At 34.4% G+C, this 64,142-nt stretch overlaps 3 protein-coding genes across 4 annotated transcripts; 1 reads left to right on the top strand and 2 right to left on the bottom strand.

The window, feature by feature from the left end:
- Nucleotides 1-17,843: 17,843 nt before the first annotated feature.
- Nucleotides 17,844-19,987, bottom strand: LOC122282048 (transcription factor JUNGBRUNNEN 1-like). Its single transcript, XM_043093968.1, has 3 exons — nucleotides 19,729-19,987; nucleotides 18,452-18,780; nucleotides 17,844-18,329 (listed from the first exon to the last, which is right to left on the bottom strand). The coding sequence occupies exons 1-3, from the start codon at nucleotides 19,946-19,948 to the stop codon at nucleotides 17,889-17,891; spliced, it is 990 nt and encodes a 329-aa protein (XP_042949902.1). The 5' UTR covers nucleotides 19,949-19,987; the 3' UTR covers nucleotides 17,844-17,888.
- A 27,208-nt stretch (nucleotides 19,988-47,195) lies between these two features.
- LOC122282246 (protein FAR-RED ELONGATED HYPOCOTYL 3-like) lies at nucleotides 47,196-47,627 on the top strand. The gene has a single exon (XM_043094198.1). The coding sequence runs from the start codon at nucleotides 47,196-47,198 to the stop codon at nucleotides 47,625-47,627; it is 432 nt and encodes a 143-aa protein (XP_042950132.1).
- Nucleotides 47,628-50,670: 3,043 nt separating this feature from the next.
- LOC122280719 (transcription factor JUNGBRUNNEN 1-like) lies at nucleotides 50,671-55,593 on the bottom strand. 2 transcript variants are annotated; one of them, XR_006230015.1, is made up of 4 exons: nucleotides 55,305-55,593; nucleotides 54,222-54,550; nucleotides 53,429-54,099; nucleotides 50,671-51,307 (listed from the first exon to the last, which is right to left on the bottom strand). XR_006230015.1 is itself a non-coding variant. In XM_043091722.1 (3 exons), exons 1-3 carry the CDS (start codon nucleotides 55,522-55,524, stop codon nucleotides 53,659-53,661), a joined length of 990 nt encoding a protein of 329 aa, XP_042947656.1. In that variant the 5' UTR covers nucleotides 55,525-55,593; the 3' UTR covers nucleotides 50,671-53,658. The 2 variants fall into 2 exon arrangements, 1 of the variants encoding a protein (XP_042947656.1); XM_043091722.1 differs by having other exon boundaries at nucleotides 50,671-54,099.
- Between the last annotated feature and the right edge of the window lie 8,549 nt (nucleotides 55,594-64,142).

Here is a 64,142-nt window from a genome sequence, read left to right as displayed (position 1 = left end):
TGGTGGAGCTGCATCTTTAGACATTCCAAATTCAGGTATTATAGGTTTACAACACATGTGATTGGGCCATATGGTTGAAGGAGCATGGTCATTTGTTAGTAGGCAGTTTTTGCTTTGTGTGATTAGGAGATGAGGAAGCTTTATTTTTTATATTGACATTGTATTCTTGTGAAGCAATGCAGAATCAGGTTTATTGTAGTTTTTTATTCTTATTTTTTATTTTTTATTTTTATTTTTCAGGATACATCTTGTACAAGGTGGTGCCCCATTTGTGCTCATTTTTGTTTGATGACCATTTTGAAGAAAGGTTGGACTTGTTTTTCTAAAGTAGTGAGTGAATTGTTTGATGTGTTCAAGCACTTAAAAACGGCTAGTGATCTATAGACAAGAAGGTAGAGCCTTTTTCAGACTATATAGTTAGGTCTATTCCACAGAAATAGGATAGCTGAATGGAATGAGTTAGACTCTTGTATGAGAGCCCGTAGTATACTTTTGGGTTTGCTAGGCTTGTCTATAGATTTGGGTGAAGTGGTTAACATAGCTTGCTATTGGGCGATCCTTTCTTCTTCCACAATTTTTCAGTTGTTGTTTCCATAGGAAATAAAAGCAAGGTTATAGCAAGAAAGTGAGTTGCACGGAGAGCTTCACAATAGAGTGCAGGTGGTACTCTATATCATGCTATAGGAAAGTAGCTTAATTTTATTTTTGGCATTGGCGCACAATGAGATCAAGTCTACAGTTTCATCATGTAGATAGAGGAGGTAGTTTGGCCACATTTGGGATATGCTTATGCAGACTTTGTGGTGTACTTACTTAGTCAGAGAATATTTGTTGTTAGCGTTCCTGTATATTCAGAAGCCGTTGTTCAAGCACGCAATCTATATAATGATGCATTGCTTTTGTGCGAAGAGGTTGAATCTCTTCATTAGGACCAAGCTTGCGATTTGGTCAAGTTGTCTATGGAGATGAAGACTTTTGGGTGGAAATGGGCTTTTAAAATATAGGCATTGTGTGCCCCGTTTGGGAGTTGTGGAGAAGTTTTATTTTTCAATCTTTGGTGGGAATTTTTTATGCCTTTGTTGTTGAATGGTGAAATTCGATTTGATGGAATTCTTTTTTTGTTTTAGGCTTGACGGAATTCAATGCAAGGTGGAGATTTGTTGAGTGTGGCTTGATTCCTGTTGAAAACACCATTTTGGGGACTTGGCTTGACTATGGCTCGAGTGAACTTTGGCTCGACAGTCCATTCAAGTGAATCCTAGATAGATTGTTTGCTCGATAGTCAACTCGAGCAAATGCCAACCAGATTGTTCGCTCGACACGCTGCTAGAGTGAATGTTTAGTTTTAGGGCATCTCGTACCGTGAAGTATATATACATCCTATACTTTAAGTATTCTATGATTTGGTGTGTCTTTGAGTGGCTAGAACATAGAGAAAAGAGAGAGAACTCCTTTTGTGAGATTTTGAGAGTTCATTGTGTGTATTAGGGCTTTTGGGGTTGAAGAGTGATTTATGATACCTCTCTTATACTCCATTTTGTGATAGTGAATTCCTCGAGACCGATTCCACCAGTGAACGTAAGCTTGTTCTAAGCCAAACCACATAAATCTTGGTGTTCTTTGTATGATTGTTGAATTTTATTTTATTTGCTTAGGTTATTATATTTTAAATTAGCCACTGATAGCCAGTGAATCTCAACAGATTTTAAAATATTATACTATGTGTCTGATTAATTGAGGCATCCAACACGCTTTCTCTTCTTGAAGCTGACTTGGCATCCTCAAGAATTGGCTAAATACAAACTTTGAAACTCCTTGGAGAGATACATGAAATGGTTTTGCAATGAAAGCTAGTTAAAATATAATCTAGCAAGTTAAAATATAACTAACTTGACTAAAAATTTGTCTAAATTGGTATAGGCATGGGATAGCCACCACAATCACAACTTGTAGCTATAACACACACACACAACACATATAAATAGAGTAATGATTTATACAAATCCTGAATAGACAAGTCTTACGTATTCTCTTTGTAAAAAAATGGACCCCACAATGAAAAATATAGAAAATTATATTCTTTTTTAGTATGACGCACTTTTTTTACAAATGACTCGCGCAAAAATTGCCTATTTAGAGTTTGTACCTAGCACAACTTAGGTAATTATTTTTTTGATGTTGTTTCTCTCATCCCAAAACTTATTCTTTCCATTTGATAAAGAGTAAATCTTCTCATCAGTTAGTTTAATTAGTTTACACTCCACACCCTAAGTGGCAAACCGGATTCACTAACAAATGAACAAATTCTGCCCTAAATGACTTCTCTCTCGCCCGAGACCTCCTCCTCCCTCTTCTTTGTGAAACGATGATGCCTCAAAATGATTGCCCCCAAAATCCCTCTTATGCTTGTGTTTCATCTCCCCATGCTCATCTTCCTCAGAGAATATATAAATAATAAAAAATAATATTTTATTATTATAGAGAGATAACTAATCTAATGTATGATTAAGTTTGAGCAAGATAGTCAAAATATAAAAAGTGACATGTTGTTTAAAAATCGTCTAAAATTTTGACTATATCAATATCAGTGCCGTGAGAAAAAAGAAAGAGGTGATGACATTTTCAGATGGAGAGACTGAGGATCAAAAATAGTTTAATCATGCGGTTCAAGCTTCATTTGAAAGCACCTCCCCTTTATAGATAGAGGGCCCATAAATCCTTTTGACCTAAAAGATGTACAAAGTACAAATAGTGGTGGAAACATGATCTTTTGTTATGGGGAAAAATCTATAAAATTAAGTTTTCTCAAGGAACATAAAGTAATCTTTTGCTTTTTCTTTGTAGAAGTTAGAAATACTAGATCAGAGTTTATAGCGAAGGCGTTTATCTTGAGCGGTAAATCATAGATCAGGTGCGGTTGTTCCATAGACTTCTCCATTGTTGTTATACATCCGGAATCATCCTTCTCGGTAGTGGATTGTGCTACTAGATAAAAAGTCAAAGCAACACACACATGTTCTATTGTCTAAATGTTGGAACTAGAGAGACACATACTTGAGAGAGAGATTTTCACATTTATTTATAAAATGGCACATCCAAATAGGGAATAGGTTATATGTAGCCTCTGCAATTGTAACCCCCAACTGGCCATTAAAGACCAGCCCCTCCTCTTGTAATAAAGTGGCTAAATGGTCACTTCAATGTATGTAACGTCCAACCACAATTAGGTTGAACATGAAGGGTGAGGGGGTGCTCCCACTCTGGGAGCACTCTAGTCCTACATCTTGCACTCGCACACAATGTGCAAGATCTTAGGTCTATATCTTTCAATACATTCTTAATTTTGTTCATACTAGCAAATGGGTTATGCTACCACCGAGCACACCTATAAAAGAAAATGGAAGCACTATGTCAAATCTCTCAAAGAGAAGACCAGCACAACAACATCCATAAAAGTGTCTCTTTATACTCTGACTCATTTGGTCACATTAGATTAAGGATCCCTTATCCCTCTCAAGTTCAAATGACTCAAAGCAATGCTCAATCTTTATCAAATATGATGTACCCACATCTATGTTGCAACTTCTAAGAAGTAACATAACTTGTCGGCAATGAGTACAAACACAACATTGATGTATTACCAAATAATCTTCTATTTGCTCTTGTCATTAGTCTTAGCCCAGTCACTTTTCTAAAGATTGGATCATTCATGGTCATAGACAACATGTCATAGTAGCAAACACTAAAATCTTAACCTCATGACATGGTCAAAAGTTTCCTAAAGACATAAATAAATTAAATCATCTATAATGACCTACAAGACTCATGTAGTGAGGAAGTATGATCCATTTACTTACCTCTACTGTTGGTTGTAAAAGAACATGTAGTATTAAATACCTACTATGGTGGAGTTCTCTTTTAAAAAAAAGAGCATATGTCTAATTTCAATACACTATACAGATCTTAGTCTATTCGCTATCTTAGCACCTAACCTGAGTCCTTCCATTTGCTTGTGAGTTATCATGGATGATGAGTTATCAATATACAGTCTTAACAAATAACAAATATCACATCTTAACCTAGCTAAGGTGACATATATAAACTACATCGAATCGATGTTTTCGGTTTGGTTCAAAACTGGTTCGGTCTAGTACTGGTTCTACTTTTGCAAATCCAATACGAAACAGGTCCGGTATCGGTTCAAATATATATATTTTATATTATATATTTTTTTATACATATAATATATAATTATATATATATATATATATAAATCATATATAATTTTATATTATAAGCTAAATTGCTAATTAATATAACATTAAATTTTAAAATCCTATTATTCATGTAATAATAATCTAATAACATAAAATTAATATAACATAAAATTTTATTATTAAATATGAACATTTGGTCATATGTTTTTAATATAAACTCTCTCTCTATATATATATGAAGGATAAATATATTTTATGCCATAATAAATTATAGTATATATTCTTTTTTATAAATAAATTTCTATACATTTAATCATATACACTCATATAAAAAGTGTATAGTCTAACTTAAAATATATGTAACCAATCATATTATCATTAACATATATAATCAAATATATAAATAAGTTAGATGCTAGCATATAGTATTTTGCTAAGTATAATAAATTTATCTCACTAATTAGTAATTACACTGTATATAAATAACTATATAAGTCACTGTAGTATTAGTAGTTATATTATAATTAGATAGTTATATACTAATACTGTATCACTATATGATACTATTATATATATATATACACTAATACTATATATTATTAATTAAATACGTATACTAATACTAATAGTGATGGACTGATAGTTATATTATACTATCGTTATAATATTATAATATCATAATATATATATCATATACTATAATAGTATATATAATTTCGTATTAGTCATATAGTATAATTACTAATTAGATCAACTAAAAAGAGGGTAATGTGAAATTGGTTTTAGCGTTTAGAAAAAATAGGGTTTAGCCCAAGGCCCCAAAGGTCCAAAATGCCCAAAACCCATTAGGCCAAAATGAAATCCCAAGCCCAAAACACCTAAACAATGTCGTTTAATCACATAAGTGGACACACAACCTACACATTTAATTAAAACAGTGTTGTTTTATATCAGTAAACGACGCTGTTTGGCTGTTTGTTGGGACTTAGGGTTACACCCCTCCTCCCACGACCTCATTTCCTCGATTCATCTCCCACTCACTCTCAGACACTCATGTTGCCCCTCTCTCACTCTATACCGTCTTCACAAGCTATAGCCCCTTGTTGTTGGCAACCATTGTCACTCGTTGTCGTTTCCTTCTTGTTTTGGCATCCCTAGCATCTTCCTTTTTGATATGTTTTCAAATCTTAGATTTACTTTGAGGGTCATTCGTATTCTGTACAAATTTTAGTATGATTATTTTGTATGGTGTTTTCGTGTGGTATTTGCATAATCTTAAAATTATAGAACCATAATCAAATTTTTTAGACATAACTACAGATTTTCTTGAGGATTTAGCATTTATTATCGTGCGGTGTGGTATTTACATATTCTTAAAGCTATAAAATCATAATCAACGGATTGTGTAACATGGTTGGAGATTTTCGTGTGGTATTTTGTATGATGATTTTGGAACATGGTTGGAAATTTTGGTAATGGATTCGGTCAATGGTTTTGAAGATGTTGTGATTTCTATCAATGGGCTTTCCAAACAGATTTTGTGATTCTTGTCAATGGGTTTTTGAAACATATTTTTTGATTTCTGTCCATGGGTTCTCCAAACAGATTTTGTGATTTCTGTGACTCTGTCAATGGGTTTTCCAAACAGATTTTGTGATTTTCTGTCAATAGGTTCAAAGATGTTGGAAATTTTGGTATAGGATCCATGATTTTTGTCATTGATAAATGTTGTTCAATTAGATCTAGATCTTGTTTCCTCTTTGATAACAAACCAAAATGAATGCATGAACATGAACTTTTACTTAATCATTTGACTTTTGAAAACATAACTTATTTCAGAACTTTTATAACATTTTTCATAAAATGTCTTTTCATCATATCATTTATGTACATTTAAAACATACATATGAGCTCGAGTTCTTGTTCATATAATGTAACATAACATGTCTTAGAGCTCAAGATCTTATTCTTTGACTTTAACATATTATTGGATACCTTATGGCTCCCTTATGCATTGTGTGTTCCCCATTAGTTACTGCATCAACGGTTGACCCAATTTGACTAAAGTGACTACGTCTTACTCTTAATCATACTTATTATGGCAGCTTGTCTTTTTGCCTTCACCGTAGGGCCGCCACTAGTTTTAAGTGCAACCCCGCTCCGATATCCTTTTCTTTTAAGAACCATTCGAGGCCTGCCGACAATACTTCATTGACCCAAAGGGTTATCACTCCATTTTAATCGCTCCTGAGTGGACAGAGGAGTGTTTCACTATGACATTACCCCATCCTAACATTTGGGGTTGTGACAAAACTTTAAATGACTTTTTTTTTTTTTTTAATTTTTTTATAGAAAAGTCTCACAAACCCAATGCATGTGACATGGACTTGAAACTTTGTGCTTTCATGAGACACATACAAATGTTGAGGCTCAAGCATAACCATATGTCAAGAAATCATGCACAACCATATACATTTTGCGTTACGGCTTGAAAATATTTGAATATGTGTCCATGTTCTTAATAATAAATTCTAAGGCATTCGAGTGACAAGCAAGAGACAAACATTTAAAACTTCACATGTATTATGCTATGGCCGAAACATATAAACCCTAGCATGCATGAGAATTGGTTTTATGTCTTTAGAACTTAAATCACATAATGATAGCTTTTCGTTTATGGTTATGGCCAAGACCTAACAATCTTGAAATACACATTACACCAACTTTTCATGAACTTAAAATCTTCTAATGTGTTTAATAAAACTTTATCAATGAACATACGTAGGTAGCTGAAAAAATACAAGTAAACATAGATGTGGAAAAACAAGTATTTCATAGGCTTAATCCTTTAAAAGATTCGGTCATACAACATGTTAAGCAATCCGAACCCTAAATATGGCCTCTCATTACATTTTCATGATATAAACTAACAACAATAAACCATTTTAATCATATATTGAGCAAACTTACTAGGAACAGATTATAACACAGGGAGAAATATCATCATTTATAGTATTTTTTTTCTCTTTATGATGTTTAATAGCCGATTTTATTAATAATTGTAATGATTCATAATCATTATTTAAACTAATGATTTTTCTACTGTTTTAATAGTATAATTAGTAAATATTATAATTTAGAAGAAAAAGTGGATTGTTTGTATATTTAATTTTTTAGAACATTAAGAATTATTCAATCTTGTGAATTTCTTTCTATATTTATTATACTATAATCTTCTTGATTGATGTTATCTAGTTTTATGCGAATACTAGTGGTAGATTCATCAAATTTGAATAAAGAATTCATTGAAATAGGTTTTTGAGGCAAAGATTTCCTGTATTTAAAAAGAAATAAGTAGATCAAAATCTTGAGGGAACACCACCGGGTCCATGCTTAAAACTCTTTTGTATAAATGGGCTGACCAACTGATTTTCATAACTTATCAACACAAGACTCTCAATATATTTCATTTTTTTTAATATAGGTTATCGTTGTTAAAAATCTGTATTAGTGATTTTTTTTTTTTATATAAAGCAAAGATACTTAGATGGTTTCTTATACTTTTAATTTCTACTGTTAAGAAATCACAATGATCTTCCCATTCCTCTATTACAGCTTGTCTACTTGGAAATATATGATATTTAGTCATCATTAATTCATTATCACATTTCATTAATTGTTGTTTTCTTTTAATATCCTTTAAATTATCCATAAAATGATTTAATTCAATTCTTGAATTATAATCTAGTCATTTTAAATCATAAAGATCACGAAAACCAACACTATGAGCATAATAATAATTCATCATTAAATTTAACATTCAATATATATATAGAACAATAAAACAACAATATAATATAATACTGATATAATAACCAATGACTCTAATACGATAGAAGTATCCCAGGTAATATAAATTATAAATAAAATAGTAATAATTATAAATAATAGGTGGTATGACAAGCCATATGACTTATCGAAAACTCTAAACATTAATACAAGTATTAATAAGCAGTATAACCAGCTGTATGTCTCATTATCTACATATCGAAAACTCTAGACATGAATACAAGTCTCCTAATGAGTAATGCTTACCATTCCATTATTCACACAAACTTACGATATATGACTTATCGGCTGCCTTGCTTGAGGAATAGTTTCACAAAAATAAGATAAAGTAAAATAACATCCAATCCAGTTAATTTTTAGATTGACTAGAAAAGAGATATATGAAGTTCATTCTCTTCCTTTGTGCATCTATATGATAGGTAAATCCCCATGAAAAATGGGCAACTTTCATGTAGCCTGTGATTGGATGTAATTGTAAAGATTCTCTCTCAAGTAAATCTTTCTCTTAATAGATCTCTTTTTTATTCTCAATTTAGTCTATAGACTTATTTATGCTTTAAAGGAGCTATATTAGATAATCATAGTTGGTGATTATGATTATGATTATCTAATAGTTTAAGTGCAGTTAATATATTTGAGGCTCAATCAAAACTTGGTTTTTGGGAATGGAACTTATGGCATTAACATAGAAACATGATAGGTACACACATTTATATTATTACGAAGGGATGTGTGACCCTGAGTTCCATGTCCAACATCTCGTTATCTTAGGTAATAGGGAGTCAAGGGCATTACAATCCACTTGGGAACGAAGGTGGAGAATGATGGGATAGGTAATTAGACCCAACAAAAGAGTGCAATAAGTACAAATTAATCTGAGACGTGCCATGATTACTTACCTAACATAAGTAGCGTTAAAATCCATTGCACTTTCTACATCAAATGCATTTGATGCAATGATCTATATTAAATACTTTACCTGTTGATTAAGAGAAAATGAAACTTCTCACGCAAGATATAGTCAAAACGTTATACAATCAAAATTGTCTAGAAGAAGGTAGGAGCCATAGACACGACCAATAGAGAGTTATGGAGTCACAAAGCTAAGGGAGGTTGAGTAAGAATTGGGAAGAAATGAAGAATGTATATGAAAGCTTCAAGTAGTTGAAGGAGAATTTTGAATGGCTAGAAAGGTGGGAACATCCTCTTTGGTGGATAACTTGCTTAATAGCACCAACTTGCTAAACACCATGGAAATAATTATGGTTCGACTATATCAAAAGTTCAAAGTCCCATAGATGGACCTTTACGACGGGTCCAAGAATCTAAGAGAGCATTTGGAGGCATTGTACATGACCTAACACAGATTCTCAACAGAAATTGCTTACGGTACATTTCCTTGACATTTAAAGGGAACGACTAGGGGATGGTTTGAAAGAATACGACCAGGTACAATCATGAGTTTTGATGAACTAGGACACCAGTCTCTCACTTAGTATATGGCAAGGTTCAAGTTGGAATTGACACATAAGATACCGAAGACTCTACAGGAGTTCATGAATAGGGTTGATGAATTTGTGAGCATTCAGACACTTTAAGACTATGTTTGGATAGTGAGGTGATATGAAATGATCTGTGAATAGTAGTGACAAAGTGGTAAAAAAGTAATGATAACATATTGAATAGTAGTGAATAGTAGTAAAAAGTTGTGAAAAATAGATAAAAATTAATTATAAAATATTGAATAGTAGTGGACCCTAACCAAACATAGCCTAAAGCTCTTACCAACACATGGAAGAAGTAAGTAGAGGAGGCGAAGAGAAAGAAGGCACCAGATGTGCGAATGACAGGAGTGCGAAACACGAAAGGAAGTGGAATGAAAAAGGAAATGACCATGAGCATGATAGAATGTCTAGATTTTAACTCGAAATGTTAGAGGTGCACATGTGACCATGAATATGCAGCTTGATAAAAAGATGAGGAGGCAAACAAGAGATGTGAAATGGGCATAAATGACTAGGATTAATGACTTGTGCATCTACCATCGCATGTAGGGCCATTACACTGAGGACTGTTGTGCCCTCAAGAATTGGATAGAGGAGATGCATTAAAAAGGGAAGTTGGAGCACTTTGTTGCGGATAAGCAACCTTCCCAAGGAGTAGGAACAAGGGAATGAGAAAAGGAATGCAAGAAGAAGTACCGAGGAGGTGAAAGTTAGAGCCCTAGGAGGAATGGGACATACTAATATAAGAACTCACCTACACAACAAAGTCTCAAAGGGTAGTAGACACCGTTTGGAAAGATTAAGACCATTCTTGAAGGATTCGGAGGAGGAGGGGTGAGGTACGAAGGAGTATATGTAGTTGGCAAGATACCACCTTAAGATAAAACTCCTTATAGAAGCCAAAGTTGGAGAAGTTGTAGGGAAGTAGGTGTTAATGAGAGAATGTTACATGCAATTGATGAGTGAGGCGAAAATAGTTGATCAAATAGAGCTACCGCCACCATTAGAAATAATTGATAAGACAATGGAAACCTGAGACAAGAAATCCTAAAACAAGGAAAGGCTACAGAACACTTAGAGCTAATAAACCCATAGGAGAACCACTTGGGGGGCAACTGCCAAGATTGGGACTCGCATGCCTATAGAGTTATGCGAGCAATTGATCCAGTTGCTGGTTGAACATAGGGACTTCCTCGCATGGTGTCACGAGGATGTGCTAGGCATATGGTGATAATCAAACACCAAATCTAAGCAGCCCTCAAAGTAAAGAAGGCAAATGAAATAGTTGTCACATATAGTGTTGGTAAAGAAAGCAAACAAAAAGCAAAGAATGTGCATAAACTTTACAGATTTGAACAAAGCCTACTAAATGATAGCTTTCCCTTATCGCATATTAATCTAACGGTAGAATCAATGGACAGAGGTTTGTACTGTTATCGGGTGATGCTCTTCAAGCTGAAAAATGCTAGGTGGCTTATCAAAGGTTTGTGAACCAGTGTTTAAGAAGCAATTTGGGTGCTACATAGAGGTATATGTTGTTGACCTTCACGTGGAAAGCGATGAGACCCACAAACAGCTGGGTGGCTTAAGGGAGGTGTTCTCGGTATTAGGAGAGTATGGTATAAAAATGAATCAGATAAAGTGCATCTTCGATGTAGAGTCAGGGAAGCTTCTTGGATTTATAGTCTCAAAAAGAAGAATCGAGGCAAAACTAGAGAAGATCTATGCCATAATAAACATGAAATTGCCAAAGAACCTATATGAAGTGCAAAATTCAACAAGCAAAGTGGCAACACTCAACTAGTTTGTATTAAAGGAGATTGATAAGTGCCTCCCTATTTTTTATGTTATGGAAAAATTAAGAGTGGGACAAGGAATGTGAAGAAGCCTTTGAGCAACTAAAGGTCTACCTATCGAAGCAGCCACTCTTGAGACAGACCAAGCCAAGGGAGATTCCCTAATTATATTAGTTTGTCAATCACGCCAGATACTGTTAGTGCAACACTGGTATTAGAAGAAGGCAAGATTAAGAGCACATGCCTGATAGCCTTAGATTAAGCTATTAGCATTCACCATGGTTGCAACCCTGTCCATGTCTTACATTAAGTCCATTCGGCAAAATCACCTACATTAAATGCACACTTCACTAGTTGAATAAGAGGAAAGGAAGCTTCCACACAAGATAGGCTTGCTATAAATATGCAACACCCAGGCCATGTGAAGTCCAACTTGCTAGAGAAGGAAACGACATTGTTTCCTAGAGGTTAGTTTCTCCCTTCCGACTTTCTCTCCTTCTAGTTTCTATTTTCCCTCACCTCTCGCAAACTCCCTTTCAAATTCTCTCATTCCCCCACAATTGCTCTCCAAGCCCTACTCACTTAGATTTTCTCTCAGTTTGCTCTCTCTCTCCACATCTTGGTTTCTTCCTCTCCCTCTATCAGTTTCTCTTCTTGTTTTTCCTCTACCTCTCTATTTCTTCTTTCCCAACAGCCCTCTAGAAATCATTTCTTCCAGCCAAACTCTCTCTCTTCTTCTCTGCGAATCTTGCTTCCCAAGCCCCACCTCAGCCTATCCATCGATCGGTAGTAACCTTGGTTACAAGGGATAATCAAACTCCACCCTCTCACGTCGAAACCAAACAACCAGTTGTCACCGCTTGAAGACCCAATACCAACAAACCTAGCCATCGTGATTTTCCCCACAGACTTGTGCCAGCCACCATAAACCACCCTGAAAAATATCTCCTCCTCCCACGGTTCCCTTGATCCAGACACTCTCCACACACGTTTAATGGTTTTAAGCCACTACGTTGCAACCTCTTTCCTCTCAACCACTGTGCAACGTCAAAATCTTCCACAAAAGTACCCTACACCACCATTGCCCCAGCCACTGAAAACCACCAGACCACACTCAACCTCCATTGTCCTTTGTTTCACCACACCGAAATAAAGCAACCCCATTTTGCCTGCTCTCAACTCCATTAGGTGCCACTAGCCACAGCAAGGTAATATACATAGGCGCCAATCAGATGAGCCACAAATGTAACGCCCCCAACTCCCACATACATGCACGTGGAAATCGTGATATCGGAATGATGACAACATGGGTTACACACCCTAATGATAAGTGCTACGTGTGTGAACATGCAACACGTGTAAGACAAAAGATGCAGCGGATAAGTTAAGTCAAACAACTAACTACCAGAATTGTTAAATACAAGTTCGCTTAAATACAAACGTATCAAAAATTACTACAGTTATCCAGTAAAACATAATATAAACAAAACTACATAATTCAAAAGTGGGAAAACACTTCCCAATAAAAGAGCAAGTGGCACCCAATCACTCCTCCGGCGGAGCCGCATTCTCAGACTCAACCTCCTCATCACCTGTATCAAAATTTACGATACTAAGAAACGATACCATAGGTAAGTAATAATCCAAACAATCCAAGAGATAAAAATATATTCATGCAACAACAATTATGCATGCATAGATGAAATATGCATGAGACTCCAAAATTATCCTTTTCCAAAAACAGTTATTTTTCAGCACACACCAAAATCCTATTTTGGTCCAAAACATTTCATTAAAACATTTCCTGCCATTTTTCCAGAAAATGGCCGAACATAAAATTCACCATTAATCAAATCCTGCCATTTTTCGGGAAAATGACCCACATATATCCATTAATCAAATATGGCCATTTTCCTAGAAAATGGCCCACATATCCAATTTTAATCGTATACACCATGATCTTCATTAGGGACCATCAACACACCCTGGCTCCCTTTACCACATCACGGGTAACGATCGTACGTGTGACTTCATAACGAGCGATGCCCAGTTTTGCGCCCAACGAGTTCGTGGCCAAGCATCCTCTAGCTCCCGCCAGCAGAGGGGCCACGAATTTTACACAAGAGCGTTACCATTTCATCCAATGCCGTTGTCGCCCAACGACAACCTAGGGGAGGTTATTCAGTATATTCTGCTCCCGAGTAACCAGATGAGCTCCACTGAAGTAATGTCCAATCTCAGCTTGGGGTCGTGATACACATACACCCGAAAACTATTTTACACATGAAAACTCTGTTTTCATTTTCAACATGTGTACATGCATGTAATTATGTGAAAACCCACTTTTTAGTTACAAACATGAACATGCGTGCACTTATGCAATGTATGACACAAAATAAATATCCAACAACCAACAAATCCCAACATCAACCAATCATACAAACAACTCCGTTATCTAATCCAACTGACCCCCAAACTTCTTGAACTCAGTTAGGCATAACCAATCAGATCACAAAGATTTGTTAATGTAAAATATATTTAAATCTCAAAAGGTTATTTGAAAAATACTTACAGTGCTTTAAGGCAATATCTGAAAGATCACGCACTAATTTAACGCCCAAGAGCTAGCTCGAAAATAAATCACCAAAAATTACAATTTTTGGAACTAAAAGTGGATTTTGAAAATAAGAAAATTTAAAGTGAAATTTGAAGGAAATGGAACTGATTTACAAGAGGTAAAGATGAGGCTCACGGCATGAGGAAAGATAACCAAGCAACCAACATGAAGCTCACGATTTTAGGCTAAAAATAGAGCACAGAAAGGAGCCAAAGGGTAGGAAAAACAAGGCACGAAAATGGAGCTAAGAACAACTAAAAATGCAAGGGGATTTTTCACAAGCATAGCACCCAAAAATACCAAGGAAAGATCGAGAGATTGACGAGCATGGAGGTGCACGGACAGACTTGCAAATGGAGAAAATAAATGAGACAAAATGCTAGAGGAAAGAAGAGGAAGGCACGGTCAATAGCAAATAAACCGAAAAATCAAAAGGCTAAAATGGAAAACAATACTAGACGAAAAAGGAACCCAGGTGATGTGACACAACCCAGATTTGCAGATGAAAAGATGAAACCAAAAATGAAGAAGAAGAAATGCAGCAGACAGCAACCCACAGAAAAAATAAAGGAAAGAAAAGAAATGAAAATGAAGAAGGAGAAAGAGTAGTCGGCATGAGAAGAAGAAGAGGAAATAAAATGAAGAAGAAATGGGCAAGGGCGTGCAGCTGGAGGTAGAAGAAAAAATGAAATTGAAGAAGACCTCAGGTTGGAGCAAACGGTGTCATTTGAGGGAAAAAGAGAGGGCTGTGCTGAAGGCAGCGGGTTGGGCTTCCAAAATCGACTGGGCTGGGCCCAAAACGGAAGAAAAAACACCCTAAAAACAAGCCCAATCTGAAAAATAAAGGTCCAAGAAATAAAAATGCACAATAAAAATATATAAAAAACAAATAAAAACACTAAAATTAAATTTTAATAAAATAAAATTATTAAAACCCAAAAATAAAATAATTTAAACTAGAGAGCAATTTAAATACTAAATAATAATTAATATCAAGAAAGCACATTATTTAAATTTCACAACTTAAAAATCATAAAATAGTCCAACGATTAACACGTTAAATTTAAAATAAGAGAACTACTAATTATAATAATCATTCAATTAAAATACATATAAAAAGGAGTACTATCACAACAAAAACTGCCAACCACCTCAAGTCCATCGTTATCCTCTCGATAAGTCCACAACCGACTCTCTCCGTCTCTCTTCCATTCATGCTATGCTCTCGCTCTGGCTTTCTCTCTCTTAGAAGTATATCCATTGTTGAACCCAGTTGCGCCACTGTCGAGATTCACCCAGCCTCCCATCACACGTAGCCCCTTGGAAAGGATCCATTGCATTGGCTCCTCTCTGCTTAGCGGAATTTTTTTTACCAAATGGAAATTTATTCTTTATATCATTGGTGAAGGGGGGAGCTTTGAATTGATATTACGTTTATGCCCTTAATATTGCAATTGGGCTTGGGCTCACATGGGTTTTTGTTTACGTAATTGGAGTTAGATCATGTTAAATGATTAAGAAGTTAGACATGTATGTTATTTAGTTGGACGTCGGTTCAAAATCATCTTGGGTCTAATAATATCTTTTGGTTACAATAACTGTTACAATCCGTAAGTTGATACAATCCGTAAGTTGATTGGGCTTAATTTTTAAGTGGGCTTTGTAACTTTGTTTTAATTAATAATAGTTCAAAAACTTCATTTTTTACTGAAAATATTTAAAGGATTTGAATTATGTTGTTAAGTATTAATTTTTATAATTTAATTTCAGCAGTAAATAGTAACTGTAGAATTTTATTTTGAATGCTTTAAATCTGATTTATTCTATTTTTATTAAATGAAATCTTGTTGTTTACTTTAATAGAGTTTGATATAAATTATATTATCTAGGATACAATTTTTATAGTTAGAGTTTAGTAGTAAATAATTTAGAGTTTAATGTCTTAGTCAAAGAAATTAATTAAGTGGATATTAATGAATTTGGGAAGTGATGGTATTTTAGGGTTAAAAGAATTTTAGGTTTTAAGGGATTAAAATAGGCTATTTAAGTATTTCAGGTGCAATTACAAAGTACGTGTTCAATTAAAATTTACTCTGGTTACATGACTTTCCTATAGGAAACAATTGATTTCGCTTAGTATTGTTATGAGGAAATTTAGAGAAGTTAAGAAGTACTAGTAAGTGGGGTTTCTATGCTAGACTTTGCATAAAAAGAAAATGAACTGAGGTTGGTTTTGAAAATGTGCATGATATGATTTGAAAAGAAAATATGAAAATAACCTCAGTTATATGTTTCTGCATTACTCATGAAATCTGTATGAAAGAGAAAAATATTTTCTGATATGACCAATGTAGACATGAGTAATACTTTTACATGTTCGTCTACAAAAAGATCAAACATGAATTTTGAAAATTTTTGTACATGTATAATGAATACATTCTGAATCTGTTTTGACTATGTGAAAATGATATGAATATGTTCAGTAGTATGTTTTATATGATATGAATCTGAAAGACTTTTGGCATAACTTTCTGATTCTATATTCGATTCTATTTCTAGTTATGAGTTGATGATTTTGATTTTATTTTGCTCTGATATATGACCCTGCTACGGGTGATAATAGTGGCATCTGGCCCTGTCACGGGTGATAATAGTGATCTCTAGCAATGTCACTGGACATAGTAGTGATCTCTGACCCTGTCATGAGATATAATAGTGATCTCTGGCCCAATCACGGGATATAATAATGACATTTGACCTTACCACATAACATAATAGTGGTCTTTGGCCTCGCCACGGGATGTAATAGTAGTCTGTATTAAATTGAGTGCAATCGCTTTGGTGTCATGGTGATTTATGTTATGCTTGGCTTTCTGCAGAATGCACAACCCTACCATGGGGGTTAAACATGGTCTCTATTCTGATATAATATGACATAATATAATATGATATGATAATGATGTTCTGTCATGTTATGCTAAAGGATATTTTTGAATATGAACATGTTGAAATGTTGCTATGATGTTTTAATAACATGTTTTTGAGATTTGCATATTGAAATGAAATGCTTTGTTTTTGCATTCTTAATTTTTTGAAAAGGCTCATGTTTATATACTAGTATATGTTCTCTACTTAGTAAGTTGTTGATAACTCACTCCTTATTTTTACAATATTTTTCAGATAATTTGAATATTTCAACTGAGGATGAAGATTATGGAATATGAGTGAAATGATTTAAGTATAGTGGGACGTTAAGCTTAGAAGTTTCTATGAGTATGTATGAATTTTATTAAATAATTTTGTTGTGTTATGATTGCTTGGTGTTTTGGGAGGTTGATTATATTGAGATAGTTGGTTTAAAACAACAAATTTATATGTCATTGAGGAATTGGAGTTTGTAAATGTTTTGTTGGAATTTGAGTTAAGTGACAAGAAAGAACTCTCCAGCTCCTCCTGGACTGGGGTGTTACAAAATATCTCTAGTAAGACTAAGTTGAATAAAATATTGTTAAAATATAATTTTTTAATATTATTTTTATTTTGAGATTTGAAAAAGTTGAATTATTTATTATAATTTATGTGAGAATTTGAAAAAATTTTAATAATTATATGAGATGAAATAAAAATGGTTTAGTTTGTCAAGCCTGAAAACTCTCAAAACTCATTAATGAACGTACCCTTATATATAGCGGAGGCATCCCCAACTAGGATCATCTAATCTTGTTTGGAGGAAGAGAACGGTGGTCTTGATTTGTAGATACTTGTCTCAACATATGTAATATATGATCGACTTCTACTCCATATAAGGTCAATATTTGGGAGTAAAAGAAATATTAATTCATAAACACAATACTGTCTATATATAAATCCATATTCAACATGCTTTATAATTACATAAAAATATTTACATACTGGATGGATTAAGAGCAAACTCTACAACTGATCTGAGCTCATCATCCCAATTCCCACAATCAAACAACGCATGATAATTCTCATCCGGTCGATCCGGACTTCCAATTGGAAAGCCTGAAGATGATGGAGGGCGTTCATGAGCCACCGGCGCCGTCGCGCTCAACTGGCCAACATGCAACTGGTTCCAAATCTCATCAACATTATGATTAACAACAGGCTTTCTTTCATTATGTTCATGATCATTATAATTGACGAACGGAGTAGTACTACTGCCAAAAGTAATGTAACCTTCTCGATTGTTGGACTCCAAACTGCATGCTTCAGAGCTTGAGTAAGTAGCTGTAGGACGTTTAGCAGATAACGCTCTCCAGTCCGGCGTGTACTTCCTATGCGACACATTACGCTCGAAAATCCGACAAAGTGTCCAGATTTCCTGTGACGGCATGCATGGAAAACAACATGAAAGCATGCATCAAAATTGGTGTCTAATCAATTAAACGATTTCATAAGAATAGCCTACAGTTTAATGAAACGATCATATATATTTGTTCTTACAGCTTCTGGTGCAGTACTTTTAGCATTCGAAAGGTTGGTGTTGGTGTCATGATCAGCTGGAAGGCGAAACTCATGCATCATCCAGTCAGTTTTGGTTCCTTTTCCTGCACTTCCGCGGTAGTATACTAATGTTTTCTTGAGGCCAATGCAGACATGATGGCTTTGACGATCTGCTGATCCTTTCGCTGAGTAGACGTGTTTGTCGATGCCTGTTGCTTTCCAAAATCCAGACCCTGTTACTCTGTTGGGTCGTATGCTGTTCCTATACTTTCTCCCCCTTTTGCAAAAGAAGTACCACTCCGTGTCTTTTGCAGTACTTCCAGCAGCTTCTGCAAATTAGTAATATATAAACAAAATGTTTCGCGAGAGCGAGAGAGAGAGAGAGAGACTGCACCTTGTAACTGAACTGCTACAGCAGCTAATATTGTTTTTCTATGCTATATTCCTAAATGAGAAATACTTTTTGCAGTCGGAAGATGCAGTCGGCGTGCAGTCGGCTGTAAAAAAAAAATTAATATGGGACCTACATGAAAAAAAAAATTATTTTTATAACTTTTTATAATTCATGTAGGTCCCCTTGAATATAAAAAAATATTTTTATAATTTTTTTTATTCATTCCGTACAGCCGACTGCACGCCGACTGCATGTGACGACTGTATGTAGCAAAGCTGTTCCTAAATTATTCTCTCCTAATTCGCAAGAGAGTACATGATCTGAATCGGATGCACCCTTTAATTCTTTTCTATATATGGATATCAAGTACTTATCCTATTTTAATTTGTTTCATAGCATTTAAGAAAGAGATCAACATGAGATCAAGTCCTTTATAATTTGGAATGAATTCAGCACAAGAATTAACCCAAAAAAAAAAAAAAAAGAAAAAAAAAAGAAAGAGAGAAAGATCTGGATATATAAAACCCGTGCATGGGTGGTGGGGTTTGCATGCTAGTAGATACGTGATTTTTCAGAAACCCTAAAAATCATAATAATCTTTTGTGCCTGCACTTGATACAAAGGCGCCTACGTTTAAGAGAGCTTAGTTCTCAAAGGCCTAATTTTGATCAGAGCCCCATGGATCGGTTTTTCAAGTTGAAACAATTTTAGCCTGAGAATGAATATCTCTGATCTCTAAAACAAAGACAGATTCAATATATAACATACATACATATATATATATACACACAAATTAATATATATTATATGTTTGTAGGTATCATGCAGTACACAGACAGATCACAGAAAAAAGAGAGAAAAACTATAATTAGTTAATCCTCACTTGGAAGATTCCAGGGATCGTATTTGTAGATATCGATTTGTTTGATGAGTTCAAGACGTATTGGTTTCTTCTCGACCTTCCGACGAAGATAAAAGCCAACCAGTTCTTCATCTGTTGGATGAAACCTAAATCCAGGCAGTGGAACTTCATCACCATGATCGTCCTCCTTTCTAGTATCTAACTGCATCTTACTGCTCATGATCTTGATCTCCAAGTACATGAGACGTTCTCCAGCTTCTTCCCAGCTCTCTAGCTGGTAGCCAATTAATAGGGTAAGTAGAGAACCTTCTAGCTATATATATATATATATGAGAGAGAGAGAAAGAGAGAGAGGGAGAGAGAGATCGTAGGTATGAGCTGCTAGGATTTTAACAGGTCAAGTCATGCGGGCTGACGTTTAGGGCTATCGAGGGGACCAATTAAGAAACTATCTACCCATAATAGAAGTAGTCTTCTTTAATAATTGTCTCTGTGCCCCAGTTTTGACTTTCTAAAACCAGAAGAAAGTTTCCGGTCTAATGATCAACAAATTCATTTTCAGCGTTGCTGGCTTAAGTGATATCAATCGTGCATATACTAAGATCTTTTGCCTGATTGAACTTGATGATCATGATCTTATACTCATGAGAGACATATATTAAGACTGCGCGTGTTTGAAAATATAAGTATTTTTAGATAGTTTTTAAGTATTCTCAAATATTTTATTTTTCATTATCTTTTTTATTTTTAAATTTTCAATCTTTTCAATTAATCATTATAATTTTTTTAAATTTTTAAATAAAAAAATATATAATACAACTTTTTTAAATTTAAAAACAAAAAATATATTCAAATAATTTTTTAAATTTATAATATTTTTATTTAATTTTCTCCCTTTCTCTTTTTTTAAAATCTAATAAAATATTTTAATTCAAACTACTTCAATTTTATTTATAGATATTCTGAAATATTCATCTACACAAGCAGTAGATGAGTATGAACTTGATCATGATTATCTCGTGATACGCATGGGATCACATATAGACATACGTTAAATGCTTAATTATATGAAGTTTATATTGTCCGAAAACTTCTAAACAAGCAATAGCTAAGATCAAGTACTCATCTTTATAGTCTTCCCCGTACGTATGTACAATCGAAGTAACAAAATCTTAAGTATGTTAAGATATATCATTAATATATATCACGTTGAGTCAAGTACGGGACGAATTAAAGAAGGATCATGAATCGATGATAGACTCGATCGTCAAGATGTCTGTACTGGCCCCAGCTAGCTAGCTAGACCCGACTGATTCGTTACACAAAACATCCACAATTTAATGAAAGTACAATACTTTATTAATGTGACCCAATATCTACGAGTACGTAGTCTTTTCAATATATATATATATATATATGAGTGTCAATTTCAAAATAACAACACAATTGGGTGGAGTCTAGAATCTTAATTTGGATAAAGAGATGATACGAGATAATTTTAAATAAAAATTAAAAATTGATTAAAATATTATTATATATTATTTTTTAATATTATTATTATTTAGAAATTTAAAAAAATTAAATTATTTATTATATTTTATATAAGAATTTTAAAAAATTATAATGATGAGATGATCAAACCGTTTCTGTATTCAAACTAAGCCTTAATGCATTAAAATCTTGATCTTGTACAAATATTAATGATACTTAAATAATTAATGATTATTATTATTATTAATATTAACGAAGGCCCTAGCATTTTTATGGGGTTTAATTTCTTGGCCAATAATGTTAGAAGTTTCCTTAAAAAGATATAAAAAAGGATTTATTTCCTAAACTAACGGGTGTGGGTTTGAATGATTTTATGGTTATTAATTGCTTGTGGATGAGTAATGCAGCCTACCATGTGGTTTTTGGTATATGATGATCAACACATGAATTAGTATTTCTAGAAAGTAATAGTGTGTCATGTGTATGTATATATATATATATATATATATATATATATGTATATGTATGCATGCGTGGGAGCGACACTAGGTGTGCCCCTATCAAATTCTCTCTTTTAATTTTTATCAATTCTTTTAATATTTTTAACATTTTTAAATATTTTTAAAAAATAGAAAAAAAAAATCAATACATTAATAGTTACTTTTTTAATCAGTAACTAAAAGAAAAAAAAATTAAAAAAAAATTTGTATGAGAGGTCAAAATAAAGATACGAAATAGAGAAAAAAAAATAACATTATTCATTTATATAAAATATTCCAATTCAAAAAGACTTTGACTCACTTTCAAAAAGACAAGAAAAAGAAGACTTTGGCTCCTCCAATATATATGGATCGCTTCCAGAAGACGCGCGTGCATTAGAATTAGAAGAAGATAAGAACAAAGAAAATCAAAAAGCGCGCGATCGAGAAGATTGACTCATGATCACTAGCTAGCTACGGACATGCAGATTTCTATCTACCGATCCACCAACTGACAAGTGTAAAATTTTGTCTAAAATTTAAACTTTTAGCTAAAATCTAAAAAAATAGAAATAATAAGTTATATTAGACTAAAGTTTAAATAATAATATAATATTTTATATTTAAATAATAATTTTTTTTAATATTTTACAAATACAATCTATATATTAATTAATAATTTAATTTTTACTGAAAAATTATTATTTTCCAACTATAGAATCAATTTTAAAATTTTTGTTCTATTGACATGGAAGTTTTCTTTTGCAAATACACTCCATATCTTCCTAGATCAATAATTTCTTTCTGAAGAAATAACATCTGAAAGAAAAATCAATAATAACATTTCATAACATCAACCTATAATACAAAGGCCTACAATTCGGTAGCCTACAATAACATTCCACCAACATTTCCAATACTTCAACTAGCAATTCTTTCACATTTAAGTATCAAACCAGTACAAACAAGTTCATAAACCAACAAATTTCTACCAAACATTTCCAACTCATAAACCAGCAATAGATTCATATTTAAGTATCAAACCAGTACAAATCAGTTCATTAACCACAAACCAGTACAGTTCAATATCAACATTTTCAATAGTAGCAATACAAAACATACAAACAAACCAGCATGAACTGCAATAACAGTACCAAAAAGGATTATTTAAAAGAAAACCAAATAATTTCAGCAAACCCAAAAAGGCTGCAAGTGCAATCATGACACTTAGTTGCTACCCAGCCACATATTTCTCCAAACCACATGTGGCTGGGTAGCCATTAAAATCAAAATAAAAGTAACCTCTACAACCATGTTGACCAGATGACTAATACAAGATGGGGATAAATTGAGTTGTATTAAAAAAAATAATAATTATAAATCAAATATATAATATAAAATACGAAATAGCAATAAATATAAAGAGTAAGGGTAAGAGACTAAGCCTACGTCTTCGTCTCAAGCTACCATTTGAGGATTTTCAAATTCACTATTCAACTTCTTTCAGGTAGAGATAGAAACTTATTATACTTTTGAATAACATCGCTACAAAGAATCTGTGTAGAACACCCTCTACACTTGCAATCACCTTACACGTGGTGATTCAACTATTCTTTATGTAGAACACGTTCTACACGCACAAGGGTTATACACACCCTTTTACTGATATAAGAGTTGATAGTGGGTAGGTTATCAGAAAACACTCCTCAATGAGTGGAATAAGAACAATACAGTGCAAACTATATCTCTCAAAATGAACAAGAATTAAGGCCCAATGCTTAGAGAAGAGAGAATAAAAGCTTTGAATGAATATTGTATGTTCTTGGTATTGTAAATATGAAGCTCTCAAATGATCTATTTATAGGCATATAAGATTTCATATTCAAATTTAAAAAGATTCACATGTCAAAGACAACATCATTCATTTTTTCAAAAAATTCAAATAAAAGGTTATTCTTTTTCAATTGTCAAAGGCAAAATCATTCATTTTTTTAAAAATTTCAAACCTAATCTTTTACTTTTTGCATATGACAAAAGGAGCACACTTTACTTTTCAAAATTTTCAAACCTAATCTTTTTACTTTTTGCATATGACAAAAATAGCACACTTTACTTTTCAAATATTTCAAACAAAAACATCTACTTTTGGCATTAGTCAAAAAAAGTATCAATCACTTTTGAAAATATTCAAATAAAACATGCACATGTGAAAGATGACAATAAATCATCTTTAATATTTTCAAAATTCAAACCTTTAATCAAGGCATCCACATGTAAAAGATGACAATCAATCATCTTTCAAAATTTTTAAATTTAATTTTCAAAATATTTATGCACATGTGGAAAATATATTTTAATGCTTTATGATAAAATATTAATTTTGAGCCTTAATCCTAATTTTAAATTTTTAAGAGATTTACAACATTACTCTATGACTTTAATGTGAACTTGTTCCCTTCTTGCTCATGCTTGTTTTCTTGATGTGCTTGACTCCATTATGTAGACAACTTGAACTTGAGACTTCTTTATTCTTTGAATTCATTTGTTATCATCAAAATCTATGTGTAGATATATAATTACACAAAACTTGAAACTTTGGGTTCAATAATCTCCTCCTTTTTGATGATGACAAATACTTGATAGACCTGAAGCCTGTATTAATACTTAAACTCTCTCTGAGAATGTGCGTTAGTTTTTCAAGCAAAAGTTTAAATATAATTCCAAACATATATAACAAGTTTAGCAATTTAAACAATATTAATACTCTAGTCTAACACTTCTCTCCCTTTTGGTATCATTAAAAAGGATCCGCAGCAAGTAAATGGACTAAAAAAAATGGTACGTTATTAGAAACTGTAGATAGTTGAAAAAATGGATCCGTCGGTGACCCAACAAGTGTGGCTAGAGATTTGAAAAAATACCTGATGTTATTGACAAACGAGATTGAAGGCTTTGAGTTTCTAAAAAAAATGTCATTTTCACCGATCGGTAAAAAAAATCATATTGCTCTTTGACATGGATGATAGCTCGTCTTGTTCTTTATGTTATCTCTATAAAATCAGTCTTAAAGTTCATCCAATCTGCATCAAGTTTTCTTCTCATCTCTATAACTCATCTACATTCATTCAACATTCTCGTTTTAAGCCTTTTATTATTTTCTCAATGGCTCATTCTTCTAACATTTTTCTAAATCCTTCCATGAGGCATTCTGCACCTCAACCTCCTGTCATTTCTGCCGCTGCCATTGGTACCATGTTGTAGTAAGAAAATAATTTGGCTAATAAGTCAGATTCCGATGCTATCTATGACTTGGTGAGTTTTGGGACTCGCTACTCTTTCTCTATTGTTACCTTTTCCTATCGGCTACAAATCAGAAATCATGAAGTTGAAAAGCTCAAAGAACAAATTGTTGTACTTCAACGAATTATTTAAGAGTTTCACACAAGGGAATGAATCATTTGGCAGAAGAATAAACAGTTGAAATCTTTATTAGATTCTTCATTCCGCTTATTGGTTCCCATGGATAAGAATGGCATGATATTGTATGAAGAGAATGAGCGTATCAAACATGAGGCTAAGAATCTCAAGTTTATGTAAAATTATTTAAAAAATCTATCTCTATTTTTATTAACTCTGGTCTATCTTTTAAGAGATATTCAAAGCATACATCATACCTATTTCTCTTTTGATCATACATAATCTACCTTCTGGTAAAGGTTTTGTGAAAATATTTGCTCACTGATCGTGTGTGTTTGTGAACTCTAGTACTATATCGCCTTTCTGCACATGATCTTGAAGAAAATGATATTTTATTTCAATATGCTTAGTTCTAGAATGTTGTATTGGATTTTTTGAAAGATTTATAGCACTTGTATTATCACATTTGATTGGAATGTGATTATACATGAGTTTAAAATCTTTAAGTTGTTGCTTCATGTAGAGAACTTGAGCACAACAATTACCCGCAACAACATATTCTGCCTCGGCAATAGATAGTGCAACAGAATTTTATTTTTTACTAAATTAGGAAACTAGTGCATGACCTAAGAAATGACATGCTCTACTAGTATTTTTTCGATCTATTTTACATGCAGCATAATCTACATCTGTGTAGCTGATTAGATCGAAAGATGTGTGCTTAGGATACAATAACCCTAGGTTAATTGTACCACTAAGATATCTAAGAATGCATTTAACTGCAATTAAATGTGATTCTTTTGGAGATGATTGAAAACGTGCACATAAGCACACACTAAATATAATATCTGGTTTACTGGCTGTTAAATATAATAAGCTACCAATCATACTTCAATATACCTTCGAGTCAATTGGTTTACTGGTTTCATCTTTATCAAGTTTAGTTGATGGGCTCATTGGTGTTCTAATTTCCTTAGCACATTCCATCCCAAACTTTTTCAGTAATTCCTTAATATATTTTGATTGATTGATGAATGTCCCACTTTTTACTTCCTTAATTTGCAATCCGAGAAAGAATGTAAGTCCTCTCATCATGCTCATTTCAAATTCTTCCTGCATAGTCTTAGCAAAAACTTGGCACATATTTTCATTAGTAGCACTGTGATGACTAGCTTTTACGTGTATTTTCACTGAAGGGTTGTTTTTAATTTAATTAATATATTGGTTTATTTATTTTAAATTATTATGTTTTAAATTAGTTTTTAATTTATTTGATGTTGTGTTTAATTTATTTAGTCGTTTTATAGTTTTTAATCTCATTTTCGGCGAATCTGTTTTGGTTTCCGGAGTGAGGACTGGATCTCATTTCTTTTCCCTCATCTTTTCTTTATCTCTTTTCTTTTTTTCTTCTTTCTCCTTTTCTTCTTTTTCTTTCTTTTTCTCTTCCTCCCCGGTTCTCTCCCGCGCGCACTCTCTCTCTCCTCTCCCTCATGCCGTTTCGTCCAGCTGCCCAGACCTACCGCTGCCGGCCACTGTGCATCACACCACCACCACCAATCTCTTCCCCTCCCTCCGGTGAACCACCCCACCAACTTTCATCCCCAACCATGCCGCCGTTTAGCTGGAAAACCACATCCAAGCCGAACGGCTTTTGCTCCGATTTGCTGCCGTCGCTCCACCTCCGGCTACCACCTCTTTACCACTTCATCACTGACTCTTTGTCATCCTAACCCACCCATTTCCGGCCTCATTCCGTCGCCGGAACAGCTCCCACGAGCTAGTTTCTGATTTGGGTATTTCAGCCCTTCAACTACCATTTTCGCCGCCACCCACGACCAAACTCCACTTCCTTTAGCTTCATAAACATCCCTAGACCATTTCCTATCAATCCCGAGCTTTAGTTTGTCCCCGTTCAAAAGTGGGTACTTTACAACTCACGGCCACAGTGAAATTTCACTGTTACGTTGCTGTTCTTCTGCCGTTTGCAGCGCTGCGAGCTTTCAAAATATACCATATAGCGCTGTAAGTATTTTTCAAACCCTAATTTTAGATTTAAATATATTTTGCTCATTCAATAAATATTTGCTGTTGGTTGGCTGATTCCGGATTAAGTCCGAGGAGTTCGGGGGTCGGATGGATGGAGGACGGAGTTGCTTGATTTATTGATTTATGGTTGGTTGGTTGTTTTGTGCATTGAATTTGCATTTACATGGTGCATGCACGTGTGTTTTATTTAATTTGAGAAAATCTTGTTTTATTGGCGTAAGTAGATTTTCGGGTGCATATGTCTCATGAGCCCAAGCCGGAATGGGTTATTATCCCGGGGGAGCTCCTCTGGTCACTCGGGAGTGTAATATACTGAGTGACGTCCCCTAAGTTGTCGCTGGACGACGACGAAAGCGGTGGCTAGGGGATGCTTGGCTACGATCGCGCCGGGCGCTGAACTGGGTATCGCTCTACGCATCGACTCCTTGGCACTTCGCTGGCGAGGGCTAGAGGATGCTTGGCTATGAATGTGCGGGGCGCGAAACTGGGCATCGCTCGTTTAGGTATCACACGTGTGGTCGTTACCTGCGGTGTGACATTGGAGCCAGGGTGTGCGGATAACCCCTAGGGGAGGTCATGGTGCATACGAATTAATTGGTTAATGGTTTGAGTTGGATAAGGGCCAAATGAGACTTTTGGCGTGATATTTGGAAAGGATATGTTTTTGGGACAAATGAGATTTTTGGCGTGTGTGGAAAAAATATGATTTTATGGGTTTTGAGCATTGGCATCCTTTCATGCATATTGTTTGTGTTTTATATATTTTTATCTAGTAGTGTTTGGATTTTACTTACCTGCGGCACCATTTTTGGTATCGTAAATTTTGGTGCAGAGTTCGAGAAAGAGGAGGAGGCCGAGCCCGAGGATGCGGCTTCGCCGAGGTGCTGAAGTTAAAGTTTAAGCTTTGTTGTTTGGTTTAAAAATAATATTTGTGCTATGTAATGTTCTATTATGTATGTTTTGAACCGCTTGGTATTAAATTAAGAAAAATTCTGGTACTTAGTTATTGACTTTGCTTTTCACTGCGTATTTCTCATGCACATTCGTTGATTTTACACACACTTGGCACACGTCGATAGGGTGGTGACTCGTGATGTCATCATTCGGACGTCTCGATTTTTCCGTGTCCGTGCGTGGGGATTTGGGGGCATCACAGGTGGTATCAGAGCGGTTCAGCTCTGGGTAAAACCACAATGTCCCATAGGTAGTACCAGAATGTTTTTAAAGTTGTGTTTTAAAAATTGTGTTAAGTAAAGTTGCTATTTGATTTGTTGTATTTATTTTATTTGTTTGAACTTGTTTGCTTGTTTTTATTTATTTAGTTATGTTATTGCATGCTGGTTTCTTTTTGTTTCTCATTATGTGGTGTTGGTTTTGGTTTTTAGTTTTATGTTGGTTTTAGTTGTTTTCTTAAAGGGGGTCAAAGGTTGTGTTGTGGTAGGAAAAATGGTGAGACCAAGGAAATCTACTCAGGAGTCACGGGACGATACATCAAGAGATGACTCCATAGCCCAAGTAATACGGCAGATGACGGAGTTTATGCAGCAGAATTTTAGGCCACAGCAGGCAGGGCCTTGGCCACAACAAGGAGGACCTTGGCCACAATAAGGAGGGTTTTGTCCACAACAAGGAGGGTTTTGCCCACAACCAGGAGGTCTTTGGCCACATCAGAGAGGGCATTGGCTATACCCAAGAGGGCCTAGTAGCATGGTGCAAGTCGGATGTACCTATGAGTGCTTTCTGGTGCATAGAACTCCACACTTCACTGGAGAAGAGGATCCACTTCAAGCTGGAAGGTGGATCAAAGACTTGGAAAGAACTTTTGAGGTGTGTGGTTGTACCGAGGCGCAACAAGTACTCTACACCAGCTACCTCTTGCAAGGCACCGCTTCTGATTGGTGGGATACCAAGAGAGTAATGCTGGAATCAGAATTGGGATCTTTCGCCGCTGTGACCTGGCAGCGCTTCAAGAAAGAGTTTAATGATCGCTTCTTTCCCGCTTTTGTAAGGAAGCAAAAGGCAAGAGAGTTCTCAAATTTGGTCTAAAGGAGCACGACAGTGGAATAGTACGCCCGAAGATTTATAGAATTTGGGCGATTTGCTCCCCACCTCATAGCCATAGAAGAAATGCGAGCTGAGCGTTTCCAGGAGGGACTACGCCCTGATATATGCCGTATGGTGGTCAGTCATCGGATATCCACTTTTCAGGACTTAGTGGATGTGGCCACTCTTGTGGAGCGAGAGAATAATCTGAGTATGGGCTCCCGTCTGAGTCATAAGAGGCGGAGGTTTTCTGGTGAAGGAAGTAGCTCGGGTTCGCCTCAAAAATTTATTCAGCGGATCGGAACTCGACCGCAAGTGTCCTCAGGTGTTCGTATGGGAGGACGGATGCCAATTTGTGGAGTATGTAATAGAGCTCATAAGGGCGAGTGTCGGATGAGTGGTGGACCCTAGTGTTACCGATGCGGCCAAGTGGGACATATTGCTCGTGAGTGCCCCGTCAGAGTTCAAGGAAGCCGTGGAGGTAGACGCGGTGGAGAACAAATCCAAGACAAGCAGTGCAAGCCTGGGTTTATGTTGTCACACCCGGAGATGTGGATGATGAGGCGCCAGTGACCCATGATGTTGGAGTAGTTACAGGTATGAATTTAATTTAATTTAATGTTGGATTTGATTTTTTGTTGTGCTTTGATTTCTTTGTGTATTTGGATTTCATGGGTTTATGTGTTTAGGGAGAGTCTGTTTATATGAGTTTTACTCTTGCACTTTGTTTGATTCGGGTGTTTCGCAGTCATTTATATCTGCTACGTTTGCTCGGATGTGTAATTTGGTCACGGAACCTTTGCCGAAGTCATTGGTAGTGGCTCTATCCAATGGTAAAATGGTGTCGTGTTCCAAGGTTGCTTTGGGATGCCCATTAAATTTTGATGGAAGGCTCTTGGATGCTGATTTGGTGGTGTTTAAGCTGTTGGGTTTTGATATCATCCTCGGAATGGATTGGCTATACCGATATTCTGCGAGTATTAATTGCAGAAGTCGGGTAATTAGCTTTCAGCTTCCAGATGGTGATTGTTTGGAATTCACGGGAAGTAAGCTAAAAGAAAAACGGTAATTATATCGGCAATTCAAGCAAAAAGAGAGATTGCATGGGGAGCGAAAGCCTTCTTAGTTCAGATGGTGTCTACGCCGTCTGAGAAAAAGTCTTTGGTAGACATTCCCATTGTGGAAGAATTTCCGGATGTGTTTGTGGATGACTTGCCTAGACTACCTCCTGTTCGCAAAATGGAGTTTGTTATAGACTTGGAACCTGGAGCGGCTCCTGTACATAAAACTCCTTACCGCATGGCACCGGCTGAATTAAAAGAGTTGAAGACTCAGTTGCAAGAGCTGGTAGATAAGGGGTTCATTCAGCCTAGTACTTCGCTGTGGGGTGCGCCAGTTCTGTTTGTTAAGAAGAAAGATGGAACCCTCCGTATGTGCAGTGATTATCGGGAATTAAATAAGGTGACCATCAAGAATAAATATCCTCTCCCACGGATCGATAATTTATTTGATCAGCTTCAAGGAGCAGCTGTGTTCTCGAAGATAGATTTGAGGTCGGGATACTACCAGTTGAGGATAAGGGATAAGGATGTGCCCAAAACTGCTTTCAGACGAGATATGGGCATTATGAATTTAAGGTGATGCCGTTTGGATTAGCCAATGCCCCTGCTGCTTTCATGGATTTAATGAATCAAGTATTTCGACCTTATCTGGATTCCTTTGTGGTAGTATTCATTGATGATATTTCTGAGTTATTCCCGAGATGTTGAAGAGCATGTGTATCATCTTCGTCTAGTTCTTGGGAAATTGAGAGAACACCAGTTGTATGCTAAGCTCAGCAAGTGTGAATTCTGGTTGGAGGAAGTCAGATTTCTTGGGCATGTGATTTTCCGAGACGGAGTGGCTGTTGCTCCTAGTAAGGTGGAAGCCATTTTGTCATGGCAGGGTCCGATTACGGTGCGCAAGATCCAGAGTTTCTTGGGACTTGCCGGATATTACCGAAGATTTGTGGAGGGATTTGCTCGCCTATCCGGACCTCTCACAGCTTTGACTCGGAAGAATACAGAATTTTTTTGGTCAGATAAGTGTGAGAGAAGCTTCCAAGAATTGAAGAACAGGTTGACGACGGCACCAGTGTTAGCGCTTCCAGAACCGCATAAGCCATTCGTAGTCTTCAGCGATGTGTCTAAATTCGGTTTGGGTTGTGTCCTTATGTAGGAAGGACGATTGTTGCTTATGCATCTCGTCAGCTAAAGGACCATGAGAAGAATTATCCGACGCACGATTTGGAATTGGCTACGATTGTTTTTGCTCTCAAGATCTAGCAACACTTTTTGTATGGGGAAGCTTGCGAAGTATACACTGATCCCAAGAGCTTGAAGCACTTTTTTTCCCAAAAGAATCTGAACATGAGGTAGAGACGATGGCTGGAGTTAATCAGTGACTACCAGTGCGAGATTAAGTATCGTCCGGGGAAGGCAAATATAGTTGCTGATGCTTTGAGCCAAAAATCGCACTTGGAAGATGAAGCCGAGCCGTCAGTATTGGATTCTTTGCTTTGTGGGATGAGAAGACTCCTTATTGAAAGTTCACAGTAAGAAGAGATTTTATCTTCAGTTCTTGAGATTCGGGTAACTGATTTTGAAGAATTGAAGACTCTTCAAAGGAAGGATCCGAAGTTGCTAGATATCAGAAAAAGAGTCAGAAAGTCTCGAGGGCCGTTGCACTATAGAATGGATAAAGATTGAATTCTTCGGTTCCGAGATTGTAGGGTGGTCCCCAAAGATTCAGAATTCAAGGAGTGGATCATGGCAGAAGCTCATGTGGCCTCTTGTTCAGTTCATCCCAGCAGTACAAAGATGTACCGGGACTTGAAGAAAAATTATTGGTGGGATGGAATGAAGAAGGATATTGCCTTGTATATTGAAAAATGCCACACATGCCGTCAAGTCAAGGCCGAGCATCAAAGACCCGCAGGTATGCTCCAACCCCTCCCTATTCCTGAGTGGAAGTGGGATGACATCACGATAGACTTTGTAGTGGGCTTGCCGAGGACGCCTAGTGGAAAAAATTCTATTTGGGTGATTGTTGACCGGTTAACGAAGAGTGCTCATTTCTTGCCTGTTAATAACACCGATTCCTTAGGTAAGTTGACACACTTGTACGTGAAAGAGATAGTGCGGCTGCACGGCATACCGAAGAGTATAGTGTCGGATCGAGACCCAAGGTGCACGTCTCAGTTCTGGAAGAGTTTACAGGCAGCATTGGGTACTAAGTTGAAGTTCAGTACTGCATATCACTCGCAAACAGACGGCCAATCAGAGCGCACCATTCAGACCCTTGAAGACATGTTGCGAGCATGTGTCATGGAATTTCAAGGGAGTTGGGAAAACCATTTGCCGCTCATAGAGTTTGCATATAATAATAGCTTCTATGCGACCATTCAGATGGCTCCCTATGAAGCTCTTCATGGGAGGAAGTGCAGATCGCCTCTGTGTTGGGATGAAGTCGGGGAGAGTAGGATAATTGGACCCGAAATAATTCAAGAGATGCAAAGCCAAGTTCGGATCATCAGGGATAAAATGGCGGCAGCTCAGAGTCGCCAAAAAAGCTACGCTGATACCAGGAGGAGAGAGTTATCTTTTGAAGAAGGTGATTGAGTTTATCTCAAAGTCTCTCCTATGAGAGGAGTTAAGCGTTTTGGTAAAAAGAGGAAACTGGATCCGAGGTATGTCGGCCTTTTTCAGATTCTGGAGAAGGTAGGGTCCGTCGCCTATAGAGTTGCTTTGCCAGAGTATTTTGGAGATATTCATGATGTCTTCCACGTATCGTCCTTGAAGAAGAGCTTTGGACAACAAGAGCCACGCTTCGTCGACCCAAAGAGTATTCAGTTGCAACCGGACCTTACTTATGAGGTTGTTCCATCGCAGATCATGGATTGGAAGGAGCAACAGTTGAGATCCAAGACGATACCTTTGGTTAAGGTGGCATGAGGAGATCCGTTAGCTCAAGATTTCTCTTATGAGCGAGTAGCGGATATGAGGAAGCAATACCCATACTTGTCTGAGTAATGATGGTACTTTTCTTAATCTTGGTCACAGGTGGTTTATGTGATATTATGTGGCTTGTTTTAAGTTGGTGTTTGATCTTGCAAATTTCGAGGACGAAATTTATTTTTTAAGGCGGGAGGATGTGATGACCCGCTTTTACGTGTATTTTCACTGAAGGGTAGTTTTTAATTTAATTAATATATTGATTTATTTATTTTAAATTATTGTGTTTTAAATTGGTTTTTAATTTATTTGATATCATGTTTAATTTATTTAGTCGTTTTACAGTTTTTAATCTCATTTTCGGCAGATCTATTTCGGTTTCTGGAGTGAGGACTGGACCTCATTTCTTTTCCCTCATCTTTTCTTTTTCTCTTTCTTTCTCTCTCCCTCCCCGGTTCTCTCTAGCGCACTCTCTCTCTCTCCTCTCCCTCACACCGTTTCGTCCAGCTGCCCAGACCTACCGCCGCCGGCCACCGTGCATCACACCACCACCACCAATCTCTTCCCCTCCCTCCGATGAACCACCCCACCAACTTTCATCCCCAACCATGCCGTCGTTTAGCCGAAAAACCACATCCAAGCCGAACGACTTTTGCTCCGATTTGCCGCCTTCGTTCCACCTTCGGCCACCACCTCTTCACCACTTCATCATCGACTCCTTGACGTCCTAACCCACCCATTTCCGGCCTCATTCCGTCGCCGGAACAGCTCCCACGAGCTAGTTTCTGATTTGGGTATTTCAGCCCTTCAACCACCATTTTCGCCGCCACTCACAGCCAAACTCCACTTCCCTTAGCTTCATAAATATCCCTAGACCATTTCCTATCAATCCCGAGATTTGGTTTGTCCCCGTTCAAAAGTGAAAATTTTACAACCCACGATCATAGTGAAATTTCACTGTTACATTACTTTTTTTCACCCGCTTGCAACGCCGCAAGCTTTCAAAAAATACCATATAGCGCTGTAAGTATTTTTCAAATCTTAATTTTAGATTTAAATATATTTTTCTCATTCAATAAATATTTGCTGTTGGTTGGCTGATTCCGAATTGAGTCCGAGGAGTACGGGGGTCGGATGGATGGAGGACGGAGTTGCTTGATTTATTGATTTATGGTTGGTTGGTTGTTTTGTGTATTGAATTTGTATTTACATGGTGCATGCACGTGCGTTTTATTTAATTTGAGAAAATCCTGTTTTATTGGCGTAAGTGGATTTTCGGGTGCGTGTGTCTCACGAGCCCAAGCTGGGATGAGTTATTATCCCGGTGGAGCTCATTTGGTCACTCGGGAGCGTAATATACTGAGTGACGTCCCCTGAGTTGTCCCTGGACGGCGACGGGAGTGGGGGCTAGGGGATGCTTGGCTACGATCGCTCCGGGCGCGGAACTGGGCATCGCACCATATGCGGGGTGCGAAACTGGGCATCGCTCGTTTATGTGTCACACGTGTGGTCGTTACCTGCAGTGTGGCACTGGAATCAGGGTGTGCGGATGACTCCTAGGGGAGGTCATGGTGCATACGGATTAATTGGTTAATAGTTCGAGTTGGATAAGGGCCAAATGGGACTTTTGGCGTGATATTTGGGAAGGATATGTTTTTGGGCCAAATGGAATTTTTGGCGTGTGTGGAAAAAATATGATTTTATGGGTTTTGAGCATTGGCATCCTTTCATGCATATTGTTTGTGTTGTATATGTTTTTATCTATTGGTATTTGGATTTTACTTACTTGCAGCACCATTTTTGGTACCGTAGATTTTGGTGCAAAGTTCGAGGAAGAGGAGGAGGCGAAGCCCGAGGATGCGGCTCCGCCGGGGTGCTGAAGTTAAAGTTTAAGTTTTGTTGTTTGGTTTAAAAATAATATTTGTGCTATGTAATGTTCTATTATTTATGTTTTGAACCGCTTGGTATTAAACTAAGAAAAATTCTGGTACTTAGTTATTGACTTTGCTTTTCCCTGCATATTTCTCGTGCACATTCGTTGATTTTATACACACTTGGCACATGTCGATAGGGTGGTGACCCGTGATGTCATCATCCAAACGTCTCGATTTTCCTGTGTCCGTGCGTGGGGATTTGGGGGCGTCACAAGCACCAAATATTATATCATCAACATAAATATGAATAAAAAAAATATCATCATTTTCATATTTAATGAAAAGACTTGTATCAATTTTTCCTCTTGAAAAACTTTTTTCAATCAAGAAACCATTGAGTCTCCCGTACCAAGCTCTAGGAACTTATTTGAGTCTATATAGTGTTTTTGTGAGTTTGAAAACATGATTTGAAGAAATATAGTTTTCAAAACCTGGAGGTTGCTCAACATACACCTCTTCATTTATAAAACCATTTAAGAAAGCACTTTTAACATCCATTTGAAAAAGTTTGAAATTTTTATAACAAGCATATGCAAGTAGTATTCGAATAGTTTATAATCTTGCGACTAGTGTATATGTCTCATCATAATCGATTCCTTCTTTTTGATCAAAACATTGGGCAACAAGTCGAGTCTTATTTCTAGTAATGACTCCAGACTCATCTTTCTTGTTTCATCCAAATACATGAAAGTAACCAATGTTGGGCTTTTTCTCATTCCAAAGCTCATAGGGGGTTTTATCTAACTTAGATATTAGTATAACTCTATTTATAACATAACATGCAGTACTTACCGCTTCGGCCCAAAAAGAACTAGACAAGTTGTTCTTATTGAGTATTGTTCTTACCATCTCTTGAAGAGATCTATTTTTCTTTTCTACTATCCCATTTTGTTGAGGAGTTCGAGGAGCAGAAAAATTATGCACAAAACCATTTTCATCACAAAATGTTTCAATATTTTTATTAACCAACTCTTTTTCCCTATCACTTCAGATACTTGAAATAGAATAGCCCTTTTCATTTTGAATTCTCTTGCATAGCTTGATAAATCTATTATGTGCCTCATCTTTATGAGCAAGAAAGATGACCCAAGTATATCTAGAGAAATCATCAACAATAACAAATGCATAATATTTTCCTCCTAGACTTGCAACTCTATTTGGTCCAAAAAGATCCATGTGTATCAGTTGCAATGATTTAGTAGTGGAAATATGTTTCTTGATTTTTCAAGAAGTTTTTGTTTGTTTACCAAATTGGCATATATCACAAATTTTGTCTTTAAGAATTTTTTTTTTAGTAAACCTCTCACAAGATCATTTTTTGAAAGTTTAGAAATAAATTCTATGTTGGCATGATCTAATCTTCTATGCCATAGCCAACTAGTTTCATTTTGAACTGAAAAGCAAATAGCATACTGCGAGGTAATTTCTTCAAAATCGATTGTATAAACATGTTGTTTCTAAAAGTAATAAAACAAATATTACATTCATGATCATTCAAAGTAATGCACTTATCTATTTTGAAAGTAACTGTAAATCCTTTATCATGTAATTGACTTATGCTCAAAATGTTATGTTTTAGACCTTCAACAAGTAGAACATCTTCAATTATGAGAGAAGATTCATTACCAATTTTACTTATTCCCACGATCTTCTCTTTTGAGTTGTCTCCAAATGTCACGTGTCCTTCTTCTTTATATCTAAGATTAAAGAACTTAGTCTTGTCTCCCGTCATATGTTTTGAACATCCACTATCTAAAAATCATTTATTTTTACTTGTGAATGACTTCGTGCATACGTATAAAAACAATTAAAATGATTTTTCTTGGTACCCAAATTCTTTGGGTCATTTATTTATTAGTATTAGAAGAAACAAGATTTTTAGGTACCCATATGGTCCTAACAGTCATTGTATGATTTATTCTAATAGGACAAGTATGATAATATGACCATTTCTATTATAAAAATTGCAAATGGCATGTGATATATATGAAGAACTTGAATGATTATAATTATATTTATTTTTGACAAAATTATTTTTATGAAAAGAATTTTGAATATTGATCTTTGATGTAGAAGGATTATCAAAGAAATTTTTATAAGGTTTGTGTTTTTGTTTTGGCATATATCCCAAGTCTGTCTTGTCAAAGACATATCTTTGACTACCAAAAAGTTTTTCAAAATTTCTTTTTCCATTCGTAAAGTTTTTAACAATATTTTCTAAATCGGTTTTCTTCTTATTCAACTTAAGATTTTCATTTTTCAAAATGATACTTTCTTTTCTTAAAATATCAATTTCGTTTGTTAAAGAAGAATTTTTCTTTTTCAAAGCAGTATACTTGATACCCAATTTTTCAAATTCCTCATATACCTCTTCTAAAATATTTTACAATTTTTCATATGAAGTATTTTCAATACTATCAGGATTTGTTACCTCAATGTCATCTTTAGCCATAAGACAAAGATTTGTTGATTCTCCATTGCTTGTTTCACTATCTAAACTACTTAAATCATCATCCCATATAGCTTTCATTGTTTTCTTGCCCTTATTTCAATCTTTCTTTAGCAGAGGACAATCTGGCTTGATATGACCAGTCTTATTGCATTTATAACAAATTAAAGTGTCATTTTTACCTGAATTTTTCTTGAAAAACTTTTTGAAAAATTTCCTCAGATGAGTTTTATTTTTTTTTAAGAACCTCTGAATTCTTCTTGTTATTATCGTAACTTTTTCATCTTTGTCTTTATTTTCTTTATTTTCATCACTTTCACTTTCATGAGAAACAACTTTAACTACCAAGCTCTTCTTTGGTTTTTCTTCTTCTTCTCCTCTTTTTAATGTGTACTCATGAGTAATAAGTGACCCAATGACTTCATTTCATTCATTTCGAGCTTCTTGAGATCTCTAGTTTCAAGAATCGCTGTCACTTTTGATTCCCAACGTTTTGATAGAGAGTTGAAAATTTTTCTTACTATCTCCACATTGGAATAAATTTTGCCAAGAGTTGTCAAGCTGTTTATGATATTAGTAAAATGAGTGTTCATACTAAAAATAGATTCATCATCATTCATTTTAAACATTTCATATTCATGAGTAAGAATATAAATTTTTGATTCCTTGATTTGCAAAGTTCTTTCATAAGTAACTTTCAAGTTATCCCAAATTTCTTTTGCCGTAGCACAAGTTATTATTCTATTAAACTCATTTCCATTAAGAGCATTAAATAATAAATTCATAATAGTTGAATTCAAAGTATAAAGTCTATCGTGTTCACGATCAAACTCTTCTTCTTCCTTTTTGACCTTTACTCCATCAACCACTTTTGTTGGAATATAATATTCATTTACAATGTATTTCCAGATTTTTCGACCTTGATCCTGAAGGAATATTCTCATTCTAACTTTCCAGAATGAGTAATTATCTCCACAAAAAAATGGAGGTCGACTGCTAGATTGACTTTCACCAAATAAATCTGCAATATTAGCCATAAGATCTTAACTCAAAAGATCGTTAATTTTATAATAGAGCTCTTAGCGGTGACATAGGCAGCACCTATGTCACCTAACAATTGTACCTACCAGACTAGCTGGCCACAGTCTCTACCGGTGCGCTGTCACTCATGGTCGGAGGTACAATTGTTCGGTGACATAGTCACAAGCGAGAGTTCCTATGAGTGATATGTCTGTATGAACAGTACATGTCAACTAGTTCTGATACCAATTGTTGTCCAGATAACTAACACAAGAGGAGGGTGAATTGAGTTGTATTAAAAAAATAACAATTATAAATCAAATATACAATATAAAATATAAAAAAATATGAAAAAACAATAAATATAAAGAGTAAGGGTAAGAGAGAAGCAAACTCAGTATGTTAATGAGATTCGGCTCCACTGCCTACGTCATCGCCTCAAGCTACCCCTCGAGAATTCTCAAATTCACTATTCAACCTCCTTCAGGTAGAGATAGAAATCTATTACACCTTTGAACAATACCGCTACAAAGGATCCATATAAAATACCCTCTACACTTGCAATCACCTTACACGTGGTGATTCAACTATTCCCTATGTAGAACACTTTCTACACACACAAGGGTTATACACACCCTTTTACTGATACAAGAGTTGATAGTGGGTAGGTTATTAGAAAATACTCCTCAATGAGTGAAATAAGAACAATACAGCGCAAATTATATCTCTCAAAATGAAAAAGAATTAAGGCTCATTGTTTAGAAAAGAGAGGATGAAAGTTTTGAATGAATGTTGTATGCTCTTGGTGTTGTAAATGTGAAGCTCTCAAATGATCTATTTATAGGCATATGAGATTTCATATTCAAATTTAAAAAGATTCTCATGTCAAAGATAACATCTTTCACTTTTTTAAAAAAATTCAAATAAAAGATTCTTTTTTTTCAATTGTCAAAAACAACATCATTCATTTTTCAAAAATTTCAAATATTTCAAACAAAAATATCTACTTTTTGCATAAGTCAAAAAAAGTATCAGTCACTTTTAAAAATATTCAAATAAAATATGCACATGTGAAATGCGACAATCAATTATTTTTAATATTTTCAAAGTTTAAATCTTTAATCAAGGCATGCACATGTAAAAGATGACAATCAATCATCTTTCAAAATTTTCAAATTTAATTTTCAAAATATTCATACAAATGTGGAAAATGTATTTTAATGCTTTATGATAAAATATTAATTTTGAGTCTTAATCCTAATTTTGAATTTTTAAGGGATTTACAATATTATTCTATGACTTTAATGTGAACTTGTTCCCTTCTTACTTATACTTGTTTTTTTGATGTGTTAGACTCCATTATGTAGACAACTTGAGTTTGAGACTTCTTTATTCTTTGAATTCATTTGTTATCATCAAAATCTATGTGTAGATATATAATTACACAAATATTGAAACTTTGGGTTCAACAAACTAGTTATACACCTCCATAAGGTGTCAATGGAGATGTAGATGTACCTATGGAATGAGACCTCGATTCCTCAAAAATTCTGAGTTGAATATTACAAAAATATTCTAGCCTCATCATCTTTGCTTTGAACTTTTTCTTCTTTAGTTCAAATGCTGCTGATCTTTCACATTCTGCCTTCAACGCATCATTTCTCTACTCTTCCACGGTTGCTGCTCTATCCTTGATCATTTTTGCTAAGGCATTCTTGATCTCACCATCGTTGCCTACCATCGACTTCTCTTCCTCTCCCCTTCTTTCTCAGCTTTTTTGCCTGGAATGCCTTATGAAATTACACCCTAGCATCTCTTTGTACAACATTTTACCTTCTCAATCTCCAAGGGTGAAGGAATATTTGTTAGTTCAAAAGTAAGCCCATCAAAAATTGCATGAAAAAGGAAAATGGTACATACCTTGCTTACTTTGTTGCACCACTCAGATGCAATGACTCTACTTGTGCTACATATATACAAAACTTATTTGTTCATTTTTGAATCATGGACCATTGATTCATCAAAAAGCCCTCAGAATAGTTGGCAATATTCGATTTTTTATATTCATGATAAAATGTAGTAATTCTTTCCCACATTTGAGTAGACTTTTGATCAGCATCCCTTATCGCATCGACGCTAATGTTGAGACAAGTTAAGATGAGGAGGTTATCATCCACTATAGTGAAAGATGCATATCTTTGAAGTTCTTTTTTTAGGATGTCTTTTCTCAGTGTCTTTGGGGGTTGCTTGGATTACAATATTAGAATATTGCGTTGGGATGCTATTATAACCTCCTCCTCCACTTTGTAAGAGAGTGGTGAAGAATGGGTCATCATCAAAATGTGTGTCCATTATTGAAAAATATTAAATTTTCAAGGAGTCAGAAAATTTACCCAATATTCAAGTCCAATAAAGCAATTGGACATATATCTAGTAGTTTAGCATCATATTATAGTATCTCAACAGCATATTGTAGTTTCATAGAGTGGAGCAACATCATATAAAATGTAAAGAAGTACAAGTGGAGCATATAAAATGTAAAGAAGTAAAATAATTATGTTTGCATTGATTAGCTAGCGAGATTAGCTACTTAAAAAGTAAAACCCTCATCTATAAATACTAAAATTTTCTTCACAAACTTCAGTCCCTAAAACTCATTGCTTTCCTCAACTTTAAAACAAGAAAGGGGAAAAAAAAGTCACTCAGAGAAAACAACAGAGAGAGACTTCTGCATCACACTTTTTCCATCTACGTATTTATTCTTGAACACCCTTTGTTCACCAAAGCATTGATTATTGCAGCTCTCAACAAATGGTGAAGATAGAGCAAAAGAATAACCCAGAGCCATCAAAACCAATGCCAGCATCAGCATCACATCAGCAAGCATAAAGAAGAAATACAAGGGAGTAAGAATAAGGATCTAGGTTTCTTGGGTATCTTAGGTAAGGGCACCAAATAAAAAAACAGATATGCTATAATATTATCTTATACTTTTGTAACTGTTACTCTAAAGATAATTCCTCAACTGATTTAGGGAAACACATATGCTTATAATATTATCTTTGACCTTATGCAGCAAAACATGAAAATAAATTTGATCGCAACTTTTGAAGAACCGCCTCATTGTAATAAGCTACTCTCATGTGTGAAGAAATGTATGAAGAAAAGTAGGTCTTGCTTGTGAGAACTAAAAGTGGATTTGTACATTATTGCATACTCTTGATGGTAATTGTTTATTTGGGATATATTTGTTTGTTCAGCTCATCATCTACTATTCAAAAAGATATCCTGGGATACCCAATTATATAATTGGGATATATAATTGGGATATCTTTCAGAGCATCAGGGTATATAATTGGGATATCCTAGGATGTTCAAGATGAATGAATTGAGGTAGGAAGTTAAAAATATCAGGGTTTAGTCTATAGCATAGGCATTAAGAAAACAAAACCAAATCTGGAAGGTCATGAAGAAAAAAGGAAGGAAACAAAGGAGCAATAGAACATAATCACCTAATAAGAACAAAGACAGTCCCATTTTTTTTTATATAATATACAATTAATTATCATTGCCTGGTTAAAAAACCCAGGTGGAGAAGGTTGCTATATCTAGCGTTCGAATCATATGTACTACCTTTGATATGGAACTACATATGAAATGTAAGGACTATGAGGTGCTCAAGAAACTGGAAGCCCAACATGAAGAACAATAGATGATGGCTCACTAACTCTAAAACGTGCAGGATATATAATTAGGATATCTTACAGAGCATGTTGAGAGGCAAATATGTGAACACAATTCATACACGATACTCAATAAAAACCCCTTTGTTGGTTCTTACACCATACTCATGCATGCACATATTGCATACGATTGATAAAACTCATTTTCTTTCTCTTTTTCGCATAAATGACACAACACAATTATCCTAGATTTAATGATAGATCTTTAAGCTCTAAAACCATACTTGAAAATAGCCAAAGTCTAAACAAAAACTGAAAAAAAATTAAAGTTTAGAAAGGAAAAAAAAAAAACAAAACAGAGAGGAGAGCATGATCTATAGAAATAAATCAATCATCTATAACAAGTTGAATTCTTCCACTAACCTAAACTTAAAAAGTGAAGCTCCAAAAATAAAAAATGTCCAAAATAATTACACAATTTGTATTCATCCAAAACTGAGAGTGAAAAGCGATTGTATATATCAATAGAGCGAAAAACGCTTACTGTAACGGTTGAGAGGGGGATTGGAACCCTAAGTCTTATGTGTTGGAGACAGCAAAGAGAGAATCATTTTGCCTGTGATAATCGACAATGAGACTAGTGTTCTAGTAAATAATCACAAAACACATGGTGATTTAAGCACTCGATGAAGAGAAAATGAGAATCGAAGAAGTGGAAGAGAAGAGAGAGGAAGACAACAACACAGAGAATGCAGATAGAAGAGGGAGGGAAGAGTGAGGAAGAGAGACTTACGTTTGAAACAAGGAAGATGACCGTTGGAGAGAAGGGGACGCTTGCAGGTTGAAGAAGAGTGAGGTAGGTATGCAAGAATGGGGCTAAAGAAGAGTGAGACGGAGATAATGGGGCTTGTAGGTTGAAGAAGAAAAGAACGATGGAGAGAAAGGTAATTGCTTGGATCGAGAAGAGAAAATAGTTTCTAGAGAAAGAAAGAATAGAAAGAGGAAATGGGGAGTTTTCAGGATGAAGAAAGAGAATAAACGAGGGAAAGAGTGTGGAAGGAAGAGAAATAATAAAATATAAGTTTGGTTCTAGAAGAGTACCTCGCCAGACTTGGAGAGGAGCTAAGAAATACTATAACAAAAATGTCAAACTTTGTATCTTTAGCTAGTCAAATGTAGATGCTTTGTCTCACATTTAGTTAAATTTTGGACTTATATTGGCAAATGGCTAGGCCATTGCCAATGCTCTAATGTCTCTATAACTAACTACAACCTTCCAGCTTCCAATTGCCTTCCAATTGATCAAGCGGATCGATTAACTAATGAATAATGATATGCATGATCCCTCATTCTTCAAATAAAATAAAATAGGATGTACGTATAATAACGTGGTGTGCAACTGTTAAGATTTTTTTAAGCTTTTTGACTTCATATATATATGTATATTTATATATCAAAAACTTTATGTGTGGTTATTTTTTTACTCTTTATGTACTCTATTAATGTGATTGGTTGCATCAATTTTTTTAATATAAAATAACTGCTTCGGCTAATCATATAAGTGGAATACCTAAAAGTGACTGTATATAGCATAACTCTTTATATTATATATATTATATATATGTAGACTGATTTAGGATTGTAAATGATCCAGTCTGTTTCATAGCTTACTAAGTACTCGCTCGGTTAAACTTAAATCGAATTTGACTCGTGAAAAAAAGGTTCGTTCGTAAAGCAGATACCCACTAGATTTGTAAATGATACATACGCAATAAAACTCGACTAGACTCTACTCGGCCAAGCCTCGTTAAGACCATTTATGCTTAGGTCGACTCGTTAGCTCGACTAGATTAAATCTCATTCATATATTGATAAATATATACATATATATATAGACACACACACACACACACACACACACACATATATATATATATATATTGTTTAGCTAATAATATAAGCATACCACTTTTATAATTAAATATATAATATGTAATCTAATTACTTATGTTTATATATATAGTGAATATACTTCATAGGTATATTTTATAATTTGTATAATAATTAGTTGATAAAATTTAATAATTTCATATACTAGTATGTGGCAACTATATATGAAATAGATATATGCTATCATTTTAAGTATATGCATTAATAATATATGTGGGGATATAATATGTTGTTATTTTGGATAAATATCAACTAGCTAGATATTAATTATTTATAAACTTTTAAAAATTTTATAATTAAATAGAAGTTCTACTTGTTAGTTGTATAAATTTAATATTAGATTATTTATTTATTTATTTAATTTATCAATTATTAAATCTTATTAAAAAAAACAATTCAAGCTCGAGCTCGAACTTGACTTTCCTATAGGTAATGATTGATTTCGCTTAGTATTGTTGCGAGAAAATTTACAGAAGTTAAGAAGTTCAAGTAAGTGGGGTTTCTATACTAGACATTGCATAAAAAGAAAATAAATTGAGGTTGATTTTGAAAATGTTCATGATATGATTTGAAAAGAAAATATGAAAACAACACCAGTTATGTGTTTCTGCATTACTCATGAAATCTGTATGAAAGAGAAAAATATTTTCTGATATGACTAGTGTTGACATGAGTAATATTTTGACATGTTTATGTGCAAAAAGACCGAACATGAATTTTGAAAATCTTTGTACATGTATAATGAATACATTCTGAATCTATTTTGAATATGTGAAAATAATATAAATATGTTCAGCAGTCTGTTTTATATGATATAAATTTGAAAAACTTTTGGCATGACTTTCTGATTTTAGATTTGATTCTATTTCTGGTTATGTGTTGATCATTTTGATTTTGTTTTGCTCTGATATATGGCCTTGCTACAGGTGATAATAATGGCTTCTGGCCCTGTCACGGGTGATAATAATGATCTCTGGCCGTGTCATTGGACATAATAGTGATCTCTGGCCCTGTCATGAGATATAATAGTGACATCTGACCCTGTCACGAGATATAATAGTAACTTTTGGCATTACCGAGAGATATAATAGTGACCTTTGGCCTTACCGCGAGACATAATAGTGGTCTTTGGCCCTGCCATGAGATATAATAGTAGTCTCTGTTATATTAAGTGCGATAGCTTTGGTGTCATGGTGATTTATGTTATGCTTGGCTTTCTACAGAATGTACAACCCTACCATAGGGGTTAAACATGATCTCTGTTATGATATGATACTCTGATATGATATGACATAATATGATATAATATGATATGATATGATAATGATGTTCTGTCATGTTATGCTAAAGGATATTTTTGAATATGAACATGTTGAAATGTTGCTATGATGTTTTGATAACATGTTTTTGAGATTTGCATATTGAAATGAAATGCTTTTTTTCATTCTTAACTCTCTGAAAAGGCTCATATTTATATACTAATATATGTTCTCTGTTTAGCGAGTTGTTGATAACTCACCCCTTATCTTTACAATATTTTTCAAATAATTTGAATATTTCAACTGAGAATTAAGATTATGAAGTATGAGTGAAATGATTTAAGTATAGTGGGTTATGCTTAGAAGATTTCTATGAGTATGTGTGAATTTTATTAAATAATTTGGTTGTGTTATGATTGCTTGGTGTTTTGGGAGGTTGATTATATTGAGGAAGTTAGTTTAAAACAACAAATTTATGTCATTGAGGAGTTGGAGTCTATAAATGTTTTGTTGGAATTTGAGTTAAGTGACAAGAAATAACTCTCCAGCTCATCCGGGACCGGGGCATTACAAAATATCCCTAGTAAGACTAAATTAAATAAAATATTGTTAACATATAGTTTTTTAATATTATTTTTATTTTAAAATTTGAAAAAAATTAAATTGTTTATTATATCAGTTCCTCTTCGGAATGGTTATGCCATTCTCAACACTTAAACGGCAACCAATAATAGCCCGACACGTCAGAGGGCTTCATCCTAATTCCATGAAGCACACCACAGGAGATAGCACAATAAAATTTGTAAAAACAGAAGGAAAATCGTTCCTAGTTCTCTCAACGTCGCAGCCTTCACTCACGTCGTCCGTCGCACTTCAACCCGTCGCAGCCTCTAGTTCAGGCCGTCGCAACCTCCACCTCAGCCCGTTGTAGCATTCACTTCCGCCCCAAAAATCACGTCGCACACTTCAGCCTCAACCCGTCACACATGGTCGGTTTAGCATCCAATAAATTCTTGTTTCCAGATTTTGAACATCTTGTTTTTAGATCTATTAAGTTTTGGGTTTTATTTCGTCTAACATTCAGTCGATCTATAAAGCCATTTTAAGTTTTTATTGTAATCTTGAATCCGATGCCATACGCTTGAGATTTATTGGATGTAAACTCCATTTCTAGATTCGGTGTGGATGATTCTAAATAAAATCCCAGATAATATTTGGACCGGTGTGTTTGTTCATCCTTATGTTGTGAATATTGTTCATGCCATTGGAGTCATACACTATGTTATAGGTGACAGATTTGAGTTGTTCATCACTGCTAAATCCACTTAAGGTATATATCACTGTTAAAAAAAAAAAAAAAAGAGTCGGCCATCTAAAACATTAAAAGAGGATTTTTGGAATTTTCATCTTCTTGAAAATTTATTTTGGCATGTGGTTGGGGAAGGTTGGAATCTAACATGGCATTAATTATAATAGAAAGAGGAACTGATGCGTATATGCACGTCAAATTCAGTAACTGTTATGCTTCAATGTTTTTTTTTACAACAGAAATTTCTATTACAAGAATTGCTATGCTTCTACATTTATAACAGAAATTTTTATTACAAGAATTGCTATGCTTTTATATTTATAACAGAAAATTTGTTTATAAGAATTGTTATCCTTTTTTATATTTTTTGGTAGGATTTTCTGTTAAGTTCGGATAGTGATGAAGTTGAGATAATGATGAGAAGAAATTGTCCCGAGGTTGAAGATGTTAGTAGTGATGCTGAAATTGGAGTAGAACAAAATGATGTGAATGTGGGTGTGGGAGACTGTGTGAATGAGGTAGATGAAGTGAATGTGGAAGAGCGAGATCGAGCAGTGGAAGATGGAGTTAATGTGGAAGTGAAAGATGGAGATGAAGTTAATAAGATTTCTAGTTCGAGTAGTAGTCTTATTGAACCATTCGTTGGGAAGGAATTTGACGAGGTTGAAGATGCTCAAGCATTTTACAAGGCGTATGCAAGACGAACGGGTTTTGCAATGAGGACCAACCATACTCGATTATCAAAGGATGATAGAAAACTAATTCTAGTAAAGTATGTTTGCTCAAGGGAAGGATTTCGGCGTGAAAGTCAGAAGCAAATAGAACGGAAAATCCCTAAACCTGCATAAACAAAGATTGGGTGTAAAGTAATAATGTGTATAAAAAAACATTGTCAAAAGTGGACAGTATGCAAGTTCATCCGCGAACACAACCATGAGCTACTTACACCGAGAAGCATTAGTTTGCTTCGTGGACATAGAGGCGTAACACGTGTCCAAAAAAAACTCATTCTCACTTTGAATGAGTCCAGTGTACCAACAAGGAAGATAATGTCGGTGTTGAGCAAAGAATCAGGTAGTGTTTTTAATGTTGGATGCATTGGTAAGGACGTCGAGAATTATTTGGGAAATGAAAGAAGGAAATTGTTTGAAGAGGGAGATGCACAAAGGTTGTATGCGTACTTTCTTGATAGGCAGTGTAAAGAACCTGGGTTTGTATATTCCATGCAAGTTGATGAGAATGGGTGTGTGGGAAGTTTTTTTTTTGAGCAGATGCAAGATCAAGGGCTGCATATCAATATTTTGGAGATGTGGTCATGTTTGATGCGACTTACTTGACAAATATCTATAAGATACCATTTGTGCTATTTTTAGGGGTGAATCATCATCACCAAACTATAATGTTCGGTTGTGCATTGTTAGTTAATGAAATAGCTGAATCCTATATTTGGCTATTGAGAACTTGGCAAGAGGTAATGTTTGGGCGTGCCCCTTCAACCATAATTACTGATGATGATAAGGCAATGGCAAAGGCCATTAGTGAGGTCCTCCCAAATACAACCCATAGGTTGTGCCTGTGGCATATTTTACAGAAATTTTTAGAACATTTGGCACATGTGTATAGCAAGTTTTCGGACCTTCAAAAAGAGTTCCGTCATTGTATCCATGAAACAATAACTGTTGATGAGTTCAAGCAGGAGTGGAGTTCAATACTAGTGAAGTATGGTCTAGTGGATAATAATTGGTTGCAAAATCTTTACAATTGAAGGGATAAGTGGGTTCCAGCTTACTTGCAAACCACGTTTTGTGCTGGTATGTCAACAACTCAAAGGAGCGAGAGCATGAATAAATTTTTTAAAGATTATGTTCGTTCGAGCACAATGGTGAGTGATTTTGTACATCAATATGAGAAAACCTTAGATGTACGTTATTTCAAGGAGAAAGAAAAGGACGTGCGAACAAAATTGACACGGGTGATTATGAAAACGTTATGGAAAATTGAAAAAGATGTGGCCTCAATATATGCAAGGAAGTCTTTCATGATCTTCCAGGATGAGCTATTCAATAGCCAAAGGTACATTCCAACCAAAGTTGGAAAAGATGGTGAAAGTAAGATATACGGAGTCACACGGAATGACAAAGATCAACCTATTTATTAGGTGACTTTGGATAGTGGAGAAGTGAAGGCAATATGTACATGTCATATGTTTGAGTTTGTGAGGATTTTTTGTCGGCATATCCTATGTGTCCTTGGGAAGAAATCGAAATTAGATTTGTTGCCACATCATTATATTCTAGAGAGATGGATCATCAATACTAAGAACCAGACTATTCTTGACATACCAAATTCTGATGGGCACATAATGAGACAAGATGATCTAATGTTGAGAAAAAGCAAATTGATGATGCAATTCTATGATATTGCCGAACTTGACTCACAATCAATCCAAAAATGTCAACACCTCTCTCTTGCCTTAGACAAGGTCCACAAGGAGTTACTGTCGATGGACCAACTAGAAGGGGAAACAAATTTTGAAGATGAAAACATGTTAATGAATGATTCACAAATGTTCAAATCACAAGTTGTATCAAATTTTTCACAAGTTTTACAAGATCCTCCACGGGTGGCAACTAAAGGCTGACCAAAATCGTTGAGAGCAAAAAATCCAAAAGAGACTCAAACTGCGAAGAAAAGGCGTTGTAGCATTTGTAAGATTGAGGGTCATGCTAAGAACAACTGTCGTTCAGTGAGGTTGTAAGAGAGTTTGAAAATTTGTGTTGTAAATTTTTCATTATTATTTCAATAATTTTTTTATGGTTTATTTCTTTTATGTAGAGATATTGGAAATATAACTGGTAACATATCACAAAGCTTGGACCCGTCAGTTCAAATATGAGGTTGGTGTGCAAGTTGGTGTTTTATACTATTTCAAGGATTGAGGAACTTGGGATGGTTTTTTAATTATGCTGAGTGATTCTAAATATTTGTTGATATTTATTTATTAAATTATTTTTTTTAACTGTTACAGTTAATGTTGTTGAGGAAGCACTTGGTTGCCTTAGAGGAAGAAGTTGGAGGATTGCGGTTCCAAGGCACTTGGAATTGATTTTTAGGGGGTTATGTTCATGTTCAAGGGTCGGATGTTTAGTTTCAGCTTTTTGAGAATGGGCATATTTAATGTTTGTTATGTATGTGTTTTTTGAATCTGGGAAGGTTAAGACAATGTTAAGTTCAAAGGTTGTAATAATTGTTAGTTAACAGATGTTCATGTTTTCATGTTTGGTGCGGACCAAATTCTGAAATGAAAATGATTGTTGGATTGTAATGGAAATGATTGTTGGATTGTAATGGAAATGATTAGTGGATTGTAATGGAAATGATTGTTGGATTGACGAACAAATGATTTCACAAGTTGTAGCATGTATTTTTAGCATGTATGTTCATCATCAATTTTCAGCATGTAAATTAACAGATTCTGCAAGTTGGTGTATTTTCAGCATGGTGCGGTTCTAAGGTTTCATGTTCAGATTCAGCATCCTGGAATACATGTAGAAATGTAAGTGGATTTCCAAATTCAAACATGATTTCCAAATTCAGACATGATTTCCAGATTCACATTCAGTTTCAGATCTTCAAATTCAAGCACTTGTATTTTCAGCATGTTGCGGTTCAATGGATATATTTCCAGATTCAGACATGATTCAAACATTCAGACATGTATGGAAATGATTTCTAGATTCAGACATGTAATGGAAATGATTTCCAGATTCAGAACATGTAATGGAAATGATTTCCAGATTCAGACATTCAGATATAAGAAAGACTTTTAGATTCACAAATTCAGATTACACGTTTATGTATTTTCAGAACAACATCATTACATTTCCAAAATACAAGCCAACATTACAAGCTAAGTATCATTACATTTCGGAAATAAGTTCAACATTACAAGTTAAGTATCATTACAGATCCAAAATAAGTTCAACATTACATCATTACATTTCCAAAATAAGTACAACATTACAATGTCAAATTCACAAACAGTCGGAGTGCCCATTGGTTGAAACAAGAGGCTGAGGTACATTGTTGATGAGATACAAAATGATTACAGCCAAAATCAGCACAAAACAAGACCATGACAAATATAAAGCTTTTAAGGTTCCCTTATACTTCTTCTCCATAGCGGATAATTTGGCTTCTTCAGTCATTAAACGTTCTTTCATTATTATGTTGTTCCTTCTTTGAGCTAGCTCCAACATCATCTTGCAACATGTATTTAGTTCCATTTCAAAATCGATCCATTGAAAAAATTCACATTGCTTGTTGATCTTATAATTTGGACAGTTGTAAAACCGCCTGCCAAAACTAGTAGCCTTGCCTGAAATCCTAAGCTTGGATGGAATCCCACAATAGCAAAATGGACGCTCGAAACTGGCACTACTCTCACTGGCACTACTGTCATCGTATTTCATTTTCTGTCGATTCTGGATCACTAGGAGCCCAAGTAAAGGTGGTTTTATTGCAACTACTGCAAGCAAATATTGGAAAAAAATATTGAATCAAATTTGAGGAACAAGGTAGATTCTAACTAATAAAGCAAGCAAATTAATAAAAGGTTGTACAAAATGATTTTGAGGAACAGATTTTAAGATATTTAGCAACTACCGAAAGCAAAGTAATAAATCCAGTGAAGGAACGACACTGAGGAACTGGGCAGATTCTAAGACTCAAGTAACTACTTCAGCAAATTAATACATATCATACTCAAAGAACATATCATAAAGCACAAAGCACAAGTTACCTTAATTAGTACAGAATATTCAAAGAACATGACTTGACAACTGTCCTTTAGCTATATAATAAGTACCTTGCTAATTGAAAGAGTGTTAAAAGTAAATTAACACAGAATGAATGAATTAAATAGATTTCAGAAGAAGATTCAGAGGGAAAAAAACTTATCATAACAAATTTCAGAAGAAGAATCATACCCAAAGAACATATCATAAAGTACAAAGCACAAGTTACCTTAATTAGTACAGAAAATTCAAAGAACATGACTTGACAACTGTCCTTCAGCTATATAATAAGTACCTTGCTAATTGAAATAGTGATAAAAGTAAATTAACACAGAATGAATGAATTAAACATATTTCAGAAGAAGATTCAGAAGTCAAAAAACTTATCATAACAGATTTAAGAAGAAGAATCATACTCAAAGAACATATCATAAAACACAAAGCACAAGTTACCTTAATTAGTACTGAAAATTCAAAGAACATGACCAATCAAATGTCCTTCAGCTAAATAATAAGTACCTTGCTAATTGAAAGAGTATTAAAAGTAAATTAACACAGAATAAATGATTTAAACAGATTTCAGAAGAAGATTCACACTCAAAACAGATTGACAAGTTCTAAGACCCTTCACAAAAATTAGGCCAAATGGTTGGATTGCAGTCTTAAACCATTGTACACCAACCTGCCAGCGGCTACAAACAAATATTCAGTGCATGAGATTGCATGAGATCGCAACCTCACCTCACTAACACATTTCTCAAATAATTAATGACTCAGACTACAACAGTTTATCTTACTTGCACAAACAGATAATGATTGATATATCATATAAAAATAAATGACTTTGCACCTGAGTTTTGGAAGCAATTGAACAGAGCATGTAAAAAACCCACATCCATGGACCAGAAAAAGCTCAAAAAACAACGAAATTTATGTTCAACAACTACCACCAATATAAGGGAAATCCTTTCGGGATTGCTAGAACCATCTATTCTATCCATATAAAATAATTTCTTGGGCTCTTAAAAACAAAATTCATAACAAATTTATATAAAAACTACAACTACAAGCAAGAACATGGCTGTTCAACATTCATCCTAAGCATAAATCAAATGCAAACAAAATAATGAAAATGGAAATGATTGTACAAAAACAGCAAGGAAAAGAGCTAGCAATCAGAAGTATCAACAAACCCAACAACGAGAAACAATTGGTATTTCGTATCAGGGGCTCTGGTTCGATGGGAGGGAAGGAAGGGGTGGGTCTCGGGCTCGAGGTGAGGGAAGGAAGGGGTGGGGGTTAGGGCTCGAGGAAGAGGAATCTGGAAGGAGGGGAGGTGAGGGCTAGGGCTCGTGGGAGAGGAATCGAGAAGGAGGGGGTGAGGATTAGGGCTCGAGGGAGAGAAATCGAGAAGGAGGGGGTGAGGGGCTAGGGCTCGACTGAGGGAGAGGATGGTGGAGACGTTGCGGGAGGGAACTAGGGGGGTTAGGGCTCGAGGGAGAGGGGCTCAAGGGAGAAGGGAGAGGGGAGAGGAGAGGTTGCAGGAGGGCAATTGGGAAACGCAAATTGAATGCATTGCGGTCACATGGTATGAAAATGAGGTGTCTACGTGTCATGTTTTTATTAGATGCCATTTTTCAAATGAGATCAGCGTGACCGGTAGGAAGATATTCTCTTATTATATTTTGTGTGGAAGTTTGTGAAAATTTTAATGATTATATGAGATGAGATAAAAATGGTTTAGTTTGCCAGGCTTAAAAACTCTCAAAACTCATTAATGAACTTACCCTTTAAACTAAAAATGGTTTAGTTTGCCAGGCCTAAAAACTCTCAAAACTCATTAATGAACTTACCCTTTATATATAGCGGAGGCATCCCCCACTAGGATCATCCAATTTTCTTTGCAGGAAGAGAACGGTGTGGTCTTGATTTGTAGATAATTGTCTCAACATATGTAATATACGATCCACTTCTACTCCATACAAGGTCAATAATTGGGAGTAAAAGAAATATTAATTCATAAAAACAATACTGTCTATATATAAATCCATATTCAACATGCTTTATAATTACATAAAAATATTTACATGCTAGATGGATTAAGAGCAAACTCTACAACTGATCTGAGCTCATCATCCCAATTCCCACAATCAAACAACGCATGATAATTCTCATCCGGTCGATCCGGACTTCCAATTGGAAAGCCTGAAGATGATGGAGGGCGTTCATGAGCCACCGGCGCCGTCGCGCTCAACTGGCCAAAGTGCAACTGGTTCCAAATCTCATCAACATTATGATTAACAACAGGCTTTCTTTCATTATGTTCATGATCATTATAATATACGAACGGAGTAGTACTACTGCCAAAAGTAATGTAACCTTCTCGATTGTTGGACTCCAAACTGCATGCTACAGAGCTTGAGTAATTAGCTGTATGACGTTTAGCAGATAACGCTCTCCAATCCGGCGTGTACTTCCTATGCGACACATTACGGTCGAAAATCCGACAAAGTGTCCAGATTTCCTGTGACGGCATGCATGGAAAACAACATGAAAGCATGCATCAAAATTGGTGTCTAACCAATTAAACGATTTCATAAGAACAGCCTACAGTTTAATGAAACGATCATATATATTTGTTCTTACAGCTTCTGGTGCAGTACTTTTAGCATTCGAAAGGTTGGTGTTGGTGTCATGATCAGCTGGAAGGCGAAACTCATGCATCATCCAGTCAGTTTTGGTTCCTTTTCCTGCACTTCCGCGGTAGTATACTAATGTTTTCTTGAGGCCAATGCAGACATGATGGCTTTGACGATCTGCTGATCCTTTCGCTGAGTAGACTTGTTTGTCGATGCCTGTTGCTTTCCAAAATCCAGACCCTGTTACTCTGTTGGGTCGTATGCTGTTCCTATACTTCCTCCCCCTTTTGCAAAAGAAGTACCACTCCGTGTCTTTTGCAGTACTTCCAGCAGCTTCTGCAAATTAGTAATATATAAACAAAATGTTTCGTGAGAGAGAGAGAGAGAGAGAGAGAGAGAGAGAGAGAGAGAGAGAGAGAGAGAGAGAGAGAGAGAGTGCACCTTGTAACTGAACTGCTACAGCAACCAATATTGTCTCTCTATGCTATATTCCTAAATTATTCTCTCCTAATTCGCAAGAGAGTACATGATCTGAATCGGATGCACGCTTTAATTCTTTTCTATATATGGATATCAAGTACTTATCCTATTTTAATTTGTTTCATAGCATTTAAGAAAGAGATCAACATGAGATCAAGTCCTTTATAATTTGGAATGAATTCAGCACAAGAATTAACCCAAAAAAAAAAAAAAAAGAAAAAAGAAAGAAAGAGAGAAAGATCTGGATATATAAAACCCGTGCATGGGTGGTGGGGTTTGCATGCTAGTAGATACGTGATTTTTCAGAAACCCTAAAAATCATAATAATCTTTTGTGCCTGCACTTGATACAAAGGCGCCTACGTTTAAGAGAGCTTAGTTCTCAAAGGCCTAATTTTGATCAGAGCCCCATGGATCGGTTTTTCAAGTTGAAACAATTTTAGCCTGAGAATGAATATCTCTGATCTCTAAAACAAAGACAGATTCAATATATAACATACATACATATATATATACACACAAATTAATATATATTATATGTTTGTAGGTATCATGCAGTACACAGACATCACAGAAAACAGAGAGAAAAACTATAATTAGTTAATCCTCACTTGGAAGATTCCAGGGATCGTATTTGTAGATATCGATTTGTTTGATGAGTTCAAGACGTATTGGTTTCTTCTCGACCTTCCGACGAAGATAAAAGCCAACGAGTTCTTCATCTGTTGGATGAAACCTAAATCCAGGCAGTGGAACTTCATCACCATGATCTTCCTCCTTTCTAGCATCTAACTGCATCTTACTGCTCATGATCTTGATCTCCAAGTACATGAGACGTTCTCCAGCTTCTTCCCAGCTCTGTAGCTAGTAGCCAATTAATAGGGTAATTAGAGAACCTTCTAGCTATATATATATGAGAGAGAGAGAGAGAGAGAGAGAGAGAGAGAGAGATCGATCGAGATCGTAGGTATGAGCTGCTAGGATTTTAAAAGGTCAAGTCATGAGGGCTGACTTTTAGGGCTATCGAGGGGCCCAATTAAGAAACTATCTACCCATAATAGAAGTAGTCTCCTTTAATTTAATTGTCTCTGTGCCCCAGTTTTGACTTTCTAAAACCGGAGGAAAGTTTCCGGTCTGATGGTCAACAAATTCATTTTCAGTGTTGCTGGCTTAATTGATATCAGTCAGGCATATATTAAGATCTTTTGCCTGATTGAACTTGATGTTGGTGATCATCTTATACTCATGAGAGACATATATATATTAAGACTGCACGCGTTGGAAAATATAAAAGTATTTTTAAGTATTTTCAGATATTTTATTTTTAAATATCATTCAAATGTTAAATATCATCAATTTCAAATTTTCAATATTTTCAACTAATCATTATAATTTTTTTAAATTCTCAAAAATATATATATAATACAATTTTTTCAAATTTAAAAATAAAAATTATATTTAAATATTTTTTTAAGTTTATAATATTTTTATTAAATTTTCTCTCTTTCTCTTTTTTTATTTTTTAAATCTAATAAAAAATTTTAACTCAAACTATTTCAATATTATTTATAAATATTTTAAAATATTCATCTAAATTGTCCAAAAATTCTACACAAGCAGTATATCACAGAAAGACGTACGTTAAATGCTTAACCATATGAAGTTTATACGTTAAATGATTATAGTCAGCTTCCCCGTACGTATATACAATCGCAGTAACAAAATCTTAATTAAGTACGTTAAGATCATTAATATCACGTTGAGTCAAGTACGGGACGAATTAAAAGAGGATGAATCGATAATGGACTCGATCGTCAGGATGTCTGTACTGGCCCCAGCTAGCTAGACCCGACAAATTCGTCACACAAATCATCACAGTTTGATGAAAGTACAATACTTTATTAATGTGACACAATATCTACGAGTGAGTAGTCTTTTCAATATATATATGATTATCAATTTTAAAATCACAACACATGAATGGGATGTAGTTTGGAATGTTAATTTGGATAGTGAGGTAGGATAAGATAATTTTAAATAATAATTAAAAATTAAATAAAATATTATTAGAATATTATTTTTTAATATTATTATTATTTTGAGATTTAAAAAAATTGAATTGTTTATTATATTTTGTATAAAAATTTTAAAAAATTGTAATGATGAGGTGATCAAACCATTTCTGTATCTAAACTAAGCCTTAATGCACCAAAATCTTGAGCTTGTGCAAATAATATTGATACTTATATAATTAATAATTATTATTATTATTAACGAAAGCCCTAGCATTTTTATAGGGTTTAATTTCTCGGCCAATAATGCTAGAAGTTTCCTTATATATATATATAGATGATATATATATAGAGAGAGAGAGAGATCAGAGAGAGAGAGAGGGAGAGAGAGAAAGGCTGCTAATTGCTATAATATTTAAACAATCAAAGATAAATAAAAAATAAAAAAAATAATAGAATTTCGACACGTTCTAAAACAATTTTAGTAAGAATATATTTAATTAATTACCAACGATCGATCGATGATTAGAGATCATCAATATTTAAAGAAAAGATAAAAAAAAAAGGATTTATTTCCTAAAATAACCGGTGGGGGTTTGAATGATTTTATAGTTATTAATAGTTTGTGGATGAGTAATGCAGCCTACCATGTGGTTTTGTATATGATGATCAAGACATGACTTAATATTTCTAGAAAGTCATTGTGTGTGTCTGTGTGTGCATGTGTGGAAGAGACATATATGCATTGTATGTGCAATATATATATATATATATATATATATATATATATTTTGACTTTAGCAAAGATATAGTATTATTGATCATATATTTATATAGAGTGCTGCTAGGGAGCCGCACAGCTGGCCGTGCCCCTAGGTCAAATTCTCTTTTTTAATTTTAGTTTTTTTTTTTTATATTTTTAACATTTTTAAATATTTTTAAAAAATATAAAGAAAGAATTATCAATACACTAATAATTAATTTCATAATCGGTAAGTAAAAGAAAAAAATTAAATATATGAACGGTTAAAATAAAGATAAAAAAAAAAAGAAAAAGAAAAAGAAAAAGCATTATTCATTTATATATAATATTTCAATTCAAAAAGACTTTGGCTCTCTTTCAAAAAGACAAGAAAAAGAAGACTTTGGCTCCTCCAATGTATATGATCACTTGACAAAAAAAAAAAAAAAAAAAAAGACTTTGGCTCTTCAAATATACATGGATCGCTTTCAGAAGACGCGCGTACATTAGAATTAGAAGAAGATAAAAACAAAGAAAGTTAAAAGGCACGCGATCGAGAAGATTGACTCATGATCAATAGCTACGGACATGCAGATATCTAACTCCTCCGATGTAGCTCTTAATTAACAAGTTAAAAATTTTGACTAAAATTTGAACTTTTAGCTAAAATCTAAAATAATAGAAATAATAATTTATATTAGACCAACAATTTTAAAGTTTAAATAATAATATAATATTATATATTTAAATAATAATTTTTTTATTTTTTTAATATTTTACAAATATATTCTATATAGTAATTAATAACTTAATTTTTATTTAAAATTATTGTTTCCCAACTATAGAATCAATTTTAAACTTTTTGTACTATTGACATGGAAGTTTCCTTTTGTAAATAATTTACTTTTAGAGAAATAACATATGAAAGAAAGATCAATAATAACATTTCATAACATCAACCTATAATACAAAGGCCTACAATTTGATAGCCTACAATAACATTCCACCAACATTTCCGGTACTTCAATTAGCAATTCTTTCACATTTTAGCATCAAACCAGTACAAACAAGTTCATAAACCAACAAATTTCTACCAAACATTTCCAACTCATAAACCAGCAGTAGATTCATATTTAAGTACCAAACTAGTAAAAACCAGTTCATAAACCACAAACTAGCTAGCTAGTACAATTTAGTAGCAATACAAAATATACAAACAAACCAACAAAAACTGCACTAGCAGTACCAAAAGCGGTTATTTCAAACAAAACCAAGTAATTTTAGGAAACCCTAGAAGGCTACAAGTGCAATTATGACACCTAGTTGCTACCTAGCCACATATTTCTCCAAATCACATGTGGCTGAGCAGCCACTAAAATCAAAATAAAAGTAACCTCTACAGCCAGTTATACACCTCCATAAGGTGTCGATGAAGATGTAGATATACCTCCGGAATGAGACCTCGAATCCTCAAAAATTCTGAGTTGAATATTACGGAAATATTCTAGACTCATCATCTTTGTTTCTAACTTCTTATTCTTTAGTTCAAATACTGTTGATCTTTCACGTTCTGCCTTCAACGCAGCGTTTCTCTGCTCTTCCATGGTTATCGCTCTATCCTCAGTCATCTTAGTTAAGGCATTCTTGATCTCACCATCATCTCCTACTATTGACTTCTCTTCATCTCCATTTCTTTCTCAACTTTTTTGCCTGGAGGTTTCTCAGCAAGAACCTTCATGTCCTCCTCGGTTTTTCTTGTGGCCTTTTCTTCTTACCAAGGGTGGAGATGTGTTGTTGCCTTTTTGGTTGGTGTCTACCAACAATACTCCATTATGAAATTACACCCTAGCATCTTTTTGTACAACATCTTTACCTTCTCAATCTACAAAGGTGAAGGAATATTGGTTAGTTTATAAGTAAGCCCATCACAAATTGCATGAAAAAAAGAAAATGATACATACCTTGTCTTACTCTGTTGCACCACTTGGGTGCAATGACTCTACTTGTACTATATATGCACAAAACTTATTTGTCCATTTCTGAATCGTGGACCATTGATTCATCAAAGAGCCCTCATAATGGTTGGCAATGTTTGGTTTTTTATATTCATGATAAAATATGGTAATTATTTCTCACATTTGAGTGGATTTTGAATCAGTACCCCTTATCGCATCGATGTTAATGTTAAGCCAAACTAAGATAAGGAGGTTATCCTTCTCTATAGTGAAATATGCATCTCTTTGAACTTTTTTTGGAGGATGCCTTTTTTCATTGTCATTGAGGGTTGCTTGGACCACAACATTAGAATGTTAGGTTGGGATGCTATTATAACCTCCTCCTCTATTTTGTAAAAAAGTGGTGAAGAATGAGTCATCATAAAAATATGTGTCCATCCTTGAAAAATATTAAATTTTCAAAGAGTCAGAAAATTCACCCAATATTCAAGTCCAATAAAGCAATTGGACATATATCCAGTATCTCAACATTATATTATAGTATCTCAATAGTATATTACAGTTTAATAGAGTGGAGCAACATCATATAAAATGTAAAGAAGTACAAGTGGAGCATATAAAATGTAAAGTAGTACAAGTGGACCAAAACAATTATGTTTGCATTGACTAGCTAGAGGGATTAGCTACTTAAAAACTAAAACTCCCATCTATAATTGCTAAATTTTTCTCCACAAACTTTAGTCCCTAAGACTCATTGCTTTCCTCACTTTTAAAACAAGAAAGGGGAAAAAAAAAGTCACTTGGAGAAAACAACAAAGAGAGACTTTTGCATCACACTTTCTCCATCTAAGTATTTATTCTTGAATACCCTTTGTTCACCAAAGCATTGATTCTTGTAGCTCTCAACAAATGGTGAAAACAGAGCAGAAGAATAACCCAGAGCCATAAAAATGAATGCCTGCATCAGCATCACATCAACAAGCATAAAGAAGAAATACAAGGGAGTAAGAATGAGGAACTGGGTTTCTTGGGTATCTTAGGTGAGGGCACCAAATAAAAAAAAAAAACACATATGCTATAATATTATCTTATACCTTTGTAACTGTTACTCTAAAGATAATTCATCAATTGATTTAGGGAACCACATATGCTTATAAAATTATCTTTGACCTTATGTAGCAAAACATGAAAATTGATCACAACTTTTGAAGAACCACCCCACTCTAATTAGCTACTCTCATGTGTGAAGAAATGTATGAAGAAAAGTAGGTCCTGCTTGTGAGAACTTGAAGTGGAATTGTTCATTACTGCATACTCTTGATGGTAATTGTTTAATTGGGATATATATGTTTATTCAGCTCATCATCTACTATTCAAAAAAATATACTAGGATACCCCAATTATATAATTGGGATATATAATTGGGATGTCTTACAGAGTATCAGGCTATATAATTGGAATATCCTAGGATGTTCAAGATGAATGAATTGATGTAGGAAGTTAAAAATATCAAGGTTTATTCTATAGCATAGGCATTAAGAAAACAAAACCAAATCTGGGAGCTCATGAAGAAAAAAGGAAGGAAACAAAGGAGTAACAGAACATAATCACCTAATAAGAACAAAGACAGTCCCATTTTTTTATACAATATCTAGTTAATTATCACTGCCAGGTTAAAAAACCTAGGTGGAGAAAGGGTTGCTATATCTAGTGTTCGAATCATATGTACTACCTTTGATATGGAACTACATATCAAATGTAAGGACTATGAGGTGCTCAAGAAACTGGAAGCCCAACATGAAGAACAATAGATGATGGCTCACTAACTCCAAAACGTGCAAGATATATAATTGGGATATCTTGCAGAGCATACTAAGAGGCAAATCTGTGAACAAAATTCATACATCATACTCAAAAAAAAAACCCCTTTGTTGTTCTTACACCATACTCATGCATGCACATATTGCATACGATTGATAAAACTTGGTTTCTTTCTCTTTTTTGCATAAATGGCACAACACAATTATCCTAGATTTAATGATAGATCTTTAAGCTTTGAAACCATACTTTAATATAGCCAAAGTCAAAATGAAAATTGTAAAAATTAAAGTATAGAAAAAAAAAAAAAAACCAAAACAGAGAGGAGAGCATGATCTATAGAAATAAATCAGTCATCTGCAACAAGTTGAATTCTTCCACCAACCAAAACTTAAAAAGCGAAGCTCCAAAAATAAAAAATGTCCAAAAATGATTTGTATTCATCCAAAAATGAGAGTGAAAAATGATTGTATATATCAATAGCGCGAAAAACTCTTACTGTAACGGTTGAGAGGGGGATTGGAATCCTAAGTCTTTTATGTTGGAGACAGCAAAGGGAGAATCGTTTTGCCTGTGATAATCGACAATGAGACCAGTGTTCTAGTAAATAATCACAAAACACATGGTGATTTAAGCACTCGATGAAGAGAAAATAAGAATCGGAGAAGTGGGAGAGAAGAACGAGGAAGATGACGATATAGAGAATGCACATAGAAGAGGAAGAGAAGAGCAAGGAAGATAGACTTACATTTGAGAGAAGGAAGATGACGGCAATGAAGATAACTGTTGGAGAGAAGGGGAAGTTTGCGGGTTGAAGAAGAGCGAGGCAGGTATGCAAGAATGGGGCTGAAAAAGAGCGAGATGGAGAGAATGGGGCTTGTAGGTTGAAGAAGGAAAAAACGATGGAGAGAAAGGGAATTGCCTGGGTTGAGAAGGGAAAATAGTTTTTGGAGAAAGAAAGAATAGAAAGAGGAAATGGGGAGTTTTCGAGATGAAGAAAGAGAATAAACAAGGGAAAGAGTGGGGGAGGAAGAAAAATAATAAAATATAAGTTTGGTTCCAGAAGAGTACCTCGCCAGACTAGGAGAGGAGCTAAGAAATACTATAGCACAAATGTCAAACTTTGTATCTTTAGCTAGTCTAATGTAGATGCTTTGTTTCACATTTAGTTAAATTTTGGACTTGCATTGGCAAATGGTTAGGCCATTGCTAATGCTCTAATGTCTCTATAACTAACTACAACCTTCCAAGTTCCAATTGCCTTCCAATTAATCAAGGGATCGATTAACTAATGAATAATGATATGCATGATCCCTCTTTTTTCAAATAAAATAAAATAGGATGTACGTATAATAGAGTGGTGCGCAACTATTAAAATTTTTTTAAGCTTTTTGACTTCACATATATATGTATATTTATATATAAAAAAATCTATGTGCAATTATTTTTATGTATTCTTTATGCACTCTATTAATGTGATTGGTTGCATCAATTTTTTTAATATAAAAGAATTGCTTCAGCCAATCATATTAGTGAAGTACGTAAAAGTGACTGTATGTAACATAACTCTCTATATTATATATATATATATATATATATATATATATATATATATAGATATATAATAGAAATATGTAGACTGATTTAGGGTTGTAAATGAATCAGTCTATTCGATAGCCTGCTAGGTACTCACTCGGTTAAACTTAAATTGAACTTGACTCGTGAAAAAAAAAAAAAAAAAAAAACTTGTTCGTGAAAGCAGATACCCACTCGATTTGTAAATGACACATATTTGACAAAATTCAACTCGACTCGGTTAAGCCTTGTTAAGGCCATTTATGCTTGAGTCGACTCGTTAGCTCGACTAGATTAAATCTCATTCATATATAGATAAATATATACATACACCTATGTATATATACACATATATGTATATATATGTTTTAACTAATAATATAAGTATACCACTTTTATAATTAAATATATAATATGTGATCTAATTACTTATGTTTTTATATATAGGGAACATTCTTCATAAATATATTTTATAATTTGTATAATAATTAGTCGATAAAATTTAATAATTTCATATACTAGTAAATAAGAACTATATATGAAATAAATATATGCTATCATTTTCAGTATATGTATTAATAACATATGTAGGCATATAATATATTGTTATTTTGAATAAATATCAACTAATTAGATATTAATTTTTCATAAATTTTTAAAAAATTTATAATTCAATAGAGGTTCTACTTGTTAGTTGTATAAGTTTAATATTAGATTATTAATTAATTTATTTAATTTATCAATTATTAAATCTTATAAAAAAAAAAAATTCGAGCTCCAGTTCAAGTTTGAGTTAAGAGTTTAACTTATCTAGTCGGCCTTGAATAAAGAATAAAAAAAGAAAAAATTTCAAACTCAGGCTCGAACTTGAGTATTTTGAGTCCAGCAGGGCTCAACAAGCCAAAAACTAGTTTGGCTCAGCTCAACTTGATTACAACCCTAGACTGATTTGATCGAAATTGATAGTAAAATTAGGGAGTTATATATGAATAGTTTAAAATTAAAGTTTCTGTACTAATATTCTGTCTAAAAGACTTGATCACTTTTTTTAAAATAAGTGCACAAGACTAATTGCACACTCTAAATTAACTGTATCTAACATTAGTCATCTTAATATGTCCCCCAATGTAACAAGGTTTACACAAATCCCTTCGTTAAAATTTAAAAATTTTAGCTTAAAAGGATTATTATTATTATTTTTAGAATTAAAAGGGGTCATTTGGACTTTTTAAAGAGAAAAATACATTGAAACTTTTTAATAGTTTGGAAATTGATCGTCAAAAATTGATAGTTTAAATGGGTGATTGCAAATGGTAAGATAGTTTAAGGAGGTCATGTATTAATTAC

The sequence above is a fragment of the Carya illinoinensis genome, chromosome 11, assembly GCF_018687715.1.
Source record: "Carya illinoinensis cultivar Pawnee chromosome 11, C.illinoinensisPawnee_v1, whole genome shotgun sequence".
In the NCBI taxonomy this organism is placed as follows: Eukaryota; Viridiplantae; Streptophyta; class Magnoliopsida; order Fagales; family Juglandaceae; genus Carya; species Carya illinoinensis.
This window is presented reverse-complemented; position numbering and strand designations above follow the sequence as displayed.

What these genes read in the sequence shown, in the direction of transcription:
- LOC122282246 (XM_043094198.1), top strand. Translation starts at nt 47,196, where the DNA reads ATGAGAAGAAATTGTCCCGAGGTTGAAGATGTTAGTAGTGATGCTGAA.
- LOC122282048 (XM_043093968.1), bottom strand. Translation starts at nt 19,948, where the DNA reads ATGTACTTGGAGATCAAGATCATGAGCAGTAAGATGCAGTTAGATACT. An exon ending in CGATCCCTGGAATCTTCCAA is followed by an intron (nt 18,781 to 19,728) that starts GTGAGGATTAAC and finishes ACTAATTTGCAG; the next exon opens with AAGCTGCTGGAAGTACTGCA. An exon ending in AAAGTACTGCACCAGAAGCT is followed by an intron (nt 18,330 to 18,451) that starts GTAAGAACAAAT and finishes ATGCCGTCACAG; the next exon opens with GAAATCTGGACACTTTGTCG.
- LOC122280719 (XM_043091722.1), bottom strand. Translation starts at nt 55,524, where the DNA reads ATGTACTTGGAGATCAAGATCATGAGCAGTAAGATGCAGTTAGATGCT. An exon ending in CGATCCCTGGAATCTTCCAA is followed by an intron (nt 54,551 to 55,304) that starts GTGAGGATTAAC and finishes ACTAATTTGCAG; the next exon opens with AAGCTGCTGGAAGTACTGCA. An exon ending in AAAGTACTGCACCAGAAGCT is followed by an intron (nt 54,100 to 54,221) that starts GTAAGAACAAAT and finishes ATGCCGTCACAG; the next exon opens with GAAATCTGGACACTTTGTCG.